A 58,832-nucleotide genomic window follows, 5' to 3' on the forward strand; every position below is an offset into this window, starting at 1 on the left:
TATTTGTTGAAGACTAGATAGTTATAATTATGATTTTCCCTGGTTATGATAAGAGATAAATTAGATATGAAACTTTAGACTCACAAATATAGGATAGATAGAATATTTTCTTTAATTTTGCTAAATACAAATAGATTAGATATTGTAACTGTAATTATTGATGTATAACTGTTCTATTATATGTAATTTTACTATGTTAAAGTTAAAACCTTCCTTTTTGATTAGACAGAAAAGGGGAGGTGCTGTGGGATGTTCTGTATGCTGTGAATGTGTAGCTCTGATTGGTTGATAAATAAAAAGCTGATTGGCCAGTAGCCAAGCAGGAAGTATAGGCGGGATAAACAGACAATGAGAATTCTGGGAAGTGGAAGGCTGAGTCAGAAGATGCCAGCCTGCTGTCCAGGGAGCAGTATGTAATGGCACAGGTAAAGCCACAGAACATGTGTCAGCATATAGATGAACAGAAATGGACTGAATTTAAACATAAGAGCTAGTCAATGGAAAGCCTGAGCTAATGGCCAGACAGTTTTAATTAAAAAAAAAAAAAATGAATCTGTGGTTCTGGCTAGCTAGGGCTGAAGAATCAGCAGTGATCAACAAGATACCAGAACCACTAAAATGACACCTTTGCTTTGCTGGGATAATCAGTGCTGGAGCTGCAAAATAGGTGGTGATTAGGAAGATACCCACATCATTGAGGTAAAATCTTCTGGGAAGTATTTCCTTGGAGTTAGCACACAGAAACTGTGTTCCAGAAGTGACCAAGGTTGTACCTTTGCTAGAGGCCAAACTTGGTAATGTTCACCAAAGTGGTATTGGTTTTGAAGGTCATGGAGAACAGTTGAGGCTTGGCACTGTGTGGTAGAACTGGAGTCCCTGAAGAGAACACAGGAGAGGCTGTTTGTGAAAGCACAGCCTAGCTGCAGCAGAAGACCCCAGCATTTTGGAGAGGCCAGTACCATGGTATGACCACCAAGAACAGCAGCAGCCTTGGAGAGGAGCCAGCCTGAGTTTAGGAGACAGTCTCCATTGGCTGCAGAGAATGGAGCTGGAGAAGTGACTCAGGCCCTTCGGAGGAGCCCAGAAAATCATGAGTGGATCCCAGACACTGGACACAGTTGGAGTTCAGTTCTACTTTGATTTGTTTGTGACTACGCCCTGGTTCTTACTCCTTGAAATAAGACAGTACTTGATTGATTGATTGATTTTATTTTATAGGACTTGTTGAATGTGGAGTTGGTACAAATCCTGTGGCTGGCAGAGGCATGATAGTAAGAGGCAAGAAGGAAATCCAGCTTAACACAACCTGGTTAGCTGGTGCTGGTTCAAACCTAGGGTCTGGCATCAGGAGGTTTATTATAGCAATTATATTTAAGTATAGTACAATTTTGGAAAAAGTTTCCCAGTGCAATACAACCCCCTGTGCACAAGGAAGCGTAACTACATCAAAACTCTTTTCAAAGTGCATGTCACTTCATCAGTGAAACTGGGTTCTAGAGATGGGCTGCATGTGTTATCTTTAAGGGCCTAGGGGAGGACCTGGTGTGGTCTTGGTCATACAGATAGCACAGTTCTGGTGGTGGGAGCTTGGGGGAACCCCTGACCACACAGATAATGCAAAGGTCACCTAGACTATTAGCCTCTTTGGGTCCTGGTTGTAGGAGCTTGGTATGGCCTGGCCCTACAGATAACACAGACCACCAGGTTATTATTCACCTCCATTCCTAGCCTTCTGGGTGGAAAAAACTAGTTATACATATTTTCTTTGAAAAGACAGCCCTACTTGTTTAGCATTCCTGGCTTCCCCAGAACTATCTGTGAGTGGGAGCACCTTTGGGCCTCCAACAGTCGAGAGACTACATTTTTAAAGAGAGACTGTGGATTTTAAAAGAGACTGGATTTCTTTCTTTCTTTCTTTTTTTTTTTTTTTGGTTTTTTGAGACAGGGTTTCTCTGTGTAGTTTTGGTGCCTGTCCTGGAACTCACTCTGTAGACCAGACTGGTAATAATAAGTCTCTGTGTCATTTTATGTGAGCTAGTGGCCCAAAGAAAAATCCTACTACATGTAGAACTTTTAAAGTCTGTAAAAGGTTTTATTTTGTGATGTTGATATAAATGTGTGATCTTGGGGATGAACAGGAAAAGAAAGCTGTGGCTTAACAGTGATGTTTGTGTGTCATGTTGACAAGGGGTCCATTGTCTTACCAATTTTTTTTTTTTTTTTTTCTGAGACAGGGTTTCTCTATGTAATTTTAATGCCTGTCCTGGATCTCACTCTGTAGACCAGGCTGGCTTTAAACTCACAGAGATCTGCCAGTCTTTGCCTCTGGAGTGCTGGGATTAAAGGCGTGTGTGTCTATGCCGCCCAGTATCCTATTTAGTTTTATGTCAGTTTGACACAGTTATAGTCATTTGAGAGGAGGGAATCTCAGCTGAGAAAATATCTCTAGAAGATCGGGCCATAGGCAGACCTATAAGGTATTTTCTTAATTAGTGATTTATGGAGGAGGGCCCAACCCATTGTGGGTGCCCCCCCTACCCGCAGGTGGTCCTGGGTTCTATAAAAAAGCAGACTGAGCACGCCCTGAGTAGCATGCCATAAGCAGACTCCCACAACCTCTGCATCAGCTCCTGCCTCCAGGCTTCCTTCCTGCTTGAGTTCCTGTTCTTACTTCCTTTGATGATAAACTGTAATGTGGGAGTGTAAGCTAACTAAACCCTCTCCTCCCCAAGTTGCTTTTGGTCATGGGGTTTCATCTTAGCAGTAGGAACGAAGACGGGGAGGAAAGTTTTATTTTGCTTATGTTTCCACGTCACTGTTCATTATTGAAGGAAATCAGGGCAGGAACCTGGAGACAAGAGCTGATGCAGAGGCCATAGCGGAGTGCTGCTTACTGGTTTGTTCCTCATGGTTTGCTCAGCCTGCTTCCTTACAGAACCCAGGACCACCAGCTCAGGGATGGCTCCACCCACACTGGGCTGGAGCGTCAATCACTAATTAAGGAAATGCCTTGATCTTATGGAGGCATTTTCTCAGTTGACTTTCCCTCTTCTCAGATGACTATAGCCCATGTCAAACTGACAAAAACCAGCCAGCACAGGGCCCTTGTAAAACTGGGTAACAGTCAATGTTTTGTGAACATGAACTTCCAAAAATCAACTACAAATCCAACACATAGCGAACCTGAGGTGTTTCTGGAAGCACTTGGGTTCACCACTTAATGCCAATGCAGCCAGGGTTCAGAACCTGCACTGTCTGCTCTTTGCCTTGAGACGGCAAACAAATACTTTCTGAAACAGACTAGAGGTCACTGTCTGACATGAATTCCAGTGTTTTTAGTATATGAAGCTTTTGACTCTCATAGAAACATAATGGTTTAGTTATAGAAAACAAAGACTTTCACTATTTTCCTACCACCATTTCTCAGCATGTAATAATTGCTCTTTTTTTCCCCCAAATTTATTTTAACTTTATTTTATATGCACTGGTGTGAAGGTGTCAGATTCTGGAGATCTGAACTTACAGACAGCTGTGAACTGCCATGTGGGTGCTGGGAATTGAACCTGGGTCCTCTGGAAGAGTAGCCAGTGCTCTTGACCATTGAGCCATCTCTCCAGCCCCCCTTAGCATCTAATAATTGAATTAGTATGTTTTTGGAGAGTATGTGTGATAATGTTTGATTGTGTGGCTGTTGCACTCTTGAGCTTACAGCAGCTAGTGTTACCTGCACAAGTCTGTGTCATCAACACTTTATCATGGGTCAGGGAGGGACTCTTAAGGCTCCACCATTTCCCTAAGGAACTACAGGCAGTTATGCTGGAGTGTCAGTATCAACTATTCAGTCGGGACTAATTCTTCGTGTGAAAACAAACAATTAACACCTCATTATTTCACAAACTTGGTTTCATTTCTAATAAATGGTAAAAAAAAACATATTAAAGAATTGTTTTAAAATAAAACCCTTTATGGTTTATTATCAGTAATATTTGATTTATATACCTATTTTATATATTTACATACCGGAGTGAAAGCGATTATGTATAGAAAAATTTAAGAATCTCTGTTATAAAGCATCTGAAATCACGATGTGTCCTTCACTGCTCCTGGCCCAGGAATTTCCTCCTTCCAGCCCTTCCCTCTTTTATTCCCTTCCCAGGTTCAGCTGACTCCCCTGTCTTCTCCTCCTTCTTTTCCTTCTTTCTCTTCTTTTTCTTCTCCTTTTCCTTCTCCTTTTGATGGGTATTAGATCCAAAGCCTTGGACAGTTTAGGCATGCACTGATATATATATATATATATATATATATATATATATATATATATATATATATATGTATGTATATGTATGTATATATAAATATAGCCCCTATTTTCTACTTTGAGATGAACTGTTTAATTCCTCCATTTAAGAAGATGTGGTATCTGTCCTTCTCTGTCTGATTTGCCTTCCTTATGCAATGCTCCCCAGATCCATCTGTTTCTTCAAATGATGTCATTTCATTCTTTTAAAGCTTGTTGCAATAAACATGCTAGTGCAATTGTCTCACTGAAATTGGGATTGCAGTTTTTTTTTGTGTATACACTCAGTATGGATTGTCTGGATCACAGGATAGTTCTCCTGCTTCCTGGTTTTCTTTCTGTACTAAGATTGTACAAAGTACTCTACCATTGAGCTATATCCCAAGCCTCTTTCTTATTTTATGTCAGACAGCATCCTGCTAAGTTGCTTAGGCCAGACTTGAATTCATCCTGTAGCCCAAGCAGGCCTTGAACTTCCATTCTTACTGCCCATGATGTTGTGAAATAATCTTTCTGTACACTGTGAAGATGTGTCACTCTGATTGGTTTAATAAAAGCTGAACGACCAATAGCTAGGCGGGATTTCCAGGCACAGAGTACACTGGGAAGAAGAAGGGGAGATGCCAGGGGATGCAGAGCAAGCAGGATGGGCACTATGAAGAGGTAATAAAGCCATGAGGCCAAAAGTAAATGAATAGAAATGGATTAATTTAAGTTATAAGAGCTAGTTAGAAACAAGCCTAAGCTATCAGCTGGGCTTTGGTAATTAATAATCAGTCTCTGTGTCATTGGTCCTGACCAAAAAGTCTGACTACATGAGGCTCCTGAGTAGCTTGATAATAGGCTTGTGCTTCTAAGCCCACATGAGATGGTAGCTCCACTTTCAGATTTTGAGTAACCTCCTCTTTTCCAAAATAGCAATACTAATTTATACTTTCATTAAGATTATGAGATGAGCCAGATGTGGTGGCACACGCCTTTAATCCCAGCACTTGGGAAGCAAAGGCAGGTGGTAGCTTCTATTCCCACATTCTCACAGCATGTTGTCTGGTGACAGCCATTTGAACTGTGTCAAAGTGATACTTCAATACATATATATTTCCTGAGACAGGGTTTCTCTGTGTAGTTTTGGTGCCTTTCCTGGATCTTGCTCTGTAGACCAGGCTGGCCACGAACTCACAGAGCTCTGCCTGGCTCTGAGTGCTGGGATTAAAGGTGTGCACCACCACCGCCCAGCTCATTATATATTTTTAAAAAATTTTATGTGTATGAGTGTTTTGTCTGCATGTATGTCTGTGCATCATATGTGTGCATGGTGCCTGCAGAAGCCAGAAGAGGATGTCAGTTCCTCTGGAACTGAAGTTACAGACAGTTGTGAGCTACCATGTAGGTGCTAGGAATTGAACCAGAGTCCTCTGGATGAGCAGCAAGTGCTCTTAACCACTGAACCATTAGTGTTGTTGAACTTTAAAAAAACTTGAATACACACACAGACATACACACACACACACACACACACACACACACACACACACACACATTCATCCTCTTGAAAAATATCTATTTATCTACTCATTTACTTATTTATTGTGGTGCTGCGATTTGAATCTAGGACCTTGCACACATGTAAGGCAGACTGACTCTGTCACTGACTACTTCTCTCCAATTTTTTAAATTGGAATATTTAGTGTTGATTTGGGGGGGTGGGGGCTGATGAACTGAGATTCTTATAGTCTAGAAAGGAATCGCTTGCCAGATGAATAGGAGGCAAATGGGTCCTCCCATCTGGAGGCAGTCCCCTTTGTTAATTATTTCCTTTTTTTTAACTTTTATTTTATTATTTTCTTAATGCCAGCTTTAGATTTGATATAATTCCCTATGTCTAGTTGAACTTTGTTTCCCATGCTTTTGGAATCTCATAAAAAAAATCCCCACTTAGATCAATGTCTCGACCTGTTTCTCTGTTTTATTTTTATGTTTTTTTTTAATATTTATTTTGTGTATATGGGTGTTTTGCCTGCATATATGTCTCTGTACCACATCTTCAGTTCCCACAGGCCTCGGATCACCTGGAAGGGGAGTTACAGGGAGGAGCTGCCGAGTAGGTGCTGGTGAGTGGGTGCTGGGAATTGAACCCAGGTCCTCTGCAAGAGCAGCCAGTGCTCTTAAGTGCTGAGCCATCTCTCCAGCCCTTTGACCCCATGCTTTCTCCAATAGTTTCATTGCTTACATTTACGTCTTGACCCGTTTTGAGTTGACCTTTGTGTACAGCAAGAGATAGGGTTCTAGTTCATTCTGCATGCAAGAATGTTTAGGTCCCCAGCACCACTCATGGAAGAGAGGGTCCTTCATCCAAGGCATGTCATGCTGCCTTTGTTGAACATCAATTCTTTAATACAGGAGCTTTTGCCTTTTTAACAAAATAAATTGTTTGGTGTCCATTGTTTACTTTTTCTCTTTTGTTGATGTCTTTTCTAGGTTTTTGGTATCTGGATTATTTGTTAACATTCCAAAACAAGTTAAGAAAGCCCTGGTGACTTACTTTTAATATTCCGAAGTTTTAATAAATCGAGGGATGTATTTTAACTAGTGAGTAGCTTCTAGGATATTACACACGCTTGTCACATGTGTGGGAACTTAACGTTCACTGATCACATTAGTCCACAGCAACTCAAAGACATCCCGAGGGATGGTTCCAGCCTGTTTACTGAGTACACTACAGTAACTAAGTTTTTAAAAAAGACTCAAGTTTCCTTCCTTTCCCACAGCAGCAAGGGGAAATTGGATCCGCTGCCACGTTGGACTTGAAAGTCTCTTGGGACCTGCAGAGCTCAGGCGCGGGGCCTGGCGGTCCGAGCCCAGCGGTCCTTTCCGAGCTTCGGGACGCGGGGAGGGCAGAGGGACTCCCGGGAGCTCGACCCCCCTCTCCGCTAGGGCGCGGCTCCTCCCCTCGGCCGGACTAGGGGCGGACGCGGGCGGCGGGGGGCGGGCGCTGCGGCCCGGGGCGCGCCGGGAGACCTTTCCACGTTTGCAACGCTGCTGCGGCGCACCCAGCCTTGCCCCTCGGCGCTCCAGTCCAGGCCGTGCGATGGCGTTCGGGGCCCGGGGCTGGCGGCCCCGGTCGCTGCTCCTGCTGCTGCTCTGGGTGACCGGGCAGGCGGCGCCCGTGGCGGGCCTGGGTGTGAGCTCGGAGCTTCAGATCGAGCGCCGCTTCGTGCCCGACGAGTGTCCGCGCACGGTGAGCAGCGGCGACTTCGTGCGCTACCACTACGTGGGAACTTTCCTCGATGGCCAGAAGTTCGACTCCAGGTACCCCGTGCCCCTTCACTCCCCAGGGCCCTCCGCCAGCCCTCCTCCTGCCCCTGGAGGTAGGCTGAGCGTCCCCTCCCGCTCGCGACTTCAGCGGTAGGTGGGACCTGGGGATTGGGGTCGGGACAATCCCTTCCTCCTTCTCTGACGGGTTCAGCGGCACATGCTTTCACACAGTCATGTAAAATGGCCACTCCAGGAGACCTCCAAGAGCGAGTGATGCCCGCCCGCTGCCCCCCCTGACGGTCCCTCACGACTGGCCCCTGAATTTCATCCCTTGAGTGTCTAGTGCGTGGTAGCACTGAGGTCTAGGAGGAGGAGGCAGTGGTTGGTATTCGCAGCCACAGTACTACACTGTTGAGGAACTAGACACCGGTCTGTTTTGTATACTATAAATATGCATGAGCTCATTTAAATATGTTTGGAATTCCAAGAAGAACCTTGCCGCCGCCTCCTCCTCCCCTCCTCCTCCTCCTCCTCCTCCTCCTCCTCCTCCTCCTCCTCCTCCTCCTCCTCCTCCTCCTCCTCCTCCTCCTCCTCCTTTTTTTCTTTTTTTCTTTTTTAAAACCAGCGAGGTAACCAAGACTCACCAGGCCTATGCAAACGGTGGACTCAGGCTATGGGAATTCAAATGCAGTTGCCTGTGTGTAACGTCTCGTGCCTTCCCCTTCCGGCTTCACAAAAACTGGGAGAGATGGCCTAGAGCTACCCTGTTGTGGACTTGCCTGCGTAACCTGTCTTCAAGTCTTGCGCTCACATCAGCCTCTTTTCTCTCCCAGGCTGCTGTTGCTAACCTTGGGCTGTGCCCTGGTGGTGAGGCACTCCACTAGGCAGGGAACTGTTCACTCTGCTGTGTGCCTGAGTGGGCTTATGAACATCCACAAGCAGCCACCCTTGTTTCTTTTTTTTTTTGAAATTGCAGGTAGTGAGTGTGTAAAAGCGATTTAGTTTGTTGGTACTGTGTGGCACAGAGCAAGTGCTTAGATATGGTCATCTTTACCGTTAGGTATTTTGGGGGGACACACGGGGAGATTGAACACAGGGCTTGGATATTCTAGGCAAGCTCTCCGTTACTGCCTTATAGCCCCAGACCTAGTAATACAGTGGTTTCCGTAGTTGCTTTTATACCCACCAGCTTTGTCGAGGTATTCGCATGGCATGCAGTTCTCCTAGAATGTCTAGTGCTGGTGAGGTAGCTCAATGGTTAAGGTACTTGCTGCCAAGGTTGATGACCTGAATTCACTTCCTGGGACTCACATAGTGGAAGGAGAGAAATGACACACGCAAGTTGTCCTCTGACCTCCACATGAATGTCATGCATGGTACAGCCTCCATAAATGAATAATGTGTTAAAAAAACACTGAAAAAATAGGTTATACACTTTGATGGGTTTTAATATAGTCATTGAGTGTTGTATAAACACCACAACTATCTAGTTCTAGAGTGTTTCTATCACTCAAGAAAAATGCTGGGCATCTCCCACCTTCCATCTCCTCCCCCGCATCCGAGCTCCCTGGAAGCTACTTCTCTGGACATTCATAGAAAATTGAGTTATACAATAATACAATACAATTTATGGTGTTCTGTGTCTGGCTTTTTTTCTACCTCCTATAATGTTTCCAAGTTTCACCCATGGTTAGCATGACAGAACTTTCCTCCATTTAGTGGACACACACACACACACACACACACACACACACATACACATCTTGTGTAGATGCAGCACATTTTGTCACTCAGTGGACATTTGTTTTATTTATAGTTTGTAGCCATTGTGAGTAATGATGTTGTGAACATTTATATATGAGATTTGTTTTGAACATATTTCTCATTTCTTTTGGATATATAAATACCTAGGAGTGGAATTATTGAATCACATGTAACTTGTGTTTAGTTTTTGAGGTCCAGTTGTTTTCCATAATGCACTGAACCGCCTGTCATTCTTTCCCTCTGTGTTCCTATTTCTTCATGTTCTTTTTAACATTTTTATTGTCTTTAAAAATGACATTTTCTGTGCATGGTGGTGCAAACAGCAGGCAGATTTCTGTGAGTTTGAGGCCATCCTGGTCTACATAGTGTGTTCCAGTCCAGGACAGCCAGAGCTGCACAGTAAAACCCTGTCACAAAACAAAACAAAACAAAACAAAACAAAACATAACAAAATAAAACAAAACAAAACATGCCACTGGGTGGCAGTGGTTCATGCCTTTAATCCCAGCACTTGGAAGGCAGAGCCAGGCAGATCTCTCTGAGTTTGAGGCCAGCCTGGTCTACAGAGCGAGATCCAGGACTGGACCAAAACTACACAGAGAAACCCTGTCTTGGAAAAAAAACAAACAAAACCAAATCCCCCAATCCCATTTATTTTCTTATTGTGCACACACACACACACACACACACACACACACACACACACACTCTCGAGTGTACATGCACATGCATGCCACAGTACAAGTGTGGAGGTCAGAGCTCAGCTTGCTGGTGTTGAGTCTCTTCTTTCACTGTGCACATCCTGGGGATGATGCACAGGTTGAACTCAGGGTGTTGGGCTTGCTGGCAATCTCTGTTCCTGACGGAGCTGTATTGCTGACCCATCATCTAGATTTTGATCCTCATTTCCCTAAAGATGTTGGGCATCTCTTCATGTGCTCATTGATTATTTGTGTGTCTTCTTTGATTTGTTCCTCTCATCATAAAATAGGGAATGATTTTGTTTTTCTTGAACTGAAGGTAATTAATAATTCCCATTAGAACAGGTTCCCCTCTCTGGGGGTGTGGCTGCCACTGTGAGGCAGTATAGGACAGTGGAAAGAACACCTTGGTACTACCATAGCATTTATGCCCTGTCTTCCCTCAGGAGGTCTAGTCTCTTATGGTTTTCTCTGATCCTGTCATTTAGCTTAATCAAGTAATTATGAAATGGTGAGCTAGGCACGGTGAGAATAGCCTGGCCTGCACTGTCTTACAAAAGGCCAGACCTAGTTTTACCCTGTGCCTTACATAGTTTAATTATTTTCACCTCAGAAGAATGCATCTGCCCTCACAAGATCTCATTACAGATGAAGAAAGTGAGGTGAAGAATGTCCAAATGACAATCCCTAGGCAATTAAGAACCAGGTGGTCCTGTGGGGATTTCAGTGCAGGCAGTTTATGACCATAATCTATGTTCTGTAGTCAGCCCATAAATGCAGTGGGAGGAAAGAGAGAAGCGATTGATTCACATAGAAGGGTTAGCTATATGTTGTGCATGTGCAAGAGGGAGGTGTCAGGATGGAGTCCCTAGACTGCAGGGGAAGACCTAAGGAACACTGAAATGTACTATCGCGGAGCTAGGGAGGAGGGTTTGGTGGGGGAGGGGGCATGGTGGTGGGTGTATGGTGTTGCAGAAATGAGGTCTGAGGAAGAATTGAAGGAAGAGTGGGGAAGTGACAGGCAGAAGCTAGAGGTGAAGATTTAAAAACAATTAAAAAGACTTTAAAAACTTTTAATTGGCATAGAATTCTGCATATTTATAGGAAACAATGTAATAGCCAGGACTGGTAGAATCTTGCTTTCTGGATATGGACCATGTGTGTCTAAGGTAGAAAGTCCGTGAAGACTGAGTCCTGGGCTCAGGGAGCACATTCTCCTTTCACAGGTGGCTGCCAATGGAAGACTGAACGGGAAGGGCCAGACACTGAGGAGCCGCTTCATTGTTTCCCCCTTGGGTCTTTCTTCCTTTGGAATTTGTGGAATGTTGGGATATGAGTTTGATAGTCTCTTTTTTAAAAAAGGTTTTTATTATTTTTAATTGTGTGTCTGTGTATGGATATGGGACACATGCAGGTGCCCTCAGAGGCCAGAGGTTTTGGATCCCCGAGAGAGCTGGAGTTACAGGCAGTAGTGAGCTGCCTGACGCGGCTGCTGGGAACCCAGCCTGTGTCTGCTTAAAGAGCACTGTGACGGTGTCCACTGAGCCATCCCTCTAGCCCTTAACTGTGGTAGTCTTACACAAAGTGTGTGTAGACAGGAGAAATCTACGAGTTTGGATTTTGCCTGCCTTGGGGGTTTTGCCAGAATAAAATGGCAACTGCTGGCCTGATGAGATGGCTCAGTGAGTAGAGAGGCTTGCTGCCATGCCTCATGACTCAACCCCCCCTCCCTCATAAGTAACTGTTAAAAAAGAAAAGAAAATGATGACTTGCATTCCGAGTAGAGTCATAAACGATCAAGTGTTTTTTGTGCCATGAGTTTTTTTTTTTTTTTCCCCTTTTTCTTTTTCTGCATATGGACATCCAGTCACCAAGATGACCAGACCTTCAGCCCTTGGCCATGGCTTTGGATGTGGCTTTGTTTAACCTCTGTGGGCTTGTGAACATGCTCCCACGTCCACTGTTGCAGATGATGTAGATGTAACCATCTTGTTAAATAAGAAACACAGAGTCAAATACAGAGTTAAAAGCCAAGAGGTCAGAGCAATAGCTGAGAGCTGAAAACCTTACCCTTCACTGCTACTCTGTCTTTCCTCTTTGCAAGAGATCTACTTCCTGTGTCCTGTCTTTTTTATAGACTTTCTGTTCTGCCTTCTCATTGGTTGTAAACCCAACCACATGACCTCCTCATCACTGCCTGTCTATACAGACCTCCAGGTCTTCTATGGTTGGTATTGAGATTAAAGCCGTGTGTCTCCATGCTGGCTGTATCCTTGAACACACAGAGATCTTCCTGTCATGTGATCTGGATTAAAGGTGTGTGCCACCACTGCCCAGCTTCTGCTATGGCTTGCTATTAGCTCTGAACCTCAGGCTACTTTATTAACATACAAATAAAATCACATTTCAGTACAAATAAAATATCACCATATTTCCCCTTTTCTATTTTAATAAAAAGAAAAAAAAGGAAAAAGTTATAACTAATATAAGAAAAACTATATACAAAAGTACAATGACTATATACCATATATACAAGCAATAAACACTTAAAAATGTCTTGTCCATTCATATTTATATTATATTCAGAGAAAATAATTCCATTACTATCCTATTTTGGTAAGTCCAAAATGTATCTGATTTGCCACGACCGCCTCGACCAGCAAGGAAGACGCAACACCAGGCTCTTCTTTCTGCAGTTTACTCAGGAACCTTGAACAATTTTCTGACTTCTGACCCCGGGGAAACCCTCTCACAGCCTTAAGTAATCACTGGGTAGCCAACCCTGATACACCACGTGGGCACTACCAATAGGTCCAGGTGCCCGTAAGCAAGCCAGATTCTCAGCCTTAGCCAATTAAGGAGTTATTTATCATAGAGAACGCTCACCATTGGGAAGGTGTAGAGGGGAAGCTGGCACCATCTTTAAGGTGCGGCTGCACGCAGCTCTCTACACTGATTCACTTTCTATCCTAACTTATATTACTAACAGAACTGTCTTATAATGTCTTTCAAATTTGTACACTTACAGGCAGATGGCAGCCTCCATCTGCTGGCGCTGTGGAGCTCCTGGTCAGCCTTCCCAAATTCATCTTAGGAGTGCCATAGCATTCCTAGGCATGAGAGTAAGGGGAACAGTACTTTCAGGAGCTCTGATTTCCTTCTGGGGCCAAAGTTGAATATGTTTTCATTTCCATTGCCCTGGCTCATTCACAGCCTTCAGGCCTAGCTGCATGTGCCCTCCCACTGATTCCTTGGTGGGTAGCTCAACTTGTACTGCTCTAGCTTCCAAACTAAATGCATCAAAGTAACCTGGAGAGATCACTACACCATTTCTGACTTGCTAGCTCTGGGGTTTGGGTCCAAGAAGAATTTGCATTGGTGACAAGTTCCCTACTGATCCAGCTGTCCTGAAGACAGGCCTTTGAGAACCCTGCCTCCGAAAGAGCCATAGATTTGATGGATCTCATTTGGCTGCATATTCATTCACTCACCCATTCATGTATTCATTAAACAAATACTTATTGGGAGCCTACTCTTCCGGGTACTGGAGATGTAGCAGTGTGAAGAAAACAGAACCCGACTTGATGAAGCTCACATTTCTAGTGGAAGGACACTAAGTTACTCTAAGTTACACAGCCGGACAAGTTGGTGAGAGCTGTAGAGACAGAGAGAGCAGTAGGAGGTCCTGAGGTGGGGATGTAGCACTAGGCACAGAAAGGTGTGATGACATTGGACATCCTGATGATAACTAATTTCTGGACTCCGAGGTACTGTCTCTGCCTCTTGTAAGTCAGTTGGCATGCAGAGAGTGCCGTGTGAGTGGCAGACATTCAGGCCTCTGCCAGTTCCAATGAGAAGGGATTTCTGTCTGCTGGGGAAGACCGGATGCTTGAGATAGGCCTTGAGAATTGATGGGATTTTATTTCTTCAATGTAGAGAGTGTCTTTAAGAGTGAAAGGGGTGCAGGCAAAGCCTAGGCATGAACAGTGCATGCCCAAGGAACAGAAAAAGGAAAGAAAAGCAGAGGAGAGAAAAGAAAAGCCCGGATAGTTGGACCAGGAGGCAGAAGACCCAGAGCTGGTCGGGTGTGGAGGAGCCATTCCATAGAAGCCCTGGTAGCTATTGGAGGTTTTTGTGTAGAGTATCCAGGAGGTCTTCAGTGGATGGATTATGAGTAGGGCACCCTAGCCTTGTTGCAGATTTATTTAGCATATTTATTCAATTTGGTTTCTAATGTTGGGATATAACAGAGAAAAGTACCGAAACCTATTCCAGAGCAGAGAGCAGAGAGAGTTATTGGAAGAATCTCTGATGACTTTCTCCAGATCCCCAAGGGACTGCATAGGAGGTCTCCTCAGAGGAGAGCCAGCTTTCCATGCTATACACACAACTAGCCAGACTCTATCTCAAGTTCAGATTCCTGGGAGACAATTTGGTTGGTTCCATTTGGGTGAGCTGTCTTCTGTATAGGCATTCAGTTATAAGTCTGTTGAAGTTGGGACTCAGGCACATCCCTTCGGTAAGCCCGGTCCTTAGAGAAGAGCCACCGAGCTGGGTAGCACCTGGGATGGCGTCGGGGTGGACTCGGAGAGAGAAATGATGAGCAACTAGTCAGGGCACACTCACAGGCAGGCAGAATTTAGACTGTGAATGTAGTGTGGCAAGAGCAGAGATGAGCAGCTGGTGAGGTATGAGCCTTGGGATTCCTTCTGACTTAGGGGAAAGTACTCTTCCTATGAGGGTCCCTAGAGGCTATTGGCAGGTTGACAAGACACCCCACCCTGGGAAGATTTATCGGCAGGATTTTTGATTCTTTCGGTGGGGCATTGCAAGTTACTCTAGATTCGTAAGAATGGTTTGACTTGGGTGTGTTTTTCTGACTGAGCCCTTGTTAAGAATTATCTATAGGAACCTAACATTTTAATTTGCAGTTGCTTAAGAGGAATACTCTGTTACAGGGACGTGACAGCTGGACTTTGCTTTGAAATGTTTTCTTTTAATATTTTAATGGGCTGGAGATCATCCCAGCTCCCGCCTGCTCACTCTTTGTTCCCTCTTCTTTTCCTTCATCACAACCTTCTTTCATTTTTCCATCTGGGCAGCAGACAGGTAGCTTGCCAGATCATTTACTGGTGTCTTAATCCTGCCAGGTCCCATTAGCTGCTAGTAGACGTGGCTGCTTGAGAGAAATGCTCTTGCACAAAGCATCTGGGAAGCCCAGCCACCTTTGGGAGTGTATGGTGTGGAGGGTGGGAGGCAGGGGAGTCAGACCTCCCGGGCCCCCCCTTGAGTCTGCAGCCAATTTCTAGTGCATCCATTTCTAGTGGAGGAATGTCACCAGGGGAGAGGGCCACTCACCCTGCAAGGAGGAGAGTCTTCGTCCCCTTTAGTAAGGGCTGCTATGTCAGGACCACAGTTGTCGTGTGAAGCAGATCCCAGGTGAGGCAGCCACCTTGAGTTGGCATGGGGGAAACTGAACTAACTTGGAGGCATCTAAGGTGGCTTCCATACTCAGGGCTGCTTTTTCTTGTGTATTTTCCACATGGCAGTCTTGGATATCCTTTTTGTGTGTGTGTGTGTTGTTTTGAGATAGAGATGGAAGGACTCCCTATGTCACCCCAGCTGGGCTCCAACTTGACATCTTCCTGCCTCAGTCTCTTAAGTATAGGGATTGGAAGTGTTTGCCACCATGTGTGTTCTGTTTATTTTTGAGACAGGATCTCTCACAGTGTTGTGGTGGTATTGTGTTCCCCAAAAATATTGTGCGCCGTAATAAACTTATCTGGGGTCAGAGAACAGAACAGCCACTAGATACAGAGGCCAGAAAATGGTGGCACACACACCTTTAATCCTAGCATTTCTAAGGCAGAGATCCATCTGGATTTCTGTGAGTTCAAGGCCACACTGGAAATAGCCAGGCATAGTGACTCACGCCTTTAATCCCAGGAAGTGAGCCTTTAATCCCAGGAAGTGATGGCAGAAAGGTATATAAGGTGTGAGGACCAGGAACTAGAGCTGGTTAAGCTTTTAGGCTTTTGACCACACAGTTTAGCTGAGAGGCCTCCAGTCTGAGGAAACATCAGCTGAAGAATTGACAAGGTGAGGTGGCTGTGGCTTGTTCTGCTCCTCTGATCTTTCAGCATTGACCCCAGTACCTGGCTCCAGGTTTGTTTTTATTAATAAGACCTGTTAAGATTTGTGCTAGGCAGTGTTGCCCAGGATTGGCTCAAATTCACGGGTTCAGCAGATCTTCCTGCCCCAGCCCCTGGAGCGGCTGGGACTGCTCTGCTAGCCTTGGTAGTCTTTGTTGAAAACATTGTTTTCCGTTTTGAGTTGTCCAAAGAATCTTAAACTAGAATTTGAAGCAAGCTGACTCTTTTCCTCTTAGCTGATGTGTATAACAGAACTGAGAGGAGAATTGTCTGCCTCCTCTGGGATGGCCGTTTTTCTTTTGTCTCTGGATCTGAGGTAAGAGTAATTTAAGCAAAGGATTGTCTAAGCATATGCCATTTAATTTTTTATTTTTATGTGCATGTGAATGTGCCCGAGTGTTTGTGCACCATGTACATGCTGGAGCCTGTGGAGGTCAGCAGAGGGTGTTGGGTCCCCTGGAACGAGCGTTACAAGGTAGTTGTGAATGGTTGTGTGGGTAGTGGGAACCGAACCCAAGTCTTCTGCTCTGCAAGCATAATGAATACTTGTAACCACTGAGCCTTCTTCTCTCCAGCCCCACCAATTTATTTAAAAAAAATTAATATAACAAATAATGTAGGCAGGGGGTGTAGTTCAGTGATAGGAATGTGAGGCCGTGGGGCAGAGGAAATGGCTCAATGGTTAAGAGCATTGCTGCTCTTCCAGAGGACCGGGGTTCTATTTTCAGAACCCACCATGGTGTCTCATAAGCCTCTGGAATTCCAGGTCCAGGGGATCTGATGTCCTCTTCTGACTTTCACAGACACCAGCGTACATGTGGTACACAGACATGCAGGCAAAACACTCATACACATTAGAAAAAAAATTAAAAGCACGTGAGACCATGGACTCAAATTCCAGGTACAACAAATAAACAATAGTGATGTATATGCACTGGTTAGGTATTTAACTTAGAGTTCTAGCTGCCCAGCTGCTAAGAATTGAGAAGGGGCTCTCAGGCAGGTGTGGTTCTTCTGCTGCCCTGCTCTAGCCTCTCTAGGGTGAGGAGGCCCACCAGACGGGCCTTTGGCCGTATCTTGGGTTACACACTCTTGGATCTGTGTCTTCTCATTTAGACCCACTCTGTTCTAGTTGCTTTCAAAGTTTTCAGAGTTTTATTGCCATCCCTGGCCTATTTTGGCCATTTTTACCATTCCTTCCGTCCCTTTGGAGGGAAGGCATGCGAGGCTTTATGGATTCCTTTTACTATTCGTTCTTTTACCTTTTTAAAAAGATTTTTAGATGATATGTATTCTCTTGGATATAGGCGTGTACTTGTAGGTACCCAGAGAGACCGGGTGTCAGACCCCCAGAACTGAAATTATGGCTGGTTGTGAACCACCCAGCGGGGTCCTGTGCAACAGCAGTATGAACTCTTTACCATGGAGTCATCTCTCTATCCCTCTTTTATTTATTTATATTAACAACTTCTTTGGAGGGAAGGCTTTGCTGTGTAGCTCAGGCTGGCTTGAATCCTCCCTACCTCAGTTTCCCCAGTGCTTGGATTCCGGGCATGCACCAGGCCACCCAGCTTGCCATTTGTTCCTTCAAATGTTCTTCCTTGCTGTTAAAAAAACCTATAATCAAAGGCACAGCCTGCTATTTACACTGTAAGAATAGAGACACCAAGTACTTATTTATGTTAAGTGATATGTTGCAAAATAATGAGTGCTTCTGTGTAGACAGTTTACTAAGTTGAGTATGACGGATTTTGCTTGCCTCCAGCAATAGTGTCCTGGCTGAAATCTACTGTTTCTTGTCCTTGTGCCCCCTCCCCCCCCACCACCTTTCTTTTTTGGGACGGGGTCTCAAACTTGCTGACCTTGACTTCTGATCCTCTTGCCTTCACTGCCTGAGTGTTAGGACACAGATCTGAGCCGTCAAGGGGTCGTGGTATTGGGGATTGAGCCCAGGGCTCTGTGTGTGCTAGACAAGCACTGTACTGCTGAATTAAGCCCCCTAGCTAGATATCCCCCTACTTTCTTAAATGTTAACTTCATTTTGCAGTTTCAGTCATTTATAGAAAACACCTCAGATCTTCTAGAGTCAGAGATAACTTTCTAGCACCATCCAGAGGTTTTTTTTTTTCTTTTCTTTTTTCTACCAATGAGAAACTTCATCTATGAAACCTAAAATTATTTTTATGTATGATGTCTCATGAAGTATAACCTGACATCCTCATATGCTTCTCTTTTCTAAGTGGTTCTAATCAAAATTATGAGTCTTACTAAAGTACAAAAAAAAAATCTAAATCTTGCTTAAAATACCTTACAGTGTTTTTAAAAATATAGAATATTTTTATCCTCGAAGTCTGCTGTTTCTTTTCTCCTTGAGCTTGTGGTTTTTAAAAATTTTATTACAATATGTTTTGATCATATTCACCCCCACAGCCCTTCCCAGACCTTCTCCCCTCCCCACCTAACTTTGGGTCTTCTTTCTTTTTCTGCATCAACACAAATTGGTGCTGCCCAAAGGTTCTTGGATGTGTGGTCTTCTACTGGGGATGGTAGACATACCACAGGCTAACCTCTTAGAGGAAACTGACCCTTCCTCTCCTGAAGCTAAGAATTCAGAGTAGCCTTCATCTAGAGGGGAATCGTCTTTACTCCCCATGCTGGGATTTGGTTTGGCTTGGGCTTGCACAGGTCTTGTCCTAGACAGATATCTTGGAGAATGTCATTGGGAGGTATCTTGGAGAATGTCACTGGGAGGTGCTACAGATCCCATCACTCTCTGGAGGCAGGTAGTAGTGACAGAAACTGGCAGTGAATGAGCAATGGAGAGGAAAGGCAGGGTGTTAGATGCGTTGTTTCCTTGGCCTCTCTTTCTTCCTTTTCCTTTTTCTTTTTCTTTTTGGTTTTTCAAGACAGGGTTTCTCTGTGAAACTCTGGAGATTGTCCTGGAACTCTTTCTGTAGACCAGGCTGGCCTGGAACTCACAGAGATCTGCCTGGCTCTGCCTCCCGAGTGCTGGGATTAAAGGTGTGCTCCACCACCGCCTGGCTTCCCTTGGCCTTTCTGGACCCACTTCTCAGCAGCTTCACTGGCGACTCACTCTGCAAGGCTCCTCTGTTCGGATCATACATTCAGGACCCACATGTCCTCTGGCTTTAGTTGGGTTCAGCGGTAAGACAGAAGGAAGTGTCCTCCGAGGAAGTGAGGTAGTAATCTTTAGTTCCTGTCTGTGGGGTCACCAAAGTCTGTGTCTCTAAACCAAAGATCCCAGCCCTAGTCATGTGTCACTTAGCTACCCAAACTCCCTGGGTCCTTCCCAGCACAAGTGTAATAAAGGCACTCCCTTCTTGGCCTTGGGCTGCTAAAGCAGCTCTGTCCCCAGTATTACTCTGCATCGGTACATACCTGTGCATGTAGCCCCTTTGCTAAAAAAATAAAATTTGCTTTTGTAACCATTTAAAAGTGTGTAGTAGTAGTGTGAATTACATGCATGTTGGTGCTTGATCTCTAGGACAACTTTTTCTTAAAAACTTCTAACTCCAGATGCACTAATAATTCCTCCCCATTTTCACTGTACCCTACTTTCCTGGTAACCACATTTTACTTTTGTTTCTATGAGTTTAAATTTTTTTAAATGTTTCATTTTTGAGACAGGGTTCCACACTATTGCTTAGGTAGTCCTGGAGTTCACTATGTAGCCCAGGCTGGCCTCAAACTTGCTGTCTTTCTGCCTTAGCCGATCAGGTGTCAGGATTATAAAGTCCTGTGCTCATGTCTGGCTCATGTACTTTGTGGAATTATACATGTAGTGTTTAATCTTTCTTGACTAGTTCATTTCACTTAAGTAGCCTCAAGGTACATTAATAATACATAGCAAATTATATGATTTCCTTTATTTATTTCCTTCATTTTGTGTATTTTTCCCCATTTGTCAGCTGTTGGACATTTAGCTTGCTTCCATTTTTTAGGGTGGTATGGATCATGCACAAATATCTCTGCAAGTCTCTGATTTTCATTCTTTTGGATAAAAAGGGCTCTTGGATCTTCTTTTACTTCTGAGTTAAATTTTGATGACATTCCTTTTTCCATAGTAGCTGCACCATTTTGCATTCCCACCATCAGTGCACAAGGTTTGAGTTTCTCCACATGCTCATCTACACTGGTTATTTTCTGTGTTTTCAGTGGCCTCCCTGCCTGACCTGAGGTAATAGTGCCATCATTGTTTTTAATTATTGAATTCTATTTATTAAATTTATTCCGTTTAAAATAATTACGTATCTCTGTGTGTATCTGTGTGTGTATGAGCATGTGTGTGTGGGTGCTCACAGAGGCCAGAAGAGGGTGTTGGAGCCTATGGGACAGGAATTACATATAGGCAGTTGTGAGCTGCCCAGTATGGGTGTTGGGAACCAAATCCTGGTCTCCTAGGAGATCAGCAAGCACTCTTTGACTGCTGAACCATCTTTCCAGCCCCCTTAATTCTGTTTATAGATGAGGAAACTGAGGAGGCCCGGAGAAGAACATTGACTGGCTCGAAGTCAGAGCTGGGATTTAAGCCTGGGTTTGTCAGCCACAGAGCCACTGAGGTCAACCTAGGATTCAGGACCGAGGAAGGAGAAACAGCAGTAGTGGGGTGGATATAGGCAGATTTTGTTTTGTTTTGTTTTTCAAGACAGGGTTTCTCTGTGTAGCTTTGCGCCTTTCCTGGAACTCATTCTGTAGACCAGGCTGGCCTCAAACTCACAGAGATCCACCTGCCTCTGCCTTCCGAGTGCTGGGATTAAAGGCGTGTGCCACCACCGCCTGGCGATATGGGCAGATTTTTAAAGAAAGCCACAGAGAAGGCAAAGTTAGAGTTTAGGGGAAGAGGGTAGTGGTGCCAGCATACCCCAGGAGAGGCTACCTATGAAGGTAGCATTTGCAGTTTGTTGGCCTGGCTTCCAGATGGTTCTCTTTCTGCCCCCTAATCCCTAGGTGAGTACCTGCTTTGGAGCCTGGTGGGAAAGGGTAGAGTCAGGGGTACTATGGATTCATGCCCTGACTGTGTTCAGCCCCTTGGTGGGGAAGGGCCTATCCCAGACTCTTTGACTTGGCTTCTAGTGCTGTCCATGGAACTTTCCTCCTACCCAAACCAAGGCCAATGAGAAGGGCCAGTCGGTCTTGACTTCTCTAGGGTAGTGGAGACTGTCTTTGCATTCTAAAGTGGGTCCATCACAGCAGTGTGTAGATCACAGAAGAACCTGGAACCCAAGCTGCTTGAGATCCATGTGAGGCTGTGGGTTAGATCCTGGTTGGCAGCACATCCCTATTCTGAGTGCTCAGTAGCTACATGTGGTTAGTGGCTACCATATGGACAGCACAGGATTCGACACATGATTTTATTCATTGTTCTGTACTTACTCTTCGAGACCTGAGTTCTGTACTTACTCATCGAGACCTGAGTTCTCTACTTGGGAGTATGTTGGCCACCTGCACTTGCCAGAGGAGGGCATACAGGTGGTAAGTGCTCTGAAAATACATTATGGTTTTAATTTGTATTTCCTTGGTGCTTGGTAATATTGAACATCTTTTCACATGCTTGTTGGTCATTTGTATTTCTTCTCTGAAGAAATGTCTATTGAAATAGTTTTTTCTTTTTTTTAGTTGGGTCATTTTGTTGTTGTTGACTTGTAAGACTTCTTAGATTTTTCTAGATATGAGTCCCTTATATGGTGTATTACTTATTGTTCTTGTCAGTGGGACAAAATGCCTGACAGAGGCATCTTCAGGAAGGAGAGGATTATTTTGTCATGTGCTGTGGGATGGTCTTTCTATATGCTGTGAATATATATGTGTTGCTACCATTGGTTAATAAAGAAGCTGCTCTGGCCTATGGCAAAACAGGTTATAGCCCCACAGGAAATCTAAGCAAAGGTACAGGGAGAAGAAAGATGGAGTCAGGGAGCAGCATGCCAGCAGACCAGTAACACCACGGCCACGTGGCAACACATAGATTAATAGAAAGAGGTTAATTTAAGATGTTAGAGCTAGCTAGCAAGAAGCCTGAGCCATAGACCAAACAGCTTGTGATTAATATAAGCCTCTGTGTGTTTATTTGGGACCAAGCAGCTGCAGGGCACAGGAAAACTTCCAGCTACATTCATGTAGTTTAGAGGTTTTGGTCCATGAAGGCTGGAAAGGCGTGGTGGCAGGAGCAGCTTGGTGCATGGCAGCTGGAGCTTGCAGTGCAGCTGTTTACATCTCAGCCAGCAAGAAGTAGAGAACATAGGCCAGAAATACAAGTGGCTGTAACCTTCAAAGGGCCACCTGTAGTGGCCTATGCCTACTTGCTGGGCCTCATATCCCAGAGGTTCTGTAATTTTCCCAAGTGGCATTGCTGGCTAAACATCTGAGTCTGTGGTAGATGTTTCAGATTCAAACCTTATGGTGGCTTGCATATAATTACTGCTGTTCTGTAGGCCCTCCCACCTTGTTGATTATTTTCTTCACTGTGAGGCTTTTTAAAGTTTGACACAACTCCACTTTGGCAACCTGTGCTTTTGGTGCTGCCCAAGAAACCATTGTGAAATCTCATGCTAAGAGGCTTTCCCCTGTGCTTTTTGAGATGGAGTTTAAAGATGAAGTCTAAGCCGGCCTCTCATTCCTTCATCTTCCTGCCTCAACCTCCCCATTGCTGGTACGTATTCCTATGCCTGGTGAGCCATGTTTTCTTCTAGGAGTTTTGTAGCTTTGGATCTCAAGTTTATATCTTTAATGTGCTTTGCATTTGATGGCGTATGGCAAAGACCCAACTTTGTTCTTTTTTTTTAAAAGATTTATTTATTATGTATACAGTATTCTGTCTGCACATATTCCTGCAGGCCAGAAGAGGGCAACAGATCTCATTACAGATGTCTGTGAGCCACCATGTGGCTGCTGGGAATTGAACTCAAGACCTTTGGAAGAGTAAGCAGTGCTCTTAACCTCTGAGCCATCTCTCCAGCCCCCCAACTTCGTTCTTTTGTATGTAGATTTCCAGATTTTCTGGCACAAGTTATTGGAGCCTAGTATTTTGCTACCACATGGTCTTACCACCAACGATCCCTTGATCATGTATGAAAGGGTTCATTTCTGGGCTCTCTGTTCAGCTTCATTGGTTTCTGTAATTCAAATCTGGGGTGCTGTTTCATTTCTATAGTCTTCCACAGTCCAAGGTCAGGAACCAGAAGTTACTGCATTTGCTCTTCTTTCTTAGGATTATTGTGGCCATTTGGGTGTTTAGACATTTTTAGATAAATTTTAGGATATTCTTCTACTGCTGCAAAATGTTACTGGAAATTTGATAGAAATTGTCTTGGCTCTGTAGGTCTCTTGGGTAGTGCAAGTGTTTTGTTTTGTTTTGTTTTGTTTTTTTTTGGTTTTTTTGAGACAGGGTTTCTCTGTGTAGCTTTGCGCCTTTCCTAGAACTCGATTTGTAGACCAGGCTGACCTTGAACTCACAGAGATCCACCTGCCTCTGCCTCCCGGGTACTGGGATTAAAGGTGTGCACCACCACTGCCCAGCTAAAATAGTTTTTTTTTTTTCTTCGAGACAGGGTTCCTCTGTAGCTTTGGAAGCTGTCGTGGAACTCACTTTGTAGACCAGGCTGGCCTCAAACTCACAGAGATCCACCTGCCTCTGCCTCCCAAGTGCTGGGATTACAGGCGTGTGCAACCACCGCCCGGCTTTTTGCAAGTGTTTAAATGAGATTAAGTCTTTCCAATCTATGAACACATGGTAGGGTGCCTTTATTTTTATCTTCTTTAATTTGTTTTTGCTCAAAAATTGTAACATTTATTTGTCACGTGCATGTGTGTGTCAGAGTGTGCAGTGCACACATGTGTGGATGGAGGTCAGAGGACAATCTGTAGGCGTTGGTTCTCTCCTTCTACCAAGTGCGTTCTCAGGATCAAACTTGGGTTCACAGGCTTGGTGACAAGGGTCACTGGATCAACTGCCTTGCCAGCCCTCTTTAATTTCTTTCAGTAATATTTCTCTTATTTTTTCAGTGCATAATTCTTTTGAGCCCTTGCTTGGTTTATTTCTGTCAGTTTCATGTGTAAGCACAGCGATACTTACCTTTCTTCTCTCCGGTTCAGATGCCTTCTCCTTCACTTTCTTGCTAAATTGCTCTCACCAGATTTTCCAGGGCTTGGTTGACTAGAACTGGGAAAGTAGGCATCGTTATTTCATTTATGAGCACACGGAGAAAGCATCCGGTCTTTCCCGAATTGAGTATAATGTCAGTTGTGCACAGCCCCTTCATTAGGCCTCCCTGGAATGGCCTGGCTGGGTGAGCCATCTGTTTCAGTTAGGACCCCAGCCGGGACATCTATAAAAGGTGTGAATGAGCTGGATGGTGGGACAGGCTGCCTAAGTGCTTATTCTAGCACTGCGGAAATGGTTTTCATGACCAGTTCTGGGCTTGATGCTTCGCGTGAGTTTGTGCCAGTTGCACTGATCAGCATAAATCTAGAACAACTTCAGTTTTTCCAGATGGCCAGCCTCTTCAGCAAGAGATAGCATTGGTTTCGTATTGTTAGAGCTTTATGTGTCTGGGTGTGTATGTAACACATTTTTGCATCATTGCTCACAGTGCTGTGTGGTGATCAAAGGAAGGAATTAATACTGTGAGGCTGATCATCAAAGGAATTAACAATATTGCCAGTCTGCAGAGCCTCCAGAGGCCTATGCCAGCCAGGAGCTGAGTCCTGGATTCGACAGTCCTGGATTCTTACATCTTTGTTTTTTTCCCACTTGGCTAAATTTTAAGCTTGGAAAAAAATTTTTTAACTACCAGGGAGACTGAATGTCTGAGTACCTACCTGTGTTGTGTAATGATTATGAGGATTTCAAGGATAAGGAGGATTCAAGCTCTTTGTGAAAAGCTCACTTTGCTGCCTGACCTAACATATAAGAAATGTTCTGTAAATAGTAGTTACTATTGAAAATGTGCATTAAGTTATATTGAGTGAGGTCAACCATGTGCTCCCTCTTCTTAGTGGACACTAGCTCCGAATCTTTGGATGCGAGTGTGTAATCTGAAGGATCTGAAGAACCCGTAAGGAAGCAGCTATGGTGGGATGGAGACAGAGGAAAAGGAGTCTAGAAATTTGTCTGATTTGACTTAAGTCCTGCTCAACAGGAGGGAAGCACGCCTGGCACTGTAAACCTAGTTTAGTCCCACGGCTGGAAAGGTCATAGGCCTGAGAGGAGAACCTGCCACCACCATTTTCCTAAACCAGCATCATTTCAGGCCGTATTCTAAATGATTATCTTTACTCCCACAGATAACTGTAGCCCTCATGCCTCATCAAAGAAGCTGCTTTTTACAGCAGATGGAGATTATTATAGAGACCCACCACTGGCCCAAAGTGCAGAGTATAAGTAACTATGGGGTGCCCAACCCGAAGCGATACATCTGTAATGTAGCCCCTACACCCAAAGCTCAGGGAAAAGCGTAAAGAGGGATTGTGAGAGCCAGAGTCCCCAGATGCCTGCTATTAAGTAATGTCCCTTAGGTATGACAGGGAAAACACATCCATGAAATAGCGACAATATGGTTGCCTGAACAAATCTAGCATAATGACAATACCAGATGACATGCCTAGGTCTCACCCCTAGATGAAGAGCTACATGGGGTCACTGCCTGCTAAGAGCATCAGTTTCTTCCATGAGTGAGCTCCTGCATGGGTGTCCAATCCCAAGTGATCAGCCTTGGGATTGCATAGCCTATGTTCATATAAGAAGTGCTAGATGTATAAACATGCATATGTATGTATATGTATATTTATTATATGTATGTATACACACACACACACACACACACACACACACACACACACACACACACAGAGGAGTGTTGGGGTGAGCCACGGTCATCTAGGGAATCCACAGAGTTTACTCCCCGGGATAGCCAGAGCGTTGGACTTCTGGGAAAGGTAGAAGACTGAATCATGAAAAGGAGGAACCACTTGGCAGATACCAAGAAAGTAACACTTGGGAGTCAGAGGGCCGCCAACGTGGAGAACTTGGCTGGAGCCCAGATAGTAAAAGTGATAGGCGGGGATCTCAGTGCTGCAGATGCAGAGAAAGCAGAGAAAGATGTTGTGAGCTACACAGAGAGACAGAAAGAACAAAAGGACAAACTCTGTCATGAAGGGAACTGAAGGGGAGCTAGAAGCTCCATAGCACTCGCCTTCCGGCGCCCTCTCTCCTCGCTGAGTGGTCTGACTGGGATCCTCGCCTGAGGAGACTTTTCCTTCTCTGGCCCTCAAACCCCTTGGAGCAAGAAGCAGGCCCTCTGAAAGGGTCGCGCACCTAGTTTCTCATCAGCTTCCATTCAATATGTCTGTACACGGAATAATAATACTTAAATAAGGGAGAATAAATTTGGGGGGACACAGGAGGGGGTGAGGGGAGGGGAGAGGTGGCAGAGGAGTAGATGCAGTGCTCATGTGCGAAGCTCTTAAAATAAAATAGGGCCGGAGAGATGGCTCTGCGATAAGACCATTGGCTGCTCTTTGGAAGGACCCAGGTTTGAGTCCCAGTACCCATGTGGTGGCTTACAACTGTCCATAACTCCACTTCCAGGATGGTGGGCACCAGGCATGCATGTAGTGCACAGACATACATGCAGGCAAAGCACTCATACACATAAAATAAGTTATATTAAAAAAAAAGCCAAATAAAGACTAGCAAATAAAATAAAACAAAGCCCTAAACCACTCTCAATTTAATTTGCAAATTATTTTTTCTTTTTTCTTTTTTGGTTGTTGTTGTTGTTTTTTTTTTCCTTTTGTTTTGTTTTTGTTTTTTGTTTTTCAAACCTGTCTCTGTAGCTTTGGAGCCTGTCCTGGACTAGCTTTGTAGACCAGGCTGGCTTCAAACTCACAGAGATCCACCTGCCTCTGCCTCCTGAGTGCTGGGATTACAGGCGTGCGCTACCACCGCCCGGCTTAATTTGCAAATTCTTTATACTCAATGTGTAAAGATGTGGAATAATTTTTGATCTGTTAGCTGTGCCTACAATATTCTTCTATCACCAAAATGATTGCTTGAATATTTTACTTTAGTTTAATGGACTTTTAAATGGGATTCAATGCCAAATGTGTAAACTTCTTAGAAAATGAACTAGCATCATTAGAGCAGAATGTGTGCACTTAAAAAATTGCATTAAACTCGGGAACTGTTGACATTCTACAGATGAGGAATGCATTTCTAACGCCACTCCCTGCCTCTGTGTTCTTGCTGCTCCCACATACGCTGTGCCTGGGGAGTCTTGGAAGCTTTGCTTTTGGATTGGTTAGTGTAATCTTGAGGATGGTTCAGTGATACAGCCATGCTCAAGCAAAAGTCAAGAGCTGGCATTCCAGGAGGTGGCGTTTGTGCCAGCACAAGGTTGCCATGGGTAGAAGCTGCACATGCTACTTTGTGCTCTAGTGTGGTCTTGAAATCCTGCTTTCTGTTCACTGACCTTGAAGAAAGGAAGGCGGTGAACGCGTGGTTTAGGACTAGGGGAGATGGGAGGGGGGCAAGGCTTGAGGAAGCTGGCGCCACTGCTTTAGACTGTTAATTAGGAGAAAATCAGGAAAAGGCAGGAGGTTCAAAAGGAGGGTGGGTGCAGCCTCATGAAGTGAATGCTATTCCTTACTGTCTTTCTCTTTCTTTTGGATTTCAGAAGTGGCTCTTTCCATATTATCAATATATGAGTAAATGGAAAATGTTACCTATAGAGCGTGCATGCATGTTTAACACAGCACACACACAGAGGTCAGAGGAGGTCGTGTAGCAGTTGGGTCTCTCCTTCCATCCACCATGGAAGTCCTGGAGACCCAGGTTTTGTCAGGCTTGGCAGCAGGCGCGTCTACCACCTGAACCACCCCACTGGCCCTACACATCACTTCCTGTGACTGTCATTCTTGTGTGAGTGAGTAGGAATCGGAAGTCTGGCCACAGAACATGTCATGGCACATCTGAGTAAAATGCAGCCAGGGCCATACCCTTGAGTTGGTCCCACTGTTTGTTACTGTAACCCAAGGTCCGCAGCAAGTTTCCTTTTGCTCATTTTTCTCTGTTTTGCAGTCATTTTCCCTAAGGCCACCCTGTCTCTTTTCTTTGCTCTGCAGTACTGGGGATTAAACCCAGGGCCTTGAAGTGCTAGGCAACTCCACTACCGAGCACTATCCCCAGACCTCTTCCCTTTAAAATTTGAGGCAGTCTCATAAAGTTGCCCAACTGGCCTTGAACTTGTGATCCTTTTCCCTCAGCCTCACTTGTAGCTGATGCTCCATAGGGGCTGTGAAGCTCAGGTGTGCAGTCTTTTTTTTTTCAAATACAGTGTTTGGAACTATGGGTCTCTGCCAGTTTATAAAGTACTTATAGACAAAGTCCTTATCTTAGACTTTGATTATTTATCTCTCAAAGCACGTATCCATCATCTCCTAGAAGATCAAAGTGTTGCTGAATTGTACATGAAAAACAAGGGTGTCTGTTCCAGCCATGATTTGTTATTTATTGTCTGACCTGTCAGCATTTGATAGTGTTCATCCCCTCTCCTCTGCATGTGTCTCGGTGTGCTTAGGGCATCAGAGAGACAGCTTTCAGGTCTTGGCTCTTTGCTTCCACTGTGGGGTCGGGGGGATCAAACTCAGGTTGTCAGGCCTGTGTGGCAATCATTTCTAAGTGGATTTATTGGCAATATTCAAGTTAATATAAAAACCTCAACTCTGCAAATGCTGTCTAGTGAGAACATTTCCTGGGGGCAGTAACTGGTAGGCCATTTCCTTTGCTGTGACCTTCCTGGAACGGCTTTCTCTATGGGGATAACTGTGCTTTTGTTTCTCTCTCCCTTCCTTCTGGTTCTTCAGCTATGACAGAGACTCCACCTTCAATGTGTTTGTGGGAAAAGGCCAGCTGATTGCAGGGATGGACCAAGCCCTGGTCGGGATGTGCGTAAACGAGAGGCGTTTCGTGACGATCCCTCCAAACCTCGCCTATGGAAGTGAAGGAGTTTGTAAGTTTACACTCTTTTTATAGACAAATTTGCATGCAGCCTCAAGGGAAAAAGAAAGGCTGAACACCCACAGCTAGCATTTCCATTGTAGATTTATCTCTTAGACATAGAAGAAAGGGCCAGCACAAGAATATCTAATGAACTCTCGATGAGAGGAGACTCTTTTCTCTCTCTCTCACTTACTTTAATTTTATTTGGAGGAAGGATGTAGAAAGAGCCGGCCTTTTGGAATTGTACATCAGTGATGGTTTGGAATTCTTTTGACTTCTGATACATTGACAGCAGTCTTCAATTGACTTTTTCCTTGTGGGATGTGAAGAAATGTTTATTTAACCCACTTAGGTCATTGATAACAGACCAAGGATTCCCACCTAAATCCAGCCTGGTGAACCAGTGAGGTTTTTTTTGGAGTAACTTACGGAGCATGGCGGAAGTGTGAGTGACTCAGAAGCTCCAGGATCAGTCAAAAGCCCCTTGTATGTGGATGATGCCACATAAAAGCTGCACCTCTGAGTTCCCTGCACTACTTCAGAGCACAGTTCCCCTCTGTAGCCACTGTTTACACTTTTACAACTTTGGGGGAAAACCAACTAAATCTTGTAACCTTTTCATTAGCTTCCCCGGCCTGCTGTCGTGCCCCCACCCCCGGAGGGAGTGATTCAACATGGAGAAAATAGCTGTCCAGACTTTCTAGGGATCTCTGTGTTGCCAGGAGATGGCAGACTTGCAGTGTGAATTCATTTCAATTTCTAGCTGGTGTGATCCCTCCAAACTCGGTACTTCATTTTGATGTGCTCCTGATGGATATTTGGAATTCTGAAGACCAGGTTCAGATTCAGACGTATTTCAAGCCCCCCACGTGTTCTCGGACTATCCAGGTGTCTGATTTTGTGAGGTACCATTACAATGGAACGTTCTTGGATGGGACACTGTTTGATTCCAGGTAAGTCCCACTGTTGGTGGCAGTGTGTGAAATGCTGTTTGGCTCCTTCTGGTTCCTTCTGTCATGTCTTCTTTCTGTGCTTATTTGGGAACCAGAAAATGTACCCTACCAAACTATGTCTAGTACCAGATCCTATCCCATATAGTTTTGGTTAGTGTCTGATTCTCCGTGGTGCCAGAGTCAAAATATAACACCTTAGAAAAAAATTAAAAACGATCTTGATTTAATTTAAACCTTATCTGAAGATCTGTATTTAAATGAAGAGCTGCATTTCCCAGCAAGCTCATGGGTGTTTGACTCATTCATATAGTTTGCTCATGAAAAGAGAAGGGGGAAAAATGAAACTCCAGAGCAGTATGAGGCTAGGATAAAAACCGGGGAACTTTCTGGGGTTTTCTGTGATGGCAGAATGTTCTTGAGTGGCATAGATGCGGACTGCTGCTGTAAATACGAGCTTTTCGCTTCTTCCTAATATCAGGGAGCAAAAATGGGGACATTCCTGTCACTAGGGAAGCATGTAGGCTCTTTGTTTACCTGAGATCTGAGAAACAACAACCCCAAGGGATGAATTAGAAATGCTATGGAACTTGCTTCCTCTCTCTTTTTTGTTTTTTCTTTTAGCCACAATCGCATGAAAACCTACGACACGTACGTGGGAATCGGATGGCTGATTCCGGGAATGGACAAAGGGCTGCTGGGCATGTGTGTTGGGGAGAAGCGTATCATTACCATCCCTCCCTTTCTGGCCTATGGAGAAGAGGGAGATGGTAAGTCCTCTCTCTCCGGGCTTCTCTCTTTCATCTTTATATGTTTATTTTTATTTATGGGTGTATATGTGTGTTCCTGCTTGTCTGTATGTGTACCACATGAGTGCATTGCCCTCAGAGACCAGAAGAGGGCTTCAGATCCCCTGGAGCTGGAGAGACACGCTCATGTGAGGTGCCTGATGTGGGTGCTGGGAACCGAACCTGGATCTTCTGCAAGAGCAGTCAGTGCTCTTAACCACTGGGCCATCTCTGAGCCATCTCTCTAGCTTCGTTGTGCTTACTTTTATTTGTACAGTTCAGTGCTTTTCATCCATGAAATACACCAGTCCCTTTGCTGCAGACCACTACCACCACCATCGTAGCCACTAGCTACCACATGTGGCTGTTTACAGTTGAGTGAAAATGAATTAAAATTAAAATTCAGTTCTGGTCACATCCTGACATTTCAGATACGCAAGAGCCACACATTGCTGAGGGCTCCTGAGTTTCTACAGTGACCTTTCATCCCATCATTGCAAGGGTTCTGGTGGAGAGTGCTAGTCAGGATCCTTCTGTGTGGAGCTTGCCTTTGCTCATGGCCGTCGGTGTTCATGGAAACACCGCATCTCTCCCCGCCTTGCCAGCTGCAGCCTGGGACACCAACAACTCTTACTTTTTATCTGTAAGCAGTATTTGATCCAGATAGTTTAAAAAGATGTAAACATCAAGATTGAGCCACCGATGTCTGAGCTGGCGAACTTCCCAGCTTTCCACCTTTATTTGCTTTATGAGTATGTGCGTGTTCTGTCCGGACAATCTCTAAGCATCGCGTTGGCTGAGGATATAGTGGAGTTGGTAGAGTGCTTGCCTAGCATTCATGAAGCCCTGGGTGAGTCCCTAGCACATAGGGGAGTGTGCTTCTAATTTCAGTACCTGGGAGGCGAGAGCAGGGGGATCAGGAGTTCAAGGTCATCCCCGGCTACCTAGTAAGTTGGAGGACCCCGTCTTAAAGTAAAAAATAAAGAGAAGTAGAGTGTTGGCTGATATATAAGGTTTATTAGTTATTCATATTAAATTTCACACATTCGATCATTCTGACAGTTGGACACAACAGAGACCTTTAGGCATTTAAGTAGTTGGCAAAATGAGAGCAGGGCAATTGAGAGGCCGAGCTGGAGGAAGATCATGAGTTCAGGGAAGGCTGGTAGGTAAGACCTTATTTAAACACACACACACACACACACACACACACACACACACACACACACACGTGGAATACAAATGAAAACATGGTGCTATTGAAGAAGTTGAATGGTACTCAGCTGACTATAACCAATGTAATCTTTTCCAAGCTGTTTTCTGTCTCTGTAGTCTGTAGAGCAAGGGAGAGGGGAGTCTGAGGGAGTGGGGCTCAGCCTTTCCACATTTTCTGTTTGCATGCTTGAGATCTGCAAACAGCTCTTCTGGTAGTACTTTCCTGTTCCTGTGCTAAAACACCATGACCAGAAGCAATTTATAGAAGGAAGGGTTTATTTGGTGTTACAGATCTGGGGAATGAGTCCACCATGGCTGGGAGGCCGCAGGCATGGTAGCGTGAGTGAGGTGAGAACTCTCATCTTCAAATGCCTGTACAAAAACAGAGACAGCTGGAAGAAGTACAGGGTTTTTAATCGCAGTGTCTGTCCCCAGTCACAGACTTCTCCAGTAAGGCCTTACCGCCTAAACCTCATAATCAGTATTACCAACGGGGGAGCAGGTGTTCAAATGCCCGGGACTATGGGGGGGGGCACCTCTCATTCAAACCACTATAATGTCTATTTTTGTTTGTTGGTGCTTGTGATCAGACGTGCATGCAAAAAATGTGCTATCCCATTGACTACAAACCCATTTATGTTCAGGTTGTCTCATTCATGGCCAGTGGGAGTGCATTCGTTTTAGCTCCTAAATCTCTTGCTTTGTAGCCAAATCTGGCCTTGAATTTCTGACCCTCCTGCTTCAGTCTCCCAAGTGCTGGCAAAATATTTTGGATATCACCTAAATAGCAAAACAAGACCCCAGCCTAATATGAGAATTGTATTTATTCATTTAAAGTAGATGACTAGTGCTTAAATATTTAACAATTTAAAGGTACTTTATATTTATGCAGTACTCTACTGTGCTCAGCTATGCAGTATAATTTAAATATTTGAATTTTGTGGTATATACATTATATCTCAGGAAAGCTGTGAAAATATTCAGTGAGTATATGTTAGTTCTAGGAACATTTAAACTCTGCAGTTTATTTTGATGCTTTCCTTTGGGGACTGGAGCAGTAGTAGATCACTCTCTTTGGACATGCAGGCTTGGGCCTGATTTTTAACAGCACAAGGAAAATGAAACAAAAGGAAAGAAACTCCTTTTTTTTAAACATTTTTTTCAAACAACATATTTTGATCATAACCTTTCCCTTCCCCAACTTCTTTCAAGTCCTCCCCACCTGCCTACTCACCCAACTTCATGCACTCTCTCTCTCAAAAAAGAAAAAAAAATAAACAAAAAAAAAAAGAAAGAAAGAAAAGAAAAGAAAACCAGTAAGACAAAAAATACCCAAACAAAACAAACAGTGGATGAGAACATGTAGTCCGTTTTGCGTTGGCCGACTCCCCCTGGGTATAGGGGCTGCCTTTAGATATGTTTGATAATCTCATTGACACTTCATTTGAGAAAACTGTTTTTCCCTTTTTCAGTGGGTATCAATTGCAAATAGCTTCTTGGTTAGGGTAGACTTGTTGTTTGCTTCCCCTAATCAGGGCTGGGATTTTGTCTGGTTTGAACCTTTGCGGGTCCTGTGCATGCTGTCACGGTTTGGGAGTTCAGATGTGCATCAGTTCTGTTGTGTCTGGAAGACACTAAAGAAACTTCCTTTTATTCTCTTTATCCAAAAGGGTAAAATATGTGGTTTGTTTAACTCCCGAGTCTTCCCGCTCCTGGAGGGGATGTTTCAGTTCCAGGGGAAACGGCTATACAACATACATAAATAATTGTCATTCTGAGTAGTTTAGAGAATAATGAAAAACAATAGAAGCATATGTGTTCAGTACAGATAGTTTTTTTTTTTTTTGAGCAAGGTCTAATTTAGTGCAGGCTGGCCTTGAATTCATTATGTAATTGAGGATAACTGAATTCTCATCATCTTCCACCTCCCCAGTGCTGGGATTATACCTGTGTGCCACCACGTCTGGTTTAAAGGCATCACTTTTTGTCTTCCATGTTTTTGTTCTGAGGTTGGTTGAATCCATGGGTGTAGAGCCCATGAATACAGAGGATAGACTGTGTCCAGTGCATCCTCTCTTAGAAACATCCATAAGAAACAGCACCGTGCAGAAATGAGATATAGAAAGGATGTAAAGACTATTTTTTGGATTATGGGTATCCTTCTTTTCTTTGTTATCTAACTTCTGTTTGTTTATATTTTGTTTTGGATAAAGAACTTTACATTTGAAAAAGAGAAGTGGCTCTTGGTTTTAAAGAACAAGACTGTATAGTGTTTTCCAGGGCAAAGTCACAGGTTTGGAACTTGCACATTTGAATGCTTACAATGCATTTGTGCAGACAGAACCCATAGGAGGTGTGGATTTAGATTTCCGTGTGGATGCATAATGCCCGCAGAGAGCTTCTTCTTGCCATCTGAGCATCTGAAGTATGGTCATAGTGGTGGTGTGTGGCTATTTTAGCTTGTTCTCTCCGAATCAGTCAGGCATGCTGTGCCCACTAGTCCATGATTGGACACCAAGGTGAGACACTAGTTACACAACACAGAGAATGGAGCGTTTGTGTCCTTGGCTTGAAAACTTCAAGGAATGAGAAATACCAGCACAGAGGGCATGAACAGTGGTCTAAGCATTTCCTAAATTTTGTATTTGGAATGAATGGTTCTTTCATTTTACTCTAGGGAAAGACATCCCTGGGCAGGCTTCCCTAGTCTTTGATGTTGCATTGTTGGACCTCCATAACCCCAAGGATAGTATTTCCGTTGAGAACAAGGTGGTCCCTGAGATCTGTGATCGAAGAAGTCAGAGTGGGGACTTCCTCAGGTATCATTACAATGGCACACTTCTGGATGGCACCCTCTTTGATTCCAGGTAAGGAAACTACTTTTCACACTTGAGAACATCTGCCTCTTCAGGGAAGTCTAACTGAGCACGGTTGACCATGGTCTAAGTACACCATCAGTGCTGACTCTTACTTTAATATTCGGTACAGGTCTCTGCTTTCAGATTCTGAATTTGCTCTTAGGTGGTTACAAAGGTGTCCTGATTCAGATGTCCCTGAAAGAAAATGGGAGGGACTTACCCTAGATACCTGTTGTATTTCTTCCCACTCTGAACCCCACTGTAGACTCCAAGAAGTGGAGTGGTCAGAAGTGAGGTCACAGAGAAACAGTGGACAAAGAATTAACTCTCTGTGGTGCCCGAGCGTCCTGACATTGGATAGTGTTGGAGCTTTCTGAACATCAGTTCAGTTTATTCTTGTTTCAACACGTTCTCTGAGCTGGTTCAGTTAAGGTATTGAAAATGCTGTGTGAATTTTTTTTTTTTTATGAAGCCTTTTTTAATCCACAAAATGCATATTGGCTGTGATTATTCTATTGATATTTGATTTCCAAACCGACCCCTCAAAGGTGGAAAGTAATTCTATTTTGTAAATATATTATTTATTAAATCTGAATCTGGAAATTGTACATTTCATACCAGGTGATCTTCATATGAACATGATAAATCACCATGGCTTTGTAATCCCCAAATTAGGTCTGTATTAAGCTAAGTGATCTATAAATATTTAACGAATTATTTTAAATTTTGTATAATATTTGAAGAAATTTTGCAATAATAAAATGTAGATTAGTTTTACGCATAAAAAATAAATGTTCATAAAAACTATAGATGTTTATGTGTTATTTGTTGATTTTTTTATAACATGATTATAATATGGCTGGAGAAATGGCTCAGAGGTTAAAAGCACCGACTGCTCTTCCAGAGGTCCTGAGTTCAATTCCCAGCAACCGCATGGTGGCTCACAAACCATCTGTAATGAGATCTGGTGCCCTCTTCTGGCCTGCAGTCAGACATGCTGTATACATAATAAATAAATCTTAAAAAAAAAAAAAAAGAGGCAAGTGCTGTGTAAATGTTGAAGGATGACCCGCCAGAGGAGACTGCTGGATGCCTTCAGCTCCCTGAGGAATGGATGCTGCAGAGGGTAGTTCCTCTGCCACTTCATTAGCAAGTCCGCACGTGGCTTCAATGCACAATGCCCGAGCCAAGCTGCAGCATGTCTTGTTCATTCAGGTGGCAGGTTTACAATCACCCCTTTGGCTTCCTATAAACAAGTTGCGACAGAACCTCCGTGTGTCTGAGGTCATAGACTTCTAATTTGTTTACACACCCAAAGCAAAAAAATAGGAGTCACATGGTTCAAAGTAAAACTGAGCAATAAATGAAGATATTCAATATACCTGTCCGTGTTTTCCTCATTTGTCCCAGTCTTTAGAGTTAACACTCTTAATTAATTAATTAATTGATTAATTAATTAATTTAGATTTATTTATTTTAGGTATGTGAGTGTTTTGCCTGCATTTATGTATATGTACCTCATGTGTGTCTGGTGCCCACAGAGGTCAGAAGAAGTCATTGAATCTTTGGAACTAGAGTTATGGATGGTTGTGAGCCACAATATGGGTGCTGGGAACTGAACTTGGCCTTCTCCACGAACCATCCCTCTAGCCCCAATTTAACCATTTTTAGTGTCTCTCTTACTCTTCATTTTTCTCCCCCATCCTGCCTCTTCTCCCTCCTCCTCCATTTCTCTCCCCACCTCCTCCTTCCCCTCTTCATTCTTTTGAAAGTTTGTAATTTGGGATCAAACCCTAGGGCTTCATATTGAGCTAAAACCCAAGCCTTTTTTAAATGTCCTGAACTGAAGGCGATTCTGGTAGAGTGGTATGTGCCTGTGTTCCCAGCTACTTGGGAGCTTGAAGCGGGAGGATTACTTGAGCTCAGGTGTTGGAGGCTAGCCTGGGCAACATAGGGATTGCCCTACTGAAGGAAGGGAGGGAGGGAAGGAAGGAGGTTGACAGATTATTTTCTGGGCATATTATATTTTTGCCCATGTCATAGAACTCTTGTTTCTGCAACTTTTGAGTAGCTTTTCCACTTGAGTACATTGGGATCTTGCCTGTCCCAACCAACATAGTATTCCATTGTATAGATTTTGTCATAAACTTGGACAGTCAATCCTTTTTTGGGACCATTTATGGTTTTATTACTCTTTGACATTTAAAAGTTATAATTATTTTTGTACTTAAGTCTTTGAGTATTTAGTTGTTTCCAAGAAGAATCTTCAGGTCAAAGCTTATATGTATGTGTGCATATATATTTAATTTTAATGTATTCTTAATTGAAATAGAATTATATCACTTTCCCTTTTCCTGTCCACCCTCTTATATATATATTTTATAGCTTTTGATATACATTCTCTGGGTATCATTTAGAAGTAAGAGCCAGGTTTGGTTTCTTATGTATTCAACCCTAGCACTTCAAGTTTTGATACTAGCCTGGCCTCAAAACACAAAATAAAACAAATTAAACTTTGTTAACTTTCAAGAGAAAAATCATGCCTACGGTTTTAATCTGCAGTTCTTTGATTATTGTTTCCAAATATTTATTTGGATATCTTTTATTATAATTTTTGCCTATTTTATATTGATGATATTTAATTTAGCCTTTTCTTATTGATTTGAAGAAATTAATCCTTTTATGGTTGATATTGTTGAAAGCATTTTCCCCTGCTTACATTTTAATTTTTGTTCTATATTTTTAGTATTTTGACTATAATACAGCATGGGAAAGTTCTCTGGTCTTGCATTTGCCAATCTGATTGGCATTCTAAGTACAACCTATTTCTGGGTACCTTTCCCCCTAGAATTGGGGAAATTTCTGATATGATTTATTGAAAATGTTCTCTATGCCTTGAAGATGAAATTCTTTTCCTTTTCCTGTACCTAGATTTGGGTTTTAAATTATATTCCACAGATCTTGAATATTCTATTCATATTCTATTATATTACTTAATCTGTCTTGGATTACAATTCTTCTACCTCGTCTTCAAGCTCTGATACTCTGTCTACCTGTTGATCCCATCTGCCGGTGAGTCTCTCAACTTATATGACATACTGAAACTTTCATTTCTTGTATTTCAATTTTGATTTTTTTCAGTATTTTAAAAAAATCACATGTATGAATGTTTGTTTGTGTGTGCACATTTATGTACACATGAGTGCAGGTATCTGCAGAGGCCACATTTCCATGGAGCTGGAAGTATAGGAATGTTTGGGCCGCTGGTCTGGGTGTTGGGAACTGAACTGGAGTCTTCTCTCTTAACCATTGAGCTATCTCTCTGGCTCCTCAGTATTTCTCTTTATTAAATCCCACTTTTATATATTGTATTGACTTCCTTATTTCATTCATTTCTTTCTTTTTTTTTTTTTAAAGATTTATTTATTTATTATGTATACAGTGTTCTGTGTGCATGTACACCCGCAGATCAGAAGAGGGCACCAGATCTCATTACAGATGGTTGTGAGCCACCATGTGGTTGCTGGGAATTGAACTCAGGACCTTTGGAAGAACAAGCAGTGCTCTTAACCTCTGGGCCATCTCTCCAGCCCTTATTCATTTATTTCTGTTCTTTCTTAACTAATTCATGAGTTTGTATTCTGTTTGATTTTTAGAATATACTTATAATTATTCTTTTGAATTCTTTTCCTTGGATTTCATCTAATTCATTTCCTTCCTTCCTTCCTTCCTTCCTTCCTTCCTTCCTTCCTTCCTTCCTTCCTTCCTTTCTTTCTCTGTCGTTCATTCGTTCATTCATTTTGTATTGTTTTTTCGAGACAGGGTTTCTCTGTGTTGTTTTGGTGCCTGTCCTGGATCTCGCTCTGTAGCCTAGGCTGGCCTCGAACTCACAGAGACCTGCCTGGCTCTGCCTCTTGAGTGCTGGGATTTAAGGTGTGCTCCACCACCACCCGGCCTAATTCGTTTTCTGTGTAGGCCAGCCTGTGGAATTGGTAATTTCGATGGAGTCGGGTTGTATTTGTTTGACACAGTCCTTATGTTCTTGCACTGGGACTTGTGCATCTGGGCTTAGGTTATGTTTTGTTCTTCTTCTTTTCACCTTCACCCTTAGTTTTTCAGTGGGCATGTCTCCAGTGCTCAAGAGGTTTCAGTAACTTGAGGTGTCACTTTTGTCTGCTAGAATGGCGCTGAGGGCACCAGGCTCAGTCCACAGACTTCTAGAGAGTGGAATACTATCCCCCCAACAATTACTGTTAAAGGGAAGGCCCACTATGAAATTACAAAACAAAACACAATCATTGTTTAAACATTAATTATTTTAGGAGATTGGGAACATTGATAGCACTTTGTTGCTCTGCTGTGGGTGTGAGTGGGAAGGGAAAAGCAGAGGAAGATTAGTAGTGTTGAGTTGATTTAAAAACAACAGAGGAGAGAAATGTAAATACCAGGAACAAATAGGGAACTGGGAAGGAGATAGGCAACCCCCACCAGCTCTGTTGTGTGTGGCTGTTTCTCACATTCCTGTTCCTTTTATGACGTGACCATACAGGTGGTAAGTACAATATGTTGTTTCTACAGATGCTCACGTGTTCCGCATTCCAGGGAAGCATATTCTTGGGCTGTGTCCTCAGATTCTATGGTTGAGCTGTTCTAGGGTGTGGTGGTGCCTATGACCCTTTGGCATTGGGATTCTGAGTAATTTCCACAGCTGCTGTGGGTGTCCCTTATGAATGACCTCATCTTTTCCTTCTTTCTTAGCTACTCACGGAACCACACCTTTGACACATACATTGGGCAGGGCTATGTGATTCCTGGGATGGATGAAGGCTTGCTTGGTGTTTGCATTGGAGAGAGGCGAAGGATTGTGGTCCCTCCTCACCTGGGCTATGGAGAAGAAGGAAGAGGTGTGTATTACCTGCCCTCCTCACTAACTGGTTGCTTCCACGCTGCTCAGGTCAGCACTTCTAGAGACAAAACAAGGAAGCCAAACGCAGTATACGACTCCACCCCACTGATGGCTGTCATTTCCAGAGCTGTTTGGTTGCAACTGTGTCCCCTACCCATTTTCCATTTCTTCCAGAAAAATTTAAAATCTACACCAGTGTTGACAGGATTGCACAGTAAATTCTACTTTGTTTCACCAATTGTTAACATTTTACTCCATCTGTTTATCTATGATTATATATTATATATATATGTATATATTTATTTTTATTTTACATGTATGAGTATTTCACCTGTGTGTATGTAAGTATACTATGTGTATGCCTCCTGAGTAGGCCAGGAGAAGACACTGGATCCCCTAGAACTAGAGTTAAAGACAGTCATAAGCTGCCGTGTGGGTGCTAGGATCTGAACCTGGGTCCTCTGGAAGAGCAGCCTGTGTTCTTAACTGATGGGCTATCTCTCCAGCCCCAACACTTTACTATAGTTTAACTGCCTTTGTATTTCTTCATTTATTTTAAATAAAGTGGTTGAAAGTAAGTGTAACTTCACCGCCCCCCTTTGATTTTTATTTTGCACACTAAGAAATCTGCCCCCTCCCCGCCATTTAACTACACAGTTCAGCAGCATTAGTGAATTTAATGAGTTGTATAGCCAGCCCCTTAACTCTAGGGACATTTTGTCACCTTAGGAGCAAACTTCCTTTAAAAAATTGTAGAAATAGCTAAGTATGGTGGCATAGACCTGCAATCCCAACACTTTGGGGTAGAAGCAGGAGGATCAGGAACATAGTCATTCTTGGCTACATAAGGAATTTGAGGCTAACGTAAGGGACCTTGCTTCAAAAACAAAAACAAGCAAGCAAACAAACAAAACACTACAAAAAAACAAAAACAAAAACAAAAAACCCAGACAAAACAGATGCAAATAATATATTTTATCTTTAGGATTAAAAAAATAGATAAATAAGACCTCCAAATCTTCCTAAATCACACCATGCAAAGTTAATACTACTGTAATATATGTTAAGGTCCTGGAGAAGCCCCACAAAAGACCACTATCCACATATGCAATCAGCAAGAGGGTTGTTTATTCTAGCAAGCTGGAGTCAACTATCCCTCACAAAGGCAAAATGGGATAACCTGGAGAAGAGCCTGCAGGCTCCTTTTAAGCACAGCCAAGGGAAGTTAGGTCATCTTTGATATCACTGGCTTAAGGAAGTGGCAATCGTATTAGTATGATCTAATTGGCCAGGGCTAGTCAGGGGCTGGTTAAGGCTATAGTTTTTCCTTTTCTGGGCAGGCCTGGACAAGTCCCAAGCTTTGTCCTTATTTGATTATCTGCTGACTGTGGCTCAGGCCTGGCCTGGCCTGGTACTGCGTATACCAGGTCTCCTCGTCCTTGCTGTCGTAGGTGTTGTTGGAGACTCATTGTCCTTTGTTGGTGGCTCTCTCAGAAACTGCTTGTTCAGTCTCAGGAAACTGAAATTGAAGCCTGATCTCTGAGAGAAGACTGAGCAGCCTGTTATGGCGTCTGTTTGGTCCTCTCAATGGGCATATTACATAAAAAGTGTCCATGGACCTTTGAATATTTCCTTATTAAAAGGGTATTTGCTGGTGGGACCTTGAGGGACCTTGAAGCAGGGATTGCGTTCTGGATAATCCAGATGGCCCTGAAATGCTTTGAGGGTTTTTGAGGGAGGCAGGATGTGAGTTGGATGAGAAGCTAAGTAAGCTTGGCTGAGACAGAGGCCATGGCCATGGTCTCTGATGCAGGTTGCCTTTGGTCAGGGGGAAACAAGGGAACTCTCTCCTGAGGCCTCCAAAAGGAGCTTATCCCTGGCTGGTGCCTTTAAATTATGCCTCTGACTTCCAGAGCTGTGTCTGTTTGCTTGTCCTCTTTCCCTGTCTCTTCCTGTCAACCCACCTCCATCTCTCTATCTTCCCCTTCCCTTCTCTCTCTTTTCCGTACAGTGCTGGGAACCCAAGGCCCTGTGCAGCCTAGGCAAATGCTTCACTGCCGGCTTCATCCCCTGCTCAGTTTTTGTGGTTTCAAGCCCTGAAATTTGAGTTAATTTGTTATCCCAGTAGTAGATATTTCTGTACATTTGGTTATATCTGTAAGTTAAAAAGAAATGTATGTGCTCAGTATGGGGTATGTGTCTATATTCATGGCTCTTGGGAGGTGGTGGCAGGAGAATTGAAAGTTCAAGTCCAACCTGGATGACATAGGTAGGCCCTTTCTCAAAGACAGAGGGGAAGAATAAAGAAATATCTCCCTATACTAATATATACTGTTTTATCTGTGCCAGCCAGGTTTTAGTTCTGGTCAACCATACACAGAAGCAGATAGTTTGAGTATTCTCATTTCATTATGACTTGAAGAATAATCCTTCCTGTCTTAAAAAAAAAGAAGACACTGATGAAAACCATTTGCTTAAAGTACTTTTTTCCTTTTGGCTGTCCATCAAGTATGAGACTGAGGTCTGCACAGAATTAAATGGGGCTCTGGGCAACCTCCAAAGAATCATAATTGTTATGAGCAGAAGGCTGCTTCATCCTACATCTCATGTTGAAGTGTAAAACCCAGGTACTCTAGTGGGGGTTACTGCCTCGGTGAGCTGGATTAGCACTTTTCTGCCTTGCCGTGTTCCTCAAGGACAGCTCTGGACACTTTTAGAGTGTTTGCAGCTCTGAAGTGCAGCTTTCTTATTAGAGAGGTGAGCTCCCTTGTGGTTAACTGTCTTTTAAGAACTTTTTAGGGAAAAAGAAAGTGAACAAAATAATTGCTATTTTGCCTACTTGTGTCTGGGATTGTGTGTGTGTGTGTGTGTGTGTTGTTGTTGTTGTTGTTGTTATTGATGTATAGTGTGTGTGCACATAGGTGTTTATGCATGTGTGTGCACATTGGGTGGAGGCCTGAGGTTGACGTCAGGTGCCTTTTCTTGATTGCGCTTCCCTTTATTTTTTTCAGACTGAGTTTCTCTGAGCCTAAAGCTCATCCATTTAGTTGGCTGACCAGTGAGCTTCAGCCTAGGGTTGCAGGCATGCAGCCTGTGCCCAGAGGTTTACATATTCTGGGGATCTGAATTTAGCCTGTCATGCTTGTGTGGCAGACACTTTGCTGACTGAGCCATGTCCCCAAACCCTCTGGGACTTCTTGCACGAAAGCTCATGGAAAACTGGAAACAGTTGTGGACACTGTTACTATAATAAGGCTTGTCATATAAACTTGAGGACCATACGTTTGATCCTTAATACTCACATAAAAGAGCCAGACATGGTGGTTTTGGTGTATACACTGAGGAGGCAGAGACAGATGGATCCCTGGGGCTCCCTGAGTGAGCCCAGATGACCTGTTGAGTTCCCGAACAGTGGGAGACCATGTCTTAAAGGAAAAAGAAAGAAAAGTGGACAGTGCTCATGGAACACCAGAATTTGCCTGCTGGCCTGTATACTTGTGCGTATATACTTACACACACATGACCATACACAAAAGAAAGTGTTACTATAACCACTGTTTAGATAAGATAGTAAGATCCATAAAAGTTGAACACTTTGCTTAAGGCCACAGAATGGAGCCACAGTTAGACTCAGAGCTTTCTAATATGTCTATGTCAGAGGACAAGTCCCCCTTAGGCAGCGACTTGTTGGTTTCCATATATTGTGAACTGAGAACTCAAACCAGAAGTTCCAGAGATCTCAAGGGGAATTAGTAAATACCAGGAAGTGGAAGAGTATTCTGCTGGGCCAGGCAGCCTGCTAATAGCCTTTGTTTGTGTCTGCCTTGCTGGCTCTTTGGGGGCTCAGGACTAATCCTTAGGGTTCAAGGTCTATTCTCTGGTTTTATAGGTGAAGAAACTCCATTTAGATGCACTGAGTAATTTCATGCCCATGTTCTGGCTTAGGTGTTGGGAACTCATCAGAGAGTAAGAAACAATAACTCCCTGCCCACACAGAGCCTCGATCCTCAGTGACACCCTCACTAGAATGTTTGTGTCTCTGAGTTAACTGGGGACCTGGGAGATGAACCACATCAGCTTTCTAGAAGCTGACAAGCAAGCCTACTGTTAATACAGTACTCACTGAGTGGGTAAGAGTCTGTCTCTCAGCTGACAAGATGTTTATGCCAAAGAAGTCGACTCAGTCATCAGCAGAGTGCTTGGCAAACTAGGAGCAGATCCTGGGAATGTGCTGGTCTGGGATCTATTCTGTTTTCTCCCTTAGAAGGCTGTTTCCCAGTGCATCATGAAGGGGGCATTTTATTTACATTAATCAAGTTGAGTGCCTTGCTGAGAAATGTTAGTCAATCACATGCCATTAACATAGTCTTTCTTTCTTTGGTTTTTTGAAAGTGTCTTCTCACTGTGTATTCCTGTGGCCTGGAACTTGCTATGTAGGCTGACCTAGAATTCACAGAGATCTGCCTGCCTCCTGGGTTCTGGGGTTAAAGGCATGTACCACCATGCCCAGCCATAGCTTTTCTTAAACATAGTCACCTAGGAGAAGAAATCCCTGGTCCTTCTCAAGCCAGAGATTCTTAAATGTTGGTGCAACTGAGAATCACCTGTGGTGTCCAGGGGGGTTGAGTGGCAGTGGGCCAGTTCTCAACCTTGTCCTCCATCCAGACAACATTGAGACCACCCTTGAAGCCCCAGAATAAGGCCGTGGCACTGACATTTTAATTTTTCTTTTTGAGACAGGGTTTGTCTATGTAGCCCAGGATGACTTAAGAACTCAGAATTCTTCTGTCTCAGCCTTCCTACTGCTGCTGACATTATTTTTAAGGCTTTCATGTGTTTTTTTTTTCCCAATATACTTTTTTTTTTGTATTCTTGGTGGATATTACATTATTTGATTTCTTTAACTGTCATAAACACACACACATGAACACGTGAGCAACATTTTTACCCCCCCCCCCTTTTTTTTTGAGACAGGATCTTACTGTGTAACATTGGCTGGCTTGGGGCTTGGGATTTGCTATGTAGGGTAGCCTTAAACTTACTTATCTTCTTGCTTTTGTCTCCCAAGTGCTGAGGGTAAAGAGATAGTGGTTCATGTTGTTCCCATTTTAACCATTTTTAAGCTTACAATTCAGAGAAATTAAGTATATTCATAATATTATTGGAGTTGTTGGGGTCAAAGCCTGGGCTCACGAAGCCCTAAGACTCATCCCTGATATACCAAGGAGAGAGGTAATAATAAATAATTCATCACTTCTCTGATGAAGAGCAGAGAAGTGAGATTGACTCAGAGTGGTCACTCTGGACAGATGAAGTAGTCTGATAACCCCTTCCCACACGTCCATCTTCAGTGAAATGAGGGGGAGAGGTACATGTAACTGAGCAGTCCTGGTCAAGATGTGGTCCTGCTCATCACTGACTTTTAACTGTTTTGGCTACAGCCTCTTCCAAAAGGTGATTTATTTATCATCACGGCTTTTTATTATTAACTTTATCAATAGCTGTCCTGAAGAGACACCTGGCCTGGAAGGCTGATTCAGGGATCCTTTATAGACTGGTGGCTGCCTCACCAGTGGAGGATTGTAGTCTGTGGACAGATGACCGCAGAGAGATCCTGACCCTAACTGGAGTCTCTTCACCCCAAGCCAAGAGATGCTGATCTCAAAAACAAAGGTCATTACTCTTTACACTGTTCTGATTACCACGAAGTTAACTGCCCAGAGGCCATCTGGCCAGTGACCAAACTCATGGTTGATAATAAAAGAAGCTACTTTACTTAACTACTGTGAAAAGCAAGGTCTGAGTGAATAGGGAGCTGGCTGGAGGTCTGCTCTCAATGCTTGTATTCAATTTTGCTCTGTTTTTAAAAGACTTGTTTATTTTATATGTGGGAGTGTTTGCTTGCATGCATGGATGTGTGCCACATGTGTGGAATGCCTATAAAGGCTGGAAAAGAGCATTTGGTTCCTGTGGAACTTAAGTAATAGGTGGTTATTAAATACCAGGCACTCATCTAAGTGCTTTATGCCCTGATTATGCCTGTCCTGTGTGGAACAAGCTGGATGCATTGTAGACACTTTCTGACTCTTAGTATGCTAACATAAGGGTTGTGCATGGCACAGTCTGATTTTCTTGTATGAAATTTATGATAGTTTTGCTTTTCTTGAGTGGTAGGTTGGACACTGACCTACTATTATTCTACAGTTCATTTCCCATGCTGCCTCTTCTGTTGGGACAGGGCAAGCCTTCAGTTGCATAGGCATGAGTTTCCTGATCTATGTTTCACTTAGCCATGCCTCTTTTCATGCTTAATAATTGGGGCCTCAGTTTCCTCAAGGGCAAAATGAGGATTAGATTACTTCTGACATTCCTTTCGGCTTCTGTTTTCCTAGTGCCCCTGCGATTTCATGCCTGGACCCCTGTGTTCCTTGCCAGGACACACCTGCTGGTCCTGGGGAGGCAAGTGTGCTGTAGCTTGGTTGGCTTGTTCATTGATTTCCTGTGTCTCCCCTTTAGGAAATATTCCGGGCTCAGCTGTGCTGGTGTTTGACATCCATGTGATTGACTTCCACAACCCTTCGGATTCCATCAGCATCACTTCCCACTACAAGCCTCCTGATTGCTCGGTGCTGAGTAAGAAGGGGGATTACTTGAAATACCACTACAATGCCTCACTCCTGGATGGGACTCTGCTGGACTCCACGTAAGGGTACCTGGGAACCAGATGTGGAGGGAGCTTTTGGTAGTAGTTTTCACTGTCTTCCCCTCTTCGTCAGACACTGGGTAGGGGTTGCTTGGTCCAACTCTCCCTAATGTTTAGTGTGAGCCTTCTCAGTGCTCAGTAAATCATTCTGAGAGTTTCCTACCAAAGATCTTCTGGGCTCTAGACTGTTTCTTACCTCGTGGAACTCTCTTTCTCAAAGTCAGATCTGTATTTAATAACTAAGCCCTTGGAGCCAGATGTAGTGACATCGACCAGTAATTCTATTGCTTGGAAAGCTGAAATGGGAGACAGAAGGTTAAAGGCAAACACAGATGCATACTGAGACCCTTGACTAAGTGTTGCTTTTTATATAAGATGTTCTATTTACCAATAAAAACCCGGGAGTCAGATGTTGGAGTGGAAACCTGCTAGATCAGAGAAGCTGCGAAGCAACCTTTTGGCTGGAGACCCAGCAAGAGAACATCTCTCTACCCATCTCAAACCAAAAAGGCCTGTGAATTTCTAAGTCCCTCCTTACTCCTTCCTGTGCATCTCTCTATCTTCCTGGATCCTCTGTACTCTGTGGCTAATTCTTGTCAACTAGTCACTGGCTGTGCCCCCAGATCCAAGGTTAATTTTATTAACACAGTCTTGGAGTTTCACAGTGTAATCAAATGTCCCACAGCAAGTAAGAGCTAGTGTTGGGGTCTGATGCACAGGGCTTTCTTTGTCCTAGTCTGTTACAGAAACTGTGTCCTCACTGGGGTCCCACCCTGCACAGTGGCACAGTCTACAGACTGCATGGCCTCTCTGCTGATGAACATTTGTCGCTACTTACATGTCCTTCTTGTTCTCAAAACCATCCCTGAATTCCTGGGAGGAATCATATTTCCTGCTTCTTCAGTCTCCTAACACTTTTTGTATTTTTCATCCCCTGGCTTGAAGTTATTTTTGTGTCTGTTATGATCTGAATACTTTAGAGATACCTGGTTTACTTATTGATATTTTTCCTTTTGTCTGCCCAGTATCTGTAACACAAAAGGGTCATTTTGTAAATGTTAGGTGATAGAAGTAAACATGAAAATAATAAAATAACATGAAAACAGGGTTGCTTCCTGTGACTCTGAGTCTCAGGTGAGTCTGGAAGTTCAGCCCGTCTCCTCTCTGGAAAGGACCATTTTCAGACCTTGTATTTCTGTATAAGAACATCTACTTTTATGCTGAGCCTGGTTTAGATCCCTGAGTCCAGAGTTGGGGAGCCCAGAAAGGGCTTCTGTACCATGAATCTTAAAAGGTCTTATTAATAAAAACAAACCCAGATTCAGGTATTGGGGAGAATGCTGAGAAATCAGAGAAAAAGAACAAGCCACAGCTACGTCACCTTGCCAATTCCTCAGCTGATCCTATTTCCTCAGACTGGAAGCCTCTGAGTCCTCATCCAAATGGATCTCAGCTGAACTGCTAAAAGCCTAAAAGCTTAATGGGGGCCTGGTTCCTGGTCCTCATGCCTTATATACCTTTCTGCCTCCTGCCATCACTTCCTGGGATTAAAGGCATGTGTTACCATGCCTGGCTGTTTCCAGTGTGGCTTTGAACTCACAGAGATCTGGATGGATTTCTGCCTCCAGAATGTTAGGATTAAAGATGTGTGTGCCACTATTTTCTGGCCTCTATATCTGTCTAGTGGCTGTTCTGTTCTCTGACCCCAGGTAAGTTTATTAGGATGCACAATATATTGGGGGATACACTATCACTACAGGCTTCCTTTGTGTAAGTATGGGCTGCTGTTGTTCTGGGCATGGAGGTACCTCTCTTTCCCTTGTCTCCCAGCTGTCTAGCTCTGACAGTCTGGCTTTGGACTATGAGGTCCTGCATGTTGACACATTGGGTGTTATTTCATCAAATCTAAGTAAAATTCATTTATTTTTGGAAATGCTATTTTATGAATCTCTAAGAACACAAAAGTGTTTTGCCAGGAAGTAATGATGCTCTGTCCGTCATAATCGCAGAGATGCTAAGATGTATGTGTGTATGGGAAGTAGAATTGATAAAATATATCCTTAACTTCGGTGGCCCTGATTCACAGAGATCTGGCTTACAACTGGCCTTGCAGAGTAATTCCAGCCAGTGGTTGTGGAAGTATTCAGAGGTAGTGGGAGTGACTGGCGAGCTCACACTCGTGAAAATGGCCCAGAAGGTTAGCGCAGTGGAAGTCCCTGCTACCGTGCCTGCTCTACTGTTCAGACCGAGAAGAGGGGAGTGAGGGTGAGAGATGAAGGACTTCCTCCTCGTTGGTGCAGGATGTGCTTCTGTGGCCAGAGATCAGACTTTCTGCTCTCTGATATGTTGGGTGGAATCACCATATTTTTACTGAGTGGGAGCCACAGGATGCAGGGAGCCTTTATTATGTATACAGACAAATCCTGTCTGCATGTATGCTTCTTTTTAAGAGAAACTTCACTTTGTGCCTCCACAGTTGTTTGTGTTCCATGTAAATCCACAGGCAAGAGCAGTGGCCACACATCCTTCCTGGTCTCTTTAGTGTGTGAGATTGCAAATGAGGGAATTATGGGAAGGATGGCAGGCACCTGCCTTCCTGGTACCACCTCAAACCCTACCTGGGTACAACAGATACAACCACTTCACCGGTGTAGGCGCGTGTTAGGGTGTCTGTCGCTGTGCTGAAACACCATGACCAAAGCAGCGTGGGGAGGAGAGGGCTCATTTGGCTTCCACTTTCCGTATCACTGTCCATCACTGAAGAAAGTCAGGACAGGCACCCAAACAGGGCAGGGACCTGGAGGCAGGAGCTGATGCAGAGGCCATTTGAGGGGGACCCTGCAGGTGTCCAGGCAGGGAAGTGAACTATAGAGAGGTGAGAATGAAACTCGGTTCAGATTGACTTTGCCACCCTGGATCCAGACTCCGGGGAGTCTGATATTAGGCTGTTTATTCCCAACTAATTTAAATACAGTGTAATCTGGAAAAAAAAAGTTTTCCTGGTATAACACAATTGCTGGTGCGCAAGGAAGCATAATTACATAGAAACTTGATTCAGGGTACATGCCATTTTTTCCAAGAAGATAGGTTCTAGAGATAGGCTACCTGTACTAGCTTAAAGACCTAAGGAAGGCTCTGGCCTCGTCTTGGTTATACAGATAGAGAAGAGGTCATTTGGGCTATTAGCCACCTCTGGTCCTGTTTGTGGGAGCTTGGGGGAACCTTTGGCTATACAGATAATATAAGGGTCATTTAGAATATTAGGTATCTCCAGTCCTGGTTGTGGGAGCTTGGGGAGTTCCTAGCTGTAAGGGTCATTTAGATTGCTAGCCACCTTCCAGTCCTGGTTGTAGGAACTTTGTATGATGACCTGGCCCAACAGATAATGTGCAAATCACTAGGCTATTAATCACTTCCCAGCTTTCTGGAAAAACAGGTTATACATCCTTCCCTTTGAAAGAACAGTCCTGGGTGCTTAACATTCCTAGGTTCCCTGGAAATCTGTGGGCACAAAGACCTTCGTGTTCCTAACAGCTATGGTGGAGGAGTGCTGTTTACAGGCTTGCTTCCCCACGGCTTGCTCAGCCTGCTTTCTTATAGAACCCAGGACCACCAGCCCAGGGATGGCACCACCCACCGTGGGCTGGACCCTCTCCCATCATTCACTAATTAAGAAAATGCCTTATAGGTTTGTCTGCAACTAGATCTTATGGCGGTATTTTCTCAATTGAGGCTCCCTCCTCTCAGATGACTTTAGCTTGTGACAAGTTGACACAAAAATAATCAGCACAATGCTGCTTCCAGGAGACATGGAAATTCCAATGGGAAATTGGGCAAGGAGCCAGAGAGCTAAGGAGACTCATGACAGGAAGCAGGAAGCCTGGGGGTGGGAGAACAGAGAGGAATGAGGATGGTGTCTGACAATCCCACAGAATATAAGTGAATAAACAAAAAATAAAAAGACCCTAGAGAAAAGAAGTAATGGAGTTGTTTGCTTAGAGCATTCTCTTAATGTCTATGTATTTCAATTGGGCATTTGTTGTGGGGTAAGCAAGGTCTTGGCTGTTCTGTAAGTTGCAGAGACCTGAACTGCTTCCTGCTGGGACCTGGAGAGAGGCAGCATGGAGATTATTCCTGGTTGCTAAGAAAGGCTGACAGCCAGTGGGTCAGAGGTGGCTCCTCTGCAGGCCTCTCCTGAGGACATCCTGTGTCTGTGCTGGCTTTGTTATTTTCTTCCTAGGTAGGGTAAACACAGGGTCTTCTTGGGTTTGCTGGGTTCTGAACATCAGCTGGCCTGGGGAAGGACGGAAGGAAGCCACGGTCCTGGCCTGTGGAGGCTGGGAGGCTGGGGAGACTGTAACCCTAAGGAGACAGTCCGCTCCTTGTCACCACCTGGTGATGGGCACCAAGGGAATGAAGAACATACTAGCTGTTGTTTGCCTGCTGGGAAATGGTTGGAGTGCTGTAGGTTTTGAAGTAGTAGGCTGATTTTCAGTCATGGCTGAGGCTGTGGGGCCCACTTCTTAGCTCCAGGATCTCCAGGATCCCTGAACTCAGTGGGATCTGTGGAGTTAGAGACGGTACAGACCGTGGTGCCTCACACCCTTTTCTTTGTTTTCCACTATGTAAGCATGTTTATTATTGACTGTTATTATCTCTACATTAAAGACAGAGAAACCAAGGTTACATTGCCCAGGTCAAATGAAATGGCAGAGGCAGGATTCTTCTGAGTGCTCTTTATGGCTGGGCCACCTCCCTCGTCCACAACCAGGAGCCTACCTCAGGCTTTGAATCTAAAACAGTCTAAGCTTGTTTCTTGCTGCCTCAATGCTAGCACTTTGGAGTCTGAGGCAACAGGATCAGAAGTTTGAGGTCATCCTGGACTACATGGTGATTTCAAGGCCATCCTGGGCTACATAGTGTTTCTAAATAAATCAGTAATAAATAAAATAAAAGTCCAGGCTCCTAACTACACTATGCATACTATATTCTCATACATTGCCTGTCTGGATACAAAGAACTTACTCCTAGGAGCCACCGGAGAGCCAGTTGTTGTCAGGAATATATCCATACAGCTCAATGCTCCCACTTCATTTGTACCAGAATCCCTGCAGCCTTCCTCATCGCAGTAAGATCCCAAAGCAGTGTGCGCGTGCACCTGTACCATGGAACAGCCATTTTGTCTTGATTTCCATGCCTTTGTCAGTTTAGAAACGGGCAGGCTGGTTGTTTTGCAGCATGTCTGTCTGTGGGTCTCTCTGACATTTCTTCAGAACTGTATGTGTTAAGCAGAATACCCTCCACCACCACTGATAGGCACTCATTTCTTCTCTTTTTAGGTGGAACTTAGGCAAAACTTATAACATTGTGTTGGGGTTTGGACAAGTCGTGCTGGGGATGGACATGGGTCTCAGAGAGATGTGCGTGGGAGAAAAGCGAACAGTGATCATTCCACCCCACCTGGGCTATGGAGAGGCCGGTGTAGGTAAGTGGGGTGTTCAGGAGCGCTGGGAAGTTCCCTGTCTAAACATTGGGCTTTTGGCACCATAAGTAGAGCCATAGCAGGCTTTTTCATGTTAAAACCAAAGGGTTGATGGGCTTTGTGGCTTTGTTTTTTTCTTTTTTAAGTTTTGAGCAGTTTTGTTTAAAGACCCATGTCACTGCCCCTGACTGCCTTGAGAAAGATCAGGCTTCAGGCAAACACACCACTGGTCTGCAGGTTCATCTGCCAGGCCCGAGAGGAGGGCTTTGGGTGATTTGGGGTCAGGCTGCTGCTTCTGTAGAACGGTTTCCAGGGCCAGGTAACGTGCTGAAGGCCATTGCTTTTCACTGCTCTGTAGCCTGTCAGTCAAGGAAGATGCTGTATGCTAGAGATTGCTTTTGAGTTCTGGGAAAGCCAGCCACTGCACCCTTACAGGGGTGATGACGTTTTACTTTATTATTTTGTGATTTTTTTTTTTTTTTTTTTTTTTTTTTTTAACAGTGTTTTTACAGTGCTGACAGCTGGTGCTGAAGGTGAAGGGTGCCAGTTTGTAAAATTGATTGGCATGCTGGCTTGATTTTCTTTTTCATAAAAACAAAAAACTTTAAGAAAATATATCAAGTGCTGTCTGATCCTCTCACTTATCCCAGGAGATGCTTCAGACAATTTGTGTGTGTCCTTTAAGACTTTCCTTATGACGTATAATTACATTATATACTGTAAGTAAATATAATTTGGTGGAAAAGCTTGTGTTTGACATGCATGAGACAGCCCTGGATTTAATCTCCAACACCAAAAATAAAAACACATTTCAAAATATAATCTATAATTTTTAATAATTATAGTATTTATTTTTAATAGATGCAGTACTTCCTTTGAGTCTTCTTGGCCTTGAATTGTGCACCATTTTCAGGCATTGGTATTGTCCTTAAATTTCTGCTATTAAATTGATCCTAAATTTCTTTAACTGAGGTTGGGAGTGTATTTCAGTGATAGAGTGCTGGACATGTGTGAGATCCTGACTTGTTCTCTGGCACCTCTAACCTCTAAGGAGAAAAAGGTTTTATAAGTGTTGTTCCCTACCAGTGACTTATAGATGGTTTTTTTTTTTTTTTTCCACCAAAATATGAAGTGAGAAATACTTCTTTTTTCTATTTTTTTTTTTTTTTTTTGGTTTTGTTTTGTTTTTTGTTTTGTGAGACAGGGTTTCTTTGTGTAGCTCTGCGTCTTTTCTGGAACTCACTCTGTAGTCCAGGCTGGCCTCGAACTCATAGAGATACGCCTGCCTCTGCCTCCCGAGTGCTGGGATTAAAGGCAAGCACCACCACCACCACCTGGCCTTTTTCTATGGTTTTTACTGTTTTGGTTTTCTGAAGCAACATTTTACTATGTAGCCCAGGCTGGCCTCAGCCTTTCAGTCTTCTTACCCCAGCCTGCTAAGAGCCAGGATTCTAGGCATAGGCTGTCTTTCATTTTCTATTCCACATAAACTTAGAATTGATTCATTTATATGTGTGCCTGTTTGTGTGGGTTGCGTGTATTTGTGAGCGTGTGTGTGCGTGTGTGTGTGTGTGTGTGTGTGTGTGTGTGTGTGTGTGTGTGTGTGTGTATGGGGCTAGAAGGCAATTCTGAGTGTTTTTTCTTAGGTGCCATCCACCTTGGTGGTTGAAACAAGGTCTTGCACTAGCCTGGGACTTAAGTGAGCCAAGCTGGCAGGGCTTAGGGGTCTCCCTGTCTCTGCATCTCCCCAGTTTCCCAGTTTCCTCAGTGCTGGGGTTATGGGTGTGTGCTACTGTGCCTTGCTTAAATGTTTTGTTTAACTTGCATTGATTGATTGATTGATTGATATTGATTGTGTGTATGTGTGCATGTGGAGGTGTGGAGGTCAGAGGCCAATCTGTGGCATCGGTTTTCTCCTACCACGTTGGTCCTGGGAATCTTACTCAGGTTTGGTGGGAAACACATCTTTTTGCTGAGCCATTTTGCCTGCCCATGTCTGACGTGGGTAATGGGAACCAAATCCAGGCTAACTTCCCAGCCTCTACATTTAGTTTGCATAAAAACTGAGACTCAGGTTTCATGAAATGACACACATCCTTCCTGTATGGGATCTTCAGGGATCTAGTTTATTTTATTCCTTTAAGAAGATATCTGACCATCTTCCTTTAAGCTGATCTCATGCTTCTATGAGGGGGCACCAGCAACAGCTGGAATTAGTAGCCTCCTTGGGTATGGCAGCTGGAGACTGGGGAGGGCAGCACAGCTGGGTGGTCCCAACCACCGGCCTGTGGGTTAACACCATGTTCTACTTCGTTAAATAGATGGAGAGGTGCCTGGCAGTGCCGTCCTCGTGTTTGACATTGAACTGCTGGAACTTGTGTCTGGTCTTCCGGAGGGGTACATGTTCATATGGAATGGTGAAGTGTCTCCCAACCTCTTTGAAGAAATCGACAAGGATGGCAATGGGGAAGTCCTCCTGGAGGAGGTAAATGGCCTTTGTAGACTTGTTCAGGGGCCTTCTCGGGGCAGGTGTCCATTCAGTGTGCCCAGGACAGAACTGGCTATGCAGATCTCTTGTGATGGTGGGAACTAGCACATGTATGTACCAAGGGCTTTTTTACACACATTCCCACACACAGGAACCAGAGCTCCTGAGAGATGGAGGGATGTCTCAAACACACAGATCTGGATTGGGTTCCCAGTCACTGCGTGCTCACTGCAGGGCTGCCAGGATATATGTTCTCCAGCTCTACCCTTACAACAGCCTGTGAAAGGCATGCTTATGTTTTAGAACAATGGTTCTCAACCTGTAGGTTGCAACCCCTATAGAGTCACATATCAGAGATCCTGCATATCAGATATTTACATCACGATTCATAGTAGTAGCAAAATTACAGTTGTGAAGTCTCAACAAAATAATCTTACGGTTAATTGTTAATGTCACCACAACATGAGGAGCTGTATTCAAGAGGCACAGCCTTAGGAAGGTTGAGAACCACTGGTTTAGAAGAACCTGCAGATTAAGAAGTGGCCCATGGAAGGTCTCAGCTACTGAGTGTTTGAGCCAGGGCCGCGGCTGCATACTGGAGTCTTTTGTGCTGTCACATGCATTGAGTTAGAGCTCATGGTTTACTCCGCTCAAGCCCACCCTCGAGCCTTAGCTCTGCCGTTCTCCACCATCGGCTTTTCCGGGACCTGGAACGTTCCTTTTATCTTTTGCTCCCATTTCTTGTTGTTGTTTGGGTTTTTTAAAATTTTTATTATATGCATTCTTTCTTTTTTTTTTTTTTTTAAATTTGTTCTTTTGTTTTTGAGATGAGATTTTGTTCTGTAGCTGAGGCTGGCCTTGAACTCATGGTTTTCCTGCCTCAGCCTCCTGAGTGCTGGAAATACAGGTATACACCATTCTTTCTGGACATATTTTGCTTTTTTTTTTTTTTTTTTAAACCTTTTAGAGCTTTATTGGGAGAGAAAGGGAGGGAGGGAGGGAGAGAGAGACAGAGAGACAGACAGAGAGACCACGCGGAGGGAAGAGAGCGGAAAGAGAAAAGGTCTTATTTTGCTTTTATAAGATGGGTTCTTCCTCTCTTGCCCAGGCTAGCCCTGGATTCGTGAGTTCAAACTATCTTCCTTCTAAGTAGTAGGGACTTGAGCTTTCCATGATAACCAGCTTTTCATTCTTCATTTTCATTTTATGTGTATGGATGTTTTGCCTGCATGTATATCTGTACCATATGCAAGCGGGCCAGAGAGGGTATCAGATCCCCTGGGATTGGAGTTATAGATGGTTGTGAGCCACGATGTGGGCGCTGGAAGTCCCATGAATTTAGAGTGGTGCTTGGCACATGGTAGATGCTGGTAGGTTTTTATTGTGAATGAATGAATGCAGATACAGCACATCCACAGTTTTTCAAGTGGTGAGCCTCAGGTGGGAAGCTAAAACTGTTCAGGTGCCTGAAACTGGATACCTGGATCCTAAGGACTTGAGGTCCTTTAGTTAAGGGATTTAAAAACAGTTCAATATTATGTTTATTTTTTAAATTATGTGTATGTGTGTGTGGGAATATGTGCATGTATATGATAACAGATGCCAGAGGAGCCCAGGAGAGAGCATCAGATCCCCTGGGGCTGGAGTTGCAGGTGGTTGTAAACTACCCAACATGAGTGCTGGGAACTGAGTGCTCTTAACTGCTGAGCCATCTCTGCAGCCCCTAGTCCAGGGACTTTCACCTCTATCCCGGGAAGGAATCCCAGGTCATGTAGCCTTCAAGAACAACTTGGTTTGGAAGCACAGACTCTTACTTCACAGTCCCCCCTGCTTTAATGCCACAACAGTTCAGGCTTGGTTCTGCATTCCCAGCTCTGCCATTTCTCACGTGTCCTGGCTCCTTTCCAGTTCTCAGAGTACATTCATGCCCAAGTGGCATCAGGCAAAGGGAAGCTGGCTCCCGGCTTTAATGCTGAAATGATTGTGAAGAACATGTTCACCAACCAGGACCGGAATGGAGACGGGAAGGTCATGGCCGAGGAATTTAAACTCAAGGACCAGGAAGCCAAACATGATGAACTGTAAGCCTGACATGAACCAGTTTGTGCCAAGGAGTGCATGACACCAAGTGACCTGTCATGGCAGAGCATGCTGTCGAGGTGTGAAGGTTTCTAGGAAGGTATGGCATTAGCAAGTAGTAGGTGGGCCGTGCAGTACCTGGTGCATACATTGGGGTGGGTTGATGTCCGTGGTGAGGACTTGGGTGGATTTCAGGTATAGTAAATAGAATCTGTGCGGAGGGCCTTGATAGGGGGAAGTCTACGCTGCCAAACTGCATTTATGAGTCTTCTGGGAGGTTGTGTTACTAAAAGAACATTATTTCATAGAAGATATAGCTGTCATGGAGGAAACAGAAGTACCCGGTGTCTACCTAAGAGAATTTTTTTTTTAATTCTTGCTGGTGTCTTAAAAGGTTCACTACATGGGCAGCAAGAGAGCCGAATGTTCCTGCAAGGTTCCCTGACAGCAGTCAGTGCTCTTCGTAGTGCCCTGCACAAGCTCTGGTGACAGCAGGCCCTGTGCACCACCCTGTCACCTTCCCCACAAATCCCCATTTCACGCTTTTCCAGTTCACGCCCTACACTGGCCACTCTCTACTTGGTAGTGTAACTTGAAGGTTTAACAGGAGCTTCCTGGATAAGAAAAAACAGACCAGGTGGAAGCTGTCTTAGCCCTCGAGTGGAGGGTTTGACCTGTATTTGCTCTGTAGGAGTCTGTGCTTGCCTCGTCCTTGTCTTTGCGACACCGTCCTGTAGGGCTCTCCCCCCACTCTGCATTCCTTTGGTTAGATAGATCCATGTAGGGCTGATGCTGGGTCTCACTGCTCAGCCAACAGAAAATTGTACTGTGACGAAAGTGATGTGTTATCCCAACAAATGAAGGTGACATTTTTCTGCCACTCATTCGTGTCTTGGAGGGCAATATGAGGTCTCCTGCTGTAGCAAAGTACTAACATTATTCAGCCCACCCCATTCCCATGCCATGTGGTAGCCATGTTCCTTCCTGCCTTATGCCCTGTTCCCAAGTGGTGTTGGCACTTACCCTGAAATAATCAAGGCTTTTCCTTTTGAAATGGTGGTTTAAACAAATTGAAACTGTTTTGTGCTGATGTTGTTGCCCTGAGATAGTTCATGTAAATGCTGTGCACTTGTTCAATGGAATTAATGTTGGAAACCTGACTTTTTTTTTCTGATATAAAATGTTGAATCTTATCATCTGGCTTTTGTGGTGTTTTATTTGAAAATGGAGAGGATCTTAGGAGAATGCAGTCTGTGGTTAGTCCAACTCCCTGGACAAAAACCTGACTGGACAGCATTGCGGTTTTTACGGAGCACTGTGTGGGACATGGGGACATCGTGTGTGTGTGTGTGTGTGTGTGTGTGTGTGTGTGTGTGTGTGTGAGTGTGTCCTTGACAGGAAACACACTAGATCAACTCTTGAAGGGACCGTTGACAGGTGTGTGGGCAGGGCAGGGCTCAGGGGAGAAGAAAATGGTGAGATACTGTGAAGATAGGTTGCTTAGCAACAGCTGGAGGCTGTTTGCCACTCCTGAGCCTGGAGGTTAAGGTGAATCAAGTGAAGAATGAGAGGCATCATCTCTTCTCACCCTCCTGTCTAGTGCCTGCCCTTGGCTCCCATCAGGTGAACCCCTACCTACGCCAGAAGGAGAGGACCTCAGGGACTGGTTTCTCAAAGGTGGGCCTCATGGAGTGAGCAATTTGGGCAGAGTGATGACTCAGTTGGCAAGGTTCTTGTCATGCAAGAGAATCTGAGTTCGATTCTGAGAACCCACATGAAATAGCTGGGCGTGGTGGGGAGTGCGCACAATCCCAGTGCTGAGGTGAAGCAGAACCGCCTGGAGGAGTTTGAAGCCATCCTGGGTTACAGGGTGGGTAGTACCAGGCTAGGGAAGGTCACATAGCAAGACCCCCCTCTAACCTATCCAAAGAGATGGGCGGTGATTTTATTAGCTGGCCTGTCTGAAGGACTGTAACCCTAAGTGTTCACTAGCTCTTGTGCTGTCCACTCCTGTACTATCTTAGGCTTCCTGGCACAGGTAAGTCCCTTTCCCTTGGCTCTCCCAAGGAACTTGGGTCCTTTCATTTAATAAGGAGAGTGCTGCCAAGTATTTAGGTCCCATTTTCAGTTGTTTTTTTTTTTTTTTTTTTTTTTTTTTTTTTTTTTGTGGAGACTG

At 44.0% G+C, this 58,832-nt stretch overlaps 1 protein-coding gene across 1 annotated transcript; it reads left to right on the top strand.

Annotated features, from left to right (window-relative positions):
• The first annotated feature begins 7,241 nt into the window (after positions 1 to 7,241).
• Fkbp9 (FKBP prolyl isomerase 9) lies at positions 7,242 to 57,849 on the top strand. Its single transcript, XM_036182076.1, has 10 exons — positions 7,242 to 7,606; positions 29,052 to 29,197; positions 29,951 to 30,140; positions 30,762 to 30,907; positions 34,818 to 35,007; positions 39,757 to 39,902; positions 46,421 to 46,607; positions 51,947 to 52,092; positions 54,411 to 54,574; positions 56,486 to 57,849. Exons 1-10 carry the CDS (start codon positions 7,386 to 7,388, stop codon positions 56,660 to 56,662), a joined length of 1,713 nt encoding a protein of 570 aa, XP_036037969.1. The 5' UTR covers positions 7,242 to 7,385; the 3' UTR covers positions 56,663 to 57,849.
• Positions 57,850 to 58,832: the final 983 nt, after the last annotated feature.

This window comes from Onychomys torridus, chromosome 3 (assembly GCF_903995425.1).
Source record: "Onychomys torridus chromosome 3, mOncTor1.1, whole genome shotgun sequence".
Taxonomy (NCBI): domain Eukaryota; kingdom Metazoa; phylum Chordata; class Mammalia; order Rodentia; family Cricetidae; genus Onychomys; species Onychomys torridus.

Excerpts from the sequence above, each read along its gene's own strand:
- Fkbp9 (XM_036182076.1), top strand. The coding sequence starts at position 7,386 with ATGGCGTTCGGGGCCCGGGGCTGGCGGCCCCGGTCGCTGCTCCTGCTG. Across the intron at positions 7,607-29,051 it reads GGCCAGAAGTTCGACTCCAG|CTATGACAGAGACTCCACCT; the intron begins GTACCCCGTGCC and ends CTGGTTCTTCAG. Across the intron at positions 30,141-30,761 it reads GGGACACTGTTTGATTCCAG|CCACAATCGCATGAAAACCT; the intron begins GTAAGTCCCACT and ends TTTTTCTTTTAG.